This window comes from Vigna umbellata, chromosome 5 (assembly GCF_029865625.1).
Source record: "Vigna umbellata cultivar VRB3 chromosome 5, Vumbellata_1.0, whole genome shotgun sequence".
NCBI lineage: Eukaryota > Viridiplantae > Streptophyta > Magnoliopsida > Fabales > Fabaceae > Vigna > Vigna umbellata.
Genome location: NC_142169.1, coordinates 68830632 through 68888706, shown reverse-complemented (window position 1 = coordinate 68888706; position 58075 = coordinate 68830632). Strand labels below are relative to the sequence as shown.

The following is a 58075-nucleotide window of genomic DNA, read 5'->3' as shown; positions in this document are numbered from 1 at the left end:
AAAATTTCAAACCTCACAAGAAATAACTTAATATTTTATTTAAAGTTAAAGATTGCCTCAAATTTCTTCTATCAATCGATGTTAAAGAAACAATAACGAGTATATGTCTGGTTAGATATGTCAGTATTATCCAAACAGACCTTGCCGTATTAATTTATTGGCAGTGGTGACAGATACGCTGCAGAGGAAACGCGTATTGTTCACATTGAGATGTTTGTAAGATCAACTCGTGTAGTTAATGAAACCACTTTCTTACGACTTTTCTTCTTCACAAATTGGTTTCAGAAGTCAGAAACTTCATTTATTACATTGAATTTCATTTTGGTACCACAATTTCTGACTTCCTTAGATCTTATCTGAGGAAACCAGCCTCCTCTTGATCTGTGAAAAACACATGGACAAATGAACATAACGTTACTAGAATCGAACTGAGAAAAATATAGAATTTAGTATAATTCTCCGAACATGTTTAATTTGATCGAAGTTTAAAGTCATAAAAAGAATCTTTGATAGGGCTCCACATAATGTTCAACTTGTTAAGTGGGATAAGGCAAGTTTATTTCAACAATCACACCGTCCATTGTGGCAAGTGCTTGGCTCCATCATGCAACTATGTAGGGATGAGACAACCACTCAATTCTTGAAAGGAACCATTTTTTTTTCTCTTCTTCGTCCTTTTGCATGACACATATTTTTTAGGGTAAGTTATCATAGTTAGGAATCCAAGTCTGAGTCTAAATCACACATTAGATAGAAATAAAAAAAATAGAATATTATATAAAGATAAAAGACTCGTTGACCCATTGCTTTAAGAATAGGAAGTGGTGTCAATCCGTAATTGAACTCATATCTTATTGGTAATGTGTTTCTCTGATGAACCTCCTTCTTGCTAAACTCAACTCTAGAGTTAGAGTCGATAATTTGTCTTGGTGATGAACCCAAACAACATTCTTCTTGATAGGTCCAACAATTATTACATTTAATTAGTTAAAAAAAATACTACTAATAAAAAGGTTAAATTAATCAGTGTAAAAGCTGAACAAAGTTTTCTTAATTTTAGTTTTGAAGTGAAGTCGTCAATAAAATGGTGGTTTTAGTTAGAAGTATAACACTGAAAATGGATTATGTATAAAGTATGTGGATAGCAACTCGTCCCATAACTGAATGTCTTCAAAAGGATGGACAGAAAATAATCATATATAGTTTGTAACTATGAAATGGAAGAATCAAACTTGTACTCCTGCGATGGCTAGAACGTAAGTGGAAACTCACTCGAAAACCTTTCAAAATATGTGTAATTAATATTCTTTCAAACGTGCATGCATTCTTCTGTGTCTGGCCACTGGGGTCCCAGCAGAATGAGAAAGAACTGTCATGATTTTTTCTTTTAATTTTTTGGATTATTTTTGTTGAAAAAACATCCAATGGATACACATTTCTTACCTTAGACACTCATTCAAAGACGAACTTATTTTATTTCAGACTCGAGTATTTAAGTTGGTTAAAATAATTTCAGTTGCAAGAACATCTGTATAAAATTTCAATACAATCACATTCTTTCATAGGAAACAGTTGGAAAAAATAACTACATTAATTTATGCTCGATAATTATACAAAAATAATGAAGATCATAATTTTCTCTATACCTCTAGCAACATATTAGTTCTCATGTCTAACAAACATGTAAATAAATGAGTTTGTTTTGGTTTAGTGAATGTGCTATGGGTTTAAGTCTTAAGTATGCAACATATTTGAAACAAAGAGCTTGTTTTTCAAAGTAACGATAAAACTATTTTCGGTAGAAAGATGTGTTTAATACTAAGAAAATATATTCTTTTTATAACTCAGTTTCCAAATTTTTGTTTATATTTATTAAATGTAATTCATTCTCATAAAGTTAATTTTCATTTAAATTTTAAATCTAACTTAATTTTATAAATTGTGTTTACAAGATAAGATTTATATACAAATATATATAATTTTAATTGATATGACAATATTAATTAAATATTGAGAGCATGTATTAATATTTCTTAATATTTAACATGATTTTAAAGGTGCAGAGGGTAAATGTTTTTTGCGTTGGTATGTTGCATCTTTGGAAGAGGAAAGCAATATGAAAGTTTGAAGTTTTTAAGCACAAAATGTATGTGTCGACGAAATAGGAGGCAAAATTAAAGATACTTGGCTATCAATATAAATGAATTATTAAGATGGATTTCGAACCAAGCCATGAAATGTATGTATTTAAACGGGTTGTTGTATAATTGAGGATTTCTGGTATTACTTAACTTTAATTCAAATATTGATGAACATGTACTTTCTTTTCTAACCTATCGGTACATTAATTAATTTTCAAAGATAAAAACCTATATAAATTATAAATGTAAGTCCTAAAATATAAACCCAATATAAATACACGCATATTTTAATGTAAGTCGTAAAATATACATTTTAAATGAATAAAGAATAAAAAAGATCGATTTGAACTGATTAGAAAAAGTTTTTTTTTTGTTTAATTTGGTTAGTTTTTAATATTTTTGGATAAGATTTATGAATTGAGGAGACTTCGAATACAAGACGGAAACGTATTATATAAACAAACGGTGTATCAGAAAGCAATAAGGATCTGATTGCGAAACCGCACTTGCAGAGGGATGAATGAGCAATAACTGACAGATAATGAGATAAATTTACGTGATACCAGATTCTCAAATCTCATCCCATAAATAACCTTCAACAGGACCACTCGGCAGTTATAAAATTTCTCAAACGGTCCTTCTTTTCACCCTTAATTAAAGAAAGACAGCGATTTCGTAATGCAATATATGAAGTTTACAATGATATGTTTGCATGTGCACATCTACTACTATTTTAATTAGATTTTAGAGAGTGAAATGTTATCTTATGCATATATATAGTTTTGCTAAATAGTACAGTTTTTGTTTTGTTTTTAAAAGTTGACCATGTGTAGGAGCTATATAAGTAAAAATGCATTGAGATGGTGGGTAGTGTAAAATTGCAGAAGAATAATAGTAGTATGAAGTGTTGATTAAAGTGGAAACGGCAGAAAGAGAGAGTGGGAAGTAAATATAATAATAAATGCAGACAACCTACTATACAACATCATAAATCACCCCATCTGTCTTCCACACCCTCCCAATTAATGCTTTTTCCTTCCACTCACATTCATTCATATCTCTCTCTCTCTATATATATATATATCTATATATATATTTCTCAACGTTCATCATCATCACACACCCAAATCCTAAAAACTCCACTTTCACAAAGATCTCATTTCAAAATGAACCCCACAATCACCTTTCTCTTCTTCTTCACCCTTCTTCTCATACCTTCACCCTCCTTCGCAACCCGACCCGCATCCAGCCCTAATAAAGTCAAGTACTCCAAAGACACCAACAACAACAACCAAGGTGGTGCTTTCGGTGGTGCAGCTGGTCCAGGTGGCTTCTTTGGCCCCGGTGGGGGCTTCAGCATACCCGGATTCGGAAGCGGCTTTGGTAACGGCATGGGAGGAGGGTACGGATCCGGGTATGGAGGTCCGAATGGAGGCTCCTCTAAAGGTGGCATCATAAGACCATCCGTCGTGTGCAAAGACCGGGGCCCTTGTTTCCAGAAGAAGGTCACGTGTCCGGCCAAGTGCTTCTCCTCCTTCAGCCGCTCCGGCAAGGGCTACGGCGGCGGCGGAGGCGGCGGTGGCTGTACCATTGACTGCAAAAAGAAATGCATCGGTTATTGCTAAGCCCGTTAATTAAGCACAATAATACGTAGGTAACACTTATTATCGCTTCTAATACTATGTTATCGCAATATATGCAATCAAACTTAGAGTTTAATAGTGACGTAGAACCGGTGTGCAACGATTTTACACTACTCGATCAATCACAAATCATATTTTAATATAGATTTGAAGCATGGAAATGAACTTGTGATTGGATGGTAATGTGAGATTGTTTTAGTAAATGGTGGTGTTGATCATCATTTAAGATGATATAAATAAATGAGAAGTTGATACATATCTATGTAGGTGGTGGTTGAAGTTGGTTTTGATTATTATGTATGGATGGAAAATATATTACGAGACAGTGCTTGGTGGATGAAACTATGAGACTACTTATATTAAATTAACTCTGTAATTTTTGCTTATTATATAATGTATGAAGATAGGGTGTTATGTTAATTATGTTAATTAAGCCGCTGCTGTTGTTCCATTTGAAGTAATGATGTTGCTTCTGAACTTAATCTTCTTCACATTTCATAGATGTGATATGCAGCATATGAGATTTGTATCATTGGATGTAATGAGAAACAATGATTAGGTCATAGATGTGATATGAACCTTCGGTTTCGCATCCATCACCCAACAATAACTGTAAGAAACGTTCTATTAGTAGTGTCTTTGCCAAAAATATATACAACCTCAAATTTATAAAATGCTTCAAATTTTTCTTTCAATAATTAACATAATTCAATAGATTTGTGATACAAGTACATAAAAAATGAGAGTTATCTAATCGTAAAGTAGTCAGGGCGCCACTCAAGTTTAAAATTTAATTTTGGTAATCTATATTTTATTAAATACATAACGTATTATCAAGAGAAAATTTTAAATATGATTTCTCATATATATAATACTGTTTGTAATGTGTTGATGGAATTTGAAATTTGAAATATTCTTCAATAAAATTTGAAATTTGAAATTTGACTATGGAAGATTAACGAAGGTGAGACCATTTCTGTTCATATTCGATGTATTTTCTCCAGCAACGTGTAAAAGTGATGAACTATTTTTGTGCTTAAATTAATATTAAATCTGATATTGCATATCCAAACTGACAAATGTTAAATATTAATTTTATCCTCCCTCAAGTTAAACAACACACGAGTCGTTTTTAATATACCAATGTATTATTTTTTCTTTTCCCACGAGTTCATAGTTATTATTGGAAAAGTGGTTGGCATACATACCAGCCTTTTGAAAAAAAAGAAAAGAAAAGGGTTCCTATTTTAATAAATTTTAATTCAAGCTAACATTGCAAGTGGCGTGTTTTTATATTAATAAATTATTAGCTACCCATATTTGTACGGGTTATGATATAATCTCCAAAAAAAACTATCAGATGGAATTACTTTAGAAATGAATCACATTTTTTTTTATATTCAACTTCGGATGGAATGATTAACATAAAGATACCTTAAAACTTCATCCTAATATTGGATAAAAAAATATAATTATTGAATGCATGAAGATAGATAAGATAATTTAATAATTAAGAGGTTTACTAGGAGAAAAAATTATAAAAGTATCTTATTGCATATCGTTGAATGTGTTTATGGTTAAGATAAACATGGTTGAGTTTAAACATGCGTGATTCTCAAAATACGTTGAATGGTCTTATTTTGTTGTCCATGCGCCAAGGATTTATTTTTATAAGCTTACAGACAAGCCTTTAATTCCCTTTTGAAGTGGTTGTGATTCATTTATAATCTAATAAATTATAAATTCGATTTGTCTCAGTTTCAGGATACAAACATACAGTCTCCTTTGTATTTTTTAATTAATCTAGACTGAAAACTACCCCTTCTTAGATATTTTAATTTGTATATTAAACAATCTCGCAAACACCATTGCTTTTACTTTATCCTAATATAATTTGAGAAAAAAAAAACTAGTTAGTGAACCAACACTAAGAAAGAAAAAAAAGGACAAACTAAATAAAACAAAAAAATATCATCAATTCATAAAACATATATATAATACATAAATAAATACAAGTATTATTTTTAAAAATTAAATTAAATTTAAAGTTCATTTAAAATGTAAACTTTTGTCATAAAAAAGTGTACAAGACTGTATCTCTCTAGTTTTTATATCTTAACATAGTTATCAATAAAATGATTTTTTTCTTAAAGATTTTTAAATTCATGTCTCTATTTAACATATATATAATATCGTATAATACAATGAATACTTGTTGTTTACTTACAGCCAGTTCTAATCATACAACTATGGTGCGTCCGTTAGATGTTCCACAAAATGTAACCAACAAAAACTTCACTGTCAGCAGACAACTCTTATTATGCGCCAAATCAAAGCAAGATGTTGGCTTTTCACATTGCTTCAGCCTCAGCCGCTACTTTTCAAGCTTTTGAAACCAATATCCTCTTCAAATTATACATATACCCTTTAAATTCATGCAATTTCTTTTAAGAAAACTGTGTTAGCTGTCTCAGGTAATTGCATTACAATGATTGATGTTCGTTAAAGAATTGTGCAATCCAAACAAAAGGAAAAAAGAAAAAGAATGTTGATAAAGAGAAATAAGCATCATAAGCAAGAAGGCATTTATGTCATTGTTTTTCTATGTCTTAACTCATAAAAATCAGTTCTATGGATAAATATAAAAGTCTAGTACTTTTCTGCATACAGGATCAAGTCAATAAATTTTAGCACTTTTCTGTCAACCACTGTATGTCTATGCTTTTTTTTTTATAATACACATCAACAAATATAGTAATTAACAAGCCACTCGAACAGGTAGCATGCTTTAGACAAGACAAACAAAAACTCAGAAAAAATACTTTTATCCGCAATTATCTGTGGCTAATAATTTACAACAGCAATTCAAACTTCAAAACTACTACCTCCATATGAAAATTTATCATAATGCAGCCCTCAATGCTCCTCTTGCAGCCTCCCGCTTCATCTCAGCAGCCTTACCACTGCCACGGAAGTACATGTATACTTGCTGTATGAAACAAAAAGCAAAAAACAAAAAGTTAATATGTTCAGTCCAAGAGCTAAGTGCATCCACTTATAAAAAGAATTTAGAAGTACATCCGAACCTGTATAACCCAGATGCTGATCAAAGTCTCAATGCAGAACAACCCAAATCCGACAAAGTACAAAATCTACAGGTAAATGCCAAGAAAAAAACTTTACAAATCGTTTATAAGCAGGGAAATTTTTGTTGTACAAGGTTTTGATAAAAGTGTAACGTAGCTTTGTGAAAGGACAATTAACAGCATGCAGGAATACTAAAACTTCATTACAGGCGTACTTACTCCAATCACTGCATGGTTACCCACCACATCTATGGCTGCCAGAATGCCTCTGTATCAAAATGAGTCACGGCACCAAGAATTAGGCAAAAAAAAAATGACAATAACACCAGCTTCTAGATAGTATTTATCATATCCCAAAATTTATTATCCTGAAGAACCTGGCTATCAGTTTGACTTTCTTAGTCATTCTAGGACCACTTATATATCAACTCTTGTAATTTATACGTGGTATAGTAATTATGCACATGTTCTAGATTCAACTCATGTCAAATTCCATTTAACTCTTTTCATATATATTTCTTTCACTTTTATTTTAAAAAAAGGTTAAAAACTAAGTCCTTTTCCAACAAAATGCGATTGGCTATATGAACCAAACAGGGCCATTTAAAATTCTGAATGTTCATATTACACAAGTAAAGTCATGTCATCATATAATATGTAAACAATAGGGAATAAGTAGTGAAGTGTACATATATAAAGCTAACTTACGTGAAGGATTTTCCTTTGAAAACTATGGGAGGAGCAACTGCAGCTAAGATACAGAATCCTAGGTGAAGCTGCAAGCACAAAGGGAAATGATAATAAGTGAATTATGTTTGAAATGTGAATCAAAGCTTAAGTGCATAGCAGTAAAACAGTCAATTTACCAAGTAAAACAAGAAAAACCATCCAAAGTTCAAAGAACTATCAGTCCTGCAAAAGTAAAAATAGAACAAATTTCAAATCAAGAGTGTAACCAAATTAGAATGATCAAAATATCCATTCATATTTTGTTCAAATGAGCAAGATCAAAAAATGCAGTTTCTCAAGAAGTGGTGCAATGTAAATAGGAATGCTTGCTATTGTATAGCTGTTGGTAAAAAATTAAACAGTCAAATGACTATAAGTATGTGAAATAATTACCTAAAAGCACGGTATAATGGGCGATACCACAAGACATATGCTCCAGGAATTCCGGCTATGAAGTATATAATAGCAAGAAACCATATTTTCACACCTACAAAGAAGGAAACGTTACATAAGCATTGAATTTGTTGACATCTTTGGATTTTGAGCCGTTCAATAAACCACAAAAATCCTTGCTTCGTATCTAAACTTACCTTCTCCCTTGATCCAAGCTGCAGTGACAGCTATAATATTCCATGTGAGGCACAAAGCCAATCCTGCATGATATCAATTTTCATACATTATAGATAAATAAGATATTATTACCATAATCAAATTAAAACATCATCTTCACCAAGCCAAGAAGAAGTCAACAGAGAAAGTGATAAGCAGACAATAGAACAGATTAGTGCCAACCAGCTACGTCAGTGGTTTAAATCATTTAAAAAAAACCGGTTCACCAATATTTAATTGTTTATTCTCATACATTTCACCGTCTATCAACTCTTCAGCTTTCTCACAGGCCTTCAATTTATGTATTTTATAAGGATAGCACAAAAATAGTAATAGAAAAGAATTGAAACGCAGACAATGAAAAAAATGATTCTGTATTTAATTTGAGGAATGGATGAGACAGATGCCTTTTTTCCGGTACAGTCAGTATATCAAGATCAAAGAACAACTCCAATTATGTCAGCTGGCCAACTAATGCAGACAGTGATATCTATAACAGAAAAACCGCTAAATTTATGACAAATAGTATTCTCTCACAAGATTTTTCCTTGGCTAATTGCTAGGAGACGATGTAAAGTTTTAGTAAGTAGCATCAATTAAAAGAATACTGCAATATGCAAATATTATAATAAGACACCTTTGGATAACTTTTTTTACAAAAAATAAAAAATAACTATATAAATCCAACCATTATGTTTAAAGTACTCATAAACTCACATCTACAAAATTTCATACAATTTAAAATTTAATTGATAATTGATACTTGATTGCACCATTTTAGTTTTGAAAATATACCATATCAATCCAACCATTGTTTAGAGATTAAACACACATAAAGAACAACAAAAAACCATAGAAAACATACAAAGGAGAGCCTTCATACAGAATCAACTAAAAAAAGATATCAATGTGCATGAGATACCATCAATAATTGTTTGCTTAAAAATAATGCATTGACGCAAACCATATTGCAATGGAAGAAAAGACGGGATAACTTGCCTAACAATGAAGTAAAAGCAACATATTGCAGTCTTTGAAGATGAACTGGAATTTCATTGGCGATATCATGATGGATAATTGGGAAAAATGGTGGCCAATTCTTCTCCTCAAGAACAATTCCAGCTGTAAAATAGTGTAATCATGCACTTGAAGAGTAAAAGCAGAACCAAAGATATTTATAGTCCAAGCATGAAGCACGAGTGAACATTTTTTTAAGAAATGAGTTCACTCATGTAGAATGGATGGAGAGCTACACGCAATGTAAAATCAATAGAATTCTCTAGCAGTAGTGCTCTTCCACCATTCTGTTGAATGCCAAAAGCAGCCAAGGAAACAAGCAAACTTATCGCAAACATTAGTAGATCTCAGAATAAGGGAAGGATGTGGAAAGTGAACAACAGAAAAGGCCTTGTTCCACTACGTAAGCTGCAAAGTGAACAGTAGAAGGAATGAAAGCAGTTAAGATGATTAAGGAAGTTAGATGCTCAATCAATAGTCATGCCGTCAGATAATTGGGTGGTTGCAAAGGGGCAAAGGGGCAACTCAATACTGTCCATTCTTCTCTATTCTTACAGCCTATCTAGATTCTTGGAATTACAAAAGCCCTAACTAACTATCATCAAGTACAAATATAACTGAAATGAATTTACCTCGTGCAGCAGCTTCTTCTTTCCGTCTGACTTCCTATATTTTAATAAATGGATAGATATTAAAATACAGGAAAACTCCCAGGCATGTGTTGATAATAAGGAATCAGTAGAGAAAGCTTCACAAAAACCAGTATAGACATTCTAAAAATAGATCAGGAAACAGCATAACTTGTAGATGATGACATTTAAGAAGATGCATACTTCAGGCATCAGCACATCATTTAATCACAACAATTTCAGATAACCTCCTAACATCCATACTTTAAAATATAAGATGGTGACGATAAATGATCAATTATTCGTCAAAAGAAGTTTAGAATTACAGTTGATGATGATGATGATGATGATTTGGAACAATTAACCAAATGGCCGGTTAAGTCAATATATGGTTTACACATTTATCACTTGCCTAGTTATTTGTTGTTAGTCTAGACATGTTATTTTCCGGTAATTTATAAATAGTAAGTCAGTCATAAATTATATATATTCCACTGTCAAAACTAGTTTTTGTGCACGGGTATCAAGATTATACCACAGACAAAAGAGGGGTAAGAGCAGAAAAGAGGAAAAGAAAACAAAGAACATGATTGTTCCAGGTCCCAACCTCTGTAGCCTGTTAGGAATCAACTACGAAAATCCCAACAATAAAGTGTGCATATAGAGGTCCTGAATCACATTGCATACCTGTTCCCTTCTTCTCAATTCAGCCTCCTTGGCTTGGAGTTCCTTTTCCTTCTTTTTCAAATCCTAATGGTAAAACAGGTCATATTTGGAAACCAAACAATCAATTTTCACAACAATACACCCAATGCATTTATATATGAATAGAAAAAAAAAGGAAAAAAAAATAAAAGAGAGACTTTTGGGATTTCAATAACCTCAATTTTTATTACATACCGTTGATGGATCAAGAGGTATATCAACTGTCGCGCCAAAACCATAGTTGTAATCAGCAGGTTCAGGATTAAGTGGTGATAGCCTTGAATTTGTGGCAGGGGCAACGCTTCCAGGATTCTGAAAATTTTAGAACATCGAGATGCATAAGGTGTAGTCAAGCAGTTGTGAACAATTAATAGGGTTTTAACCCAGGTGAAACATATGAGTAAATGGTTTCCTTTGGAACACAATGTAAACTATTCTCATTCCCTTACTATGTGTTTCAGTTGTACGAAAGTTAAACAAAGACAATACAGAGAAGGGGAGAAAACAAAATAAAATACATTGGGCAATATTTTCTGTCAAAATTTTTTTCTTGTGTGGCTGATTATTCTGAGAAGTGTGACAAAGTCAATTGACGTGGATTGCACTATATGAAAAAGAAAGTTTGTCAGGATCCGGATAGTTCAGCAATCATAAAGATGAAAGGAGAACGTAGTTTATGACTCATACTTCGCAAACAACATCACCAATTAGCTCATTTAAGTTAAACAAACAAGATTGCTCACCAATTCACTTATGGCTTTAAAATCATTAATAAAATTATGCACACAATATAATATGATTTACTAGTGCTTAATCAACAAACTCACTGTAGTGTAAAATGCACCCCCACTGTAACTTGATTGGCTTGATTTTTTTCCCCTCACAGCTGGTTCCTGTAAGTGTAAAAAAGATTTGAAGGGTCAGGCAAGAGGAAGCATTGCAAATAAAAACACACAGTTTACCTGCACAGAAAAATTCAACCTTAAGAAACAAGTATAAAACTATTCTAAGTGGGGATTTGACATCAGAGGGCTCAAACAACGAAACTATGAAATCCTCAAGTACAATAACTAATTTTCAAATTGTATATAAATCATACATTAATACACTTACTATAAATATCATCTTATTCAGACAAACTTATATGCTCACAAAAACAGATATACACTTACTATTGTGTTGAAAGGGCAACTTTCCTTAAAGCTTAAGTTTTTTTATTGTCAATATACAAGCCCATTTTATTTTATGCTAAACTGTAATTTAATCTAAAGGATAGAACAACAAGGATTGAATTTACACTTGATTAGAAAGGATCTAATACCATGTCAAGAACCGTATATCCTAAAATCTGTAAGTGGTCCATGGAAGATTTTGTCTCTAATATATTCTAACTTAAACAAGTATATGGTGTGGTGCAGGGATGTACTTACTATTATGATGTAGGTTAGTACCAAACTTACTTAGTAATAAATCCAACATTGGTTTGGTGCTACTTCTTCGGGTCGTCCCTAGCTTCTTGGTAATCAAGTCAATTACTATTCATTCAGTGTTCTTTCTATATAGCATGGAGTATAAACATTAGACAAGACATCAGTTAGAGTCTGTTTAGTTTGAGAAAATCATTTTTGTTTTCATCCGCAATGTAAAAAAAAAATATTAATTTTCGTTTAAATTTTTATTTTCAAAACCTTGGCATAGGAAACAGTCAAAATGCTTTTCCTGTAAAAACCTCTTAAATTTTGGATACAGGCAACAAACTAAGAACAAGACATTATTTATGTAAATGAAAGTGAAAACAGAAAAGGACGGACAAAAACCATTTCTAAAACCAAACAGACCCTTAATTTGCATCTTTGGAAAAAGAATTGAAGACTGTTGCCAAGCTACGAAGCCAAAATATATAACATAACATGTGACATGACGTTTATTTATGAGGAAGACCAGTTAATTTACCACCTTAGCTTTTAGATATGTTACATTCACTATCCTCTGTGGAACTTGCAACCATAGCCTTCTTTTAGCATTTATATATGCTGTATAATCGAATGTTTCATTCGCTGACCAATATGAGACATTGAAGCACAAAACAATATAATTGATATCCTTTCTTGACATTATCTGTTGGAAGTCCCACATCGACTAGAGATAAGGCCAAATTATAATATATAAGTGAGGTGCAAACCTCACCCTACAAGCCGGTTTTGTGGGGTTGAGTTAGGCTTAAAACCCACTTTCTAATATGGTATCAGAGCCATGGTTAGTGCCTATCCTAGCGAGTTCTAAGTGGGCATTCTATTCTTCTATTCCACCCGCAATCGGGAAATTATAATATATAAGTGAGGTGCAAACCTCACCCTACAAGCCGGTTTTGTGGGGTTGAGTTAGGCTTAAAACCCACTTTCTAATATGGTATCAGAGCCATGGTTAGTGCCTATCCTAGCGAGTTCTAAGTGGGCATTCTATTCTTCTATTCCACCCGCAATCGGGCCGCTATTGGACCACCCAATTTCTACTATCACGCACGAGATGTCTATACCTCGGCGTGAAGGGGGTGTGTTGGAAGTCCCACATCGACTAGAGATAAGGCCAATTTATAATATATAAGTGAGGTGCAAACCTCACCTTACAAGCTAGGATAGGCACTAACCATGGTTCTGATACCATATTAGAAAGTGAGTTTTTAAGCCTAACTCAACCCCACAAAACCGGCTTGTAAGGTGAGGTTTGCACCTCACTTATATATTATAAATTGGCCTTATCTCTAGTCGATGTGGGACTTCCAACACACCCCCTTCACGCCGAGGTATAGACATCTCGTGCGTGATAGTAGAAATTGGGTGGTCCAATAGCTCTGATAGGCACTAACCATGGCTCTGATACCATATTAGAAAGTGGGTTTTAAGCCTAACTCAACCCCACAAAACCGGCTTGTAGGGTGAGGTTTGCACCTCACTTATATATTATAATTTGGCCTTATCTCTAGTCGATGTGGGACTTCCAACATTATCCATGCTATATATGCTTCATGATTATTATTCAGACTCTTAGTATTTGGTTTTTATCTTGCAGGGCATATAATGTGAATACATATTATATAATATTAAAAGTATGCATCTATAGTTCAACCACCGTCAAACACAAGAGGTAAATCACCGTTTATTTGTTGAATGAACATGCCAGTTTTAGAAAACGGCTATAGGCTTAGGCTGTTATCCGCTTTTGTTGATGATGGTTATATATATTATTTGCAGCTTCTTCCATTAATTTGTTCCAGCAGCTTTCTTGACTAGGATCCATGAAAAGTTTTCCATGACAGAGTAACTGTGTATTCTATCAGCTGCATGCAGTTGATCTTATCCCATAACTTAAGAATTCATGACATTTTACCCCTAATGTATTCTATAGAGAGAGTATACACAAGCACCGAAAAAAAAAATTACCCTGGATACTCAACGAAAATATTTGCATGCAATTCTATTGTTTATTTATTGCAAGTTCGGAAAGAGGTGTTTTCTGTACTCAATTCAAAAGGCACCTTATTAAAGGCAAAGAAAAAAATAGCAGAGACATAAGATTCTTCCTACATGGAAAATAAAGTTATACACAACCCAAAATCCCGGTTCTTCGGTGATAAAGTTCAAATATAGTAAGAAACAAGTCCACCGACAAACAATCACAATAATTCCCAACCCAAAAAAAAACAAAAAAAAAACAGTAATATATCCATTATTCAAAGCTCAAATACCACTGAACAAGATCAAATTGAGAAAAAAAAGCGCACACCCAGTTCACAAAAACTTAACTTTCTGAAAGTAACACTCATGAGGAAGAGAGAAAAGGACTTACAGAGAAGGGATTGACTTCTTCTTCATCGAAGGGATTACTATCATAGCGATGAGCCATGCGAGGACGTTAACGGTGCTAACAAGAAAGTAGCCTCGGAATTGTAACCAGAGGACTGCAAAGATCTGGAACTATTCACAGAACAAGGTACCAAAGGGATAAAAGAAAAGGATTTTGAAATGTTGAGATAAAAAAGTATTGAAACTTGTTATGCAAGGGAAGGAAATGGCTGGAAAAACAACAAAAAGGCAATAATACCAGCAGTTTAGACAGGGGAATGGTCTTTGGTCAGCTTCAAAGAGAGAGAGACTCCATCTTCAACGTTGCTATCATAAAAATGAGTTGGAAAAAAATATATTTCAAAGAATTGAAAGATTAATTAATTGTTGATTATCGTTTACTACATGTTTAGTTTGTATTCTTTGTGCTTACAAGTTTGGCTTTAGACTTTCGAATTTAGGACTAATTTTTTGTGTGAGCTTGATGTTAGTAGATATAATTATTTAATTACCCATGATTGATTACTTAAAATAAAACAAAAGAGCTCACCATTTTTGTATTATTAATCAAATAAAAAATACCATTTTTAAAATCATTAATTTAATTTAATTAGTTATGTACTACATTGATAATATTTAAAATTATGTATAATACGTAAACGGAGTTAGATTAGTTATTAATAGACTATGATCTAATCATATCTACTTCAAATAACCCATTAAAAATATAAATGTCGGTTAAAGTTAAACTAACCATAATCACGCTCTAATGCTCAAATAAATAAATATTTGGAGAGTTTATTTGAAATTGATTAATGAACTGAAAAAATGTGTCTTATAATCTTCCCTTGGATCAAAATACTACTTAATCAATGAAATCGTTGAAACCGGATTGGTTTACCTCGTTGCATGTCTTGTTATTACAATTGCAACTCTTAGAAATGCTTAAGGAACTCTTTTCTTTCTTAAATTAAATACTCTTTCCTTGTGCTGTTTTCATAAGAAAATGAATTGTACATGTCTGTTATAAATTTCAAATAAGTAACTAATCTAAAGAAATAATAGTTGAAGAGCATCAGGTATCTGTGACAAATCCTCAGAGACATGCTTCAGATAATGTTACAGTTCAACCACTATTTTTTCTGTCTAATTGTATTTAGGTTCTACAGTATCTTTTGTTGAGATTCTTATAAAGTCTGAAAAATGTTTTTAAACTGTATGTTTGCATCATATATACTAATAATAAAATATTAGTATTTTATCTTAATATATATATATATATATATATATATATATATATATATATATATATATATATATATATATATATATATATATAACATTAAAAGTTGTTGTTGCCTGTTCACTTCGCCGAAGTTGTAAAGTTGTAAGTCTTCGGTTGAAACATTAAAATCAAAACAATTGATAAATGCATTGACGCTCGACCACAGAATCGTGACTTTTACGCTCCTCGTGACCTTCTACAGGCTTCAACCTGTGTTCCATTCATTTTCCAAAAAGGACGAACAAAATAATGTTTCATTTAATATATTATGACCCAAGTTCTTGGTGTGGCTGACTTCTAATTCAGCAATACCTGCCACTAATTAATTACGTCTTAAAATACTAATAATATTGCTTTAGGATAAACAACACCTAAGCAACACATAAAACCAAACGGAAGTAACAAACAAGTGTTTACAAGAGCCAACAGCTAATAAAAACCTAATCCATATTGCTAGAGCCACCACCAACTCCAATTAATAAAAATATAATGGGACCATACTAAGGGTAGGAGAGGGAAAGGAAAAGAGTGAAACCAAAATCAAGCCCTTTTTTCTTTTCAAAATTGAATGAATTTACGCATCTACACAAGCTAATTATGCCTATAATAGTAATAAAATGAAGTTAATGTGATTGAAACTTTGAGATATCCAAGAGAGTTAAATGGTAACATGCTTAGTGTCGTGCATTTTTCTTATTCGTCTTTGGTCAACCCAACTTTTGTCTTGGGAAATAGCTTCATTCCAACGTTCTTTGAAGATTTCAAATTCCCATGTCGATTGCCTTCGTATCTGCCCGATATAAACAATGTTAACGGTAATTTATTAGCACAAACACTTGCTTTTCAAAGTAAGCTTAAATAACTCACCTCGGTTCGCACATCAATTCCTGTTCCACTTTGCCTCTGCTTATTAGGAAATGATTCAAAATCAACAAACAATGTGAATATTAAGGATAGGTAACGAAATGAGATTACAACCAAGAATCACATAATGCCATTAAAACAGTACCTTGGTTGTCCTTTGTAGGTTTGAAACCTGCAGAAAAAGAAACAAAAATTCTTGTGACGTGATTCAAACAAAAGTCCAAACTTCAGAGGACTAATGTCGATAAAACTGACAAAATATGGAAATTTTTTGGAAAGTCAGATGAAATAGATAATATCTGATCAGAATTTGGTAACACTAGCAAATGACACATGTTTTCGTATCGCTATAGTTCAGACCAACAAATACTGTCTGTACAAAATATTACAGCACAGAAGGAACAATTGCTTTAGAGTTCCATAGGCATATGTAACGTAAAACTTTTACACTGTTATCCAATTTTAAAAGCTAACATATTTGACATACATGATGATTGTGATGAATGAAGGTAGAATGAAAAAAAATACTATTATTTATTCTTTATGTAAATAACTGCATGATAAAAAACGAACAAACAATGTTTGTTCTTGACAGTAAGTCATAAGTTTTATTCTGTAAAGTATTTACAATTACTGGATAAGGAATAATAATATGAAGTTGGAGCATATACAATATATTTTGGTTTGCAAGAACAGCAGTGCAAATCTAGGAACCTAACGGATACACTGAATTACAACATAGGGAAGGAGGAGGCAAATACCTTCGACATTCTGTGACCACTCCCACCCAGAGTTTGTATTCCTTTGTGAAATACATATTCACTATCAACAACTCCCACATTTTTAGTTCGATCTCCCTGAAAAAAATGACATTCATCTAATTAACGACACTTGTCATAAAGAAATGGTGGCAAGAAAAAGAAAGAGCAAAACAGCCTATATAGTAAACCAACGATCAATTGATTACATATAAATTGAATTAATCAACCCATGATGCATTCCAAATTGACATGCTTATGGCGTGGCATGAGAATGTGTAAACTTATATTCCATAACTCTATCTCTTGTCAAATGCAGTATTAAATAGTAATGGGCCAATATCATATACGTAGATGGTAGAAGTTAGAGCAAAAGGTTTTTAGCTGAGCACAAGGAGGATTTCTGCAGCATTGGTGAACAGCGTACACACAATTAGTTATATTTATCACTACCAAGAACCAAAAATGCATCACAATGAGAATTGTACACAAAGACAAGTGCCATCATAGAAAAAGGAAATAAAGAGGGGGGGAAATTTACAACCACCAAAAGTGTCCAGAAAATGGATATTTCTCACCTGTGCACAATATCCTAGTTTCATATCCACTCCCCAACCATGGACAAGGTCGTTCTGAAGAAGATACAGATGACAATGATGAGCCAACATTGAACGACAATATAGTGGATTTAGTTAAAACTCATCAGGAAGCCCATCAAAATGAATTGCATGTAAATCAAAACATGTTTTCTTTTCAGTTGGTAGATGAAGGTAAACCTGATTTCATAAAACCTATAGGCAAGCATTTTTGTAACTTTAAAAAAAGACAACAGAAAACCATAATAATTTTCGGATGGACAAAAATTTAAATTGTTCATGATATATAACTCAATAGTACAACTAGAAGAAACAAAAGTTTAGGATGATTTTGAAAGGATTTTGCAACATGTCTTTGGTCAGAACTTAGTTAATATTCGTATGAGCTCTGCAAACAACATTACCTGTATAAGATGCCAAGTACAGTACCAGGCAGCTCGAGAGAAAACTGGAGCCATACCTTCCACAAACCTACACAAGTTGTATTAAAGTCTTGTGTCATTAACAAGGCTCTATGCATGCCAAGATTTATCATAAATAATCACAAGAATTTTTCTTTATCACATTTCTAATGACGCTTTTAAAAGTCCAGAAAATCATCAGCATTGTTCATGTTCTGACAATCTAAAAGAGACGACTTCAGTGCATCATTTCAAATTCAAAATGAGTGCACCCAAAGGAATTCAAAGATAACATTCTCAAAAAACCATCTAGTAGAAAGACCTAGTAATATGTTGCAGGTCATTCCATATATTTCTATGAATCCCTCATCAACCTATTCTGCAATATCATCCTAGAAGCACAAAACAATAAAAAAGACAAACATCACTAAACTAAAATCAATTATAGCGTCCATCAATAATGGCTGACACAAAATGTAATATTAAGACAGTACACGAGTCCTTTTCACCTAAGAAGAACTTCTTAAACATTAGTCATCTAACAGATAGACATACTTGTCTGTGATATAATTTAGTAGACCTCACAGTTCAAAAGTGATTTGCTTTGATTTTGCTATTAAATCAGCTTATGAGTTGGCTATAAGCTATTTTTTCCTAATTAGAGCACAAATGCAGGCTTGAATGAACTTCAGACAAACTTTAAACATGTCCAGCCATCTTGATGGTAGATGGAGTGATAAAATGCATCAACAAGGTCCCGTGCAAACATCTTGAAATATTAAACAGCTCTGCCAGGATTAAAGAAAGTAACAGTTACCCAGTGCATGGTGGTCCCTCACTTGAATCTGAACATCTTGTACTGCCTCTGCGTTCATAGACTCTTCTGCTCCAATGGAAACTTCAAATGTAAGTACAAAAGCATTGTTTAGCAAGTGCATATGGATAGTCAAACAAAAAATCACCTATGAAATTTCTTGGTTCTAGCTCTAATTGTAATTCTGTGATGTATCTCTGTCGAATTTGGGTCAAGAGCTGGTTGAGATATCTCCAAACCTTCTTGCTTTATAATTTTAACATATCTGCAAAAAGAAACCTACATTAATTATTTTTTTTATCACATGAGATAAAAGCCTGTAGAAAGGTTATTTACTAGCCTTAAAATTAGAAAAGGTTTAAGAATATAAAACCAATAAATAACCTCATTTGTCAACTACCACCCCCCGAAGAGCAAAGATTTATAAACCTAATGTAATTTTCAGAAGCCTTATAAGGATTATACACATCTTATATTGTATAGCAGAGAATGCAGAGTCGATTTCCATTCAGCTATCAAATTTCAAAAGGGAAAAAAAATAGCATATCATGTGATAAAATAACATTGGATTCTTTATCATAACATTTAAACCAGTATTGCAGGTACCTGCTAGCCTAGAAAATGATAATCATTTACATCCAAGGCAGATTGCACACAAATATCAAAAGAACAGTAGCACCAGAGAAGCAAAGATACACCATTCATACCTTGAAGGTGAAAAATGCTCCACCCCTAGATCCTCATCCCAGAGAAAGATATAATCATATATAGACACTATGTCCGGATGTAGAAATCTTTTTGCAAACCACCTGTCAAAGAATTCATGAAATATGTAATCCATCAATTACATATTAAATCAAAATATTTTTTTTTTCTCCTTTATTTGCTGGGAACAACGAAATTGAAAATGTATTCAGATAACTACATCTTGTCAATGCCTGGGTAAGGCTATGGGATTGGGGATGTTCAAATTTATAGACTATAGGACAATCAATCATTGCTTGGCCTGAGCTCCCTTAATATGCCCTTTTAATGGTATCTGTATCCAGCATGTAGTAACTCAGTATATCAGACTGCCAGTTCTCTTGTGATGGTTTTCCAAGATTTGTAGTTTTATTTCTAAGTTATGTAATGTTTACCAAAAATTTCAAGCCCTTTTTAGCCTAACTGGCTAACCAGCTCATCCTGAGTTGAAGAAATTTTTACTTTAAAAAAATGATTTACTTATTGAAGGTATAGCATGCTTCATTTATTTACTGTTGTAGTTTCCTCTCCTCTAGAGAATCAAGCATTGTCCCTTCAATAAAAGTCTTGCACTTACCACTTTGTTTGATTCTGAGCAACAATGTGTATGGCCTTACTACTCCAACCAAGATTCCACCATCCATCCACAGTGCCGTCATAATGGAATAAAATAATTGTGAAGTTTTCTCGAAGAAACTGAAATAAATGAAATTAGACAAAGAATGATGATTTAATTAATTTGAACAATCTAAGAGCAACATAAAAAATACCTTTTGCACCATAACATCAACATTCTGCTTTTGTTTAATACCAACTGGTACTGCCAGCAAGTTACGATTAGAGTAAACATTAGCCTGCAATATCATAAACAAGCCCAATCATTACACTGTTAACACAGGTAGTACAAAACCCCAAATCAAATCTATCTTCCGAAATACAAGAACGATGCAAAAATTCTGACCTTTGACCTTAAACCACTTCTCGACCAAAGTGGTCTTAACTCCAAATCTGAGTCAGCATGTATTATACCTCTTGGCAAGCCTTTCAACTTCTCAGAAGTTGCAGGATACACCTGCACCAACACAAAATATTTTCGAAGTATCAGGCAACAATTGTGAAAACAGACAAGATCATCACAAATTTTGAAAACAATCAATTTACAATAACCAGCAGGGTGTTTTTAATGCATAGAAGATCAAATATGAAAAAAGAGAATCAGAAAGCTAATTGGACTAGTAATCTAACATCATAGTTTTTACCTTTGGTTGTCCCCAGAAACTCCATCTTTTGTCAATCTGATAGCAGCAGATAATAAACATAGAAAGGGGGGAAATTCGAGTTAGAACACTCAACATAACAATGTGTCATATGACAATGCATTATTGTTCTCTGGAAAAGTAGCACATTTTTATCCTTAATAAGATGCTAAATTGCTAAGTAAGAATTAATCAGACATTTAATAAACACTTTGACCTTTTTTTAGGACGTACATGCAATGATATCTCAAAAATTCAACTGACCTCTTCTTGGTGATACTGATACTTTGTAGTTCTATACACAATGAACAACATAACTGTACACAAAACTGCCATAAAAGGCAGTTGTCTGATCTTGAAACTTGACTTGCCCTGCCCCAAAAAAACTATTGTTAAAACAGTGATCTTACACATGAATCAACAGAGCTAAAGAATATTTTACAGGAAACTCCTAACAAAATCCAAAGTAACGAGAATAGAAGAAAAGAGGACAGACCCCATCAGACAAGCCACTCTTTTTTCTCATGAGCCATCTCAATGATTTGATCGACGTCATAGAAAATTGGATCTTTTATTCAGTCCTCATCAAAAAATGGTCGCTGTAACATTAAGCAACAGAAGCCATTTCAAGCCAGTGCTTAATATGTCTACTTCTCAACAACATTGCAAATTTTGGCATAAATAAAATAACCAACTGGTCAAAACAACAAAAAATTGAAGTTACCATATTCTAAGTTCTAAAGCACAACATAAAACATAAACGCAAGGAAAATGACCATCCCATAAAAAATATACTAAATGACTTAGAGCTAAATTGATGAACACTACCACATGTACACAACAGAGAAACAAACACCAGTACAAACTATATGATTTTCTTTCATACAATTTAAAACAAGACTACAACAACTATATTGTGCGCAAAAGGATATTAAGCATGTGCACTGTGATAACTAACATTAAAGAAATAAAGAGCTAATATTTGTGAATTGGAAAAAAGAGAGGGATGAATTAAAACTTAAAAGGGAAACACATGCTTAGAATATTAGTAATGAGGGAAAAAGCACGCCCCCGGCTTGCTGAATCCACACACCAACCAAACTTGCACATAAAATATACCAAAAACGACACTCAATAAAAGCAACCCGAGAAATCTCCGAAACAACATAAGCATCCAGGAACACGGAAACAAAAATGCAAAGATTGGATTTCCCCCAACTACAAAGATCGCGTGAAAAAATTGCAAGAACAAACAGTTGTCCAGAACATTGAACCAGACTGCAACCAAAAGTCCTTCCTTCACAACAAAGCACATTATTTTTCTTCTCCGGGAAAATTAAACAGAATTATAATAAAGAAAAAAGGACTAAAAGTTACTCCCACAGATAACAACAGAGTAAACAACAACTCAGTACTCTCTGACCGTTTCAGTCAGATCTAACCCTCTCCACACATTCTTACTTGTCATTTAAAGAGGAGTAAAGCTTCACTTTCAATCCAAATTTTCAAAAGCACAAAGATAGAAGATTTTCTATCATCTTCTCAGACCCGGATCGTCCTCTACAGAACCAGAACAGTGAAAGGCAAGAAAACTAAAGAGGGAAGAGAGAGAAAGCAAGGAAAGACCCTGAGAAACTTAAAGGGGTCGCTTGAAAAAGCGAAAAGCAGAAAACTTTGAAGATCACATGACATACCGAGCTGAAGCGGCGAAACCCAGATGAAAATAAATAAAGAAGTGAAAGAAATGAATTGCCACGAATTAATAGTGTCAGAGGTTGAAGAGTATCGATGCAGAAAGCAACAAAGAAAGAGGTTAAAGAGGGAACCTGAATGCATGCGTGTCTATTGACCGATGACTGATGATGAAGAGATGAAGAGTGTGATGACAACTACACTCTTTTGTTGGCACTGACTGAATCTCGTTAATTGCTCCTCTTCGCTTCTCATTCAAAACCAAACCCAAATCAACAAAACCAGAGTGGTAGCTTTATTAGTCCCACCTGCTCCAAATACCACCCACGACTGTCTTTTCTCTTTACTACAGTACTTGCTAATTGCACCGCCACTTTCGCCTCTGTCTCTCTCAACCCTTTCTCACGTCTCGCCACAGTCACATTTCCCTCTTTCTTCTTCTTTATTTTATTTCCTCTCTCCCTCTACCTTTGTAACTCCATGCACACTTAGATTTTCTCAGCTAAAAATAACTATCCTTAGTATTTTGTTATACTGTTATTGTTTTTGTCACCCTTCAAGATGTACCTTATCTTTCTTCTTCCTCCCACCATTTATAAGAAAATTACCATTCTCTGTCTGTTTTATTTTTCTTAAGTCATCTTCCTTAAAAGGTGAATAAAAAACGTACATTTGTCTTGTTTTATTACAAATTATAACAAAGAAGATACATGGACCATAACTCTAATAAAATTTCTAGATATACATGGACCATAACTGCGTTTTTAAATTGATTATGAAACTATTATAGACTTAATCTCCAATTTCCAGTATGAAATATTTAAATGCTTGCATTAGTTAATGATCTTAATGTAATATGATGAATATGTGAAAGTATTCATTATCTGTTATTAAATGTTTACAATAGTTAGTTATTTACATGTTATTGCAATAATGTGGACAAGGGGTATTAAAAAATGACAACCAACTTCTGTTAATATTGGGTTTAAGGGCAACGTGTCCTTTAATTATCACCTCAAGACCTCAAGGAGCTACACGACATCATTAAAGAGCACTAACATCTCCCCCCATAAGAGGAATGGTTGTTGGGCATAGAAACTGCATTTCTTTACCTTTTTAAGGTCCCACAACATTTTTTCTACAGTAAATGGAGCTATTGAAAATTTTCTTTAGTTGATTGTGGAGTAAAACTTTAATTAGGTAACTTCAAATAAAAACACAATGTAGTGTTATAACAAAATTTATGTTTAGCATTCATCAATGTATTGGTTTTCTACATACCTAAGTTATCTAGACTAATAAAAAAATAAATATTAGTAATCATAATTATAGTAATATAACATTATCCTAATTTTTATGTTGGTTTTTTTGTCACACTACTGCAACAATTATCAATAGCATTAAAAAATATATATTTTAATAACATTTGTTTGAATTTAAATTGATAAAATTTGTTTATGGATAATAAATTGGCAAGTATTGTAAATGCACATATACTACATGCCAACGTCTTTGTAGAATAGTGAAACAGTCTTAATCAACCAGATGTGGTTGAGAAATTGAATTTTTTTCTGACAGAAGAAATTAAAATAAAATGTTATCTTAGACATGGTCGTGTAGTAATATTATAATAACACCACTACATAGTTTTGACAAATCCTAGTTGCGTAGCATTTTTTAGGTCACCAACATCCTACCTTTTCAACATCTTGATTTGAAACTATTAACAATTCTTTCCCGTGAATATGTACCAAATAAATACATTTCGACAGCTGGCAAAATCAAAAGGGTAAAATAAATTATATAATCTAGGTACAAAATAATTACTTTTTCATGTTATATAATCTAGGCACAAAATAAAAGTTTCCTTTTAAAAAAAATGCAAGAAAATTGTATAAAATATTATTTTTCAATATTGTAGAGTTTGAGACAAAAAAACTTAATTGTCAATGTGCATCTGCACTGCAATTACCAAAGCAGTGTTGGATTTTCCTTTTTCCAGGTCTACTAATTAATCTCGTCAAGCATCCTTGTATCGATTTCCAACAGTGACATAAACCTACTCTTTCTATATTTCATAGTCAACTGTGTTTAGTGTTTACAAAAAAATCAATCATATTTTAATATTTGATAAACAAATATTCAATAAAAAAAATGTATACATTCAATATCTTGAAAGAAAAAAAATAGTGTCTTTTCTTTTACAATTTTAGAATGTTTTTTTATCCATATGTCATGTAATATAGCTTTACTAAAAACTCATACTTAGTAATGATGGGGAAGCTAAAGGTAAGTTACAAAATGATTAATTATGTGGATGAAACTTTGGACCTGCATCACTAAAATGTCCCTTATTCTGTAGCTCATCCCAGACATTAAGGTTACAAATCTTACCCTTAATCATTTTTATTTTTTTAAATTATATAATTATACATAATTTACAGATTTGGTTTGTTAATATGTGAATTTTGTAGGTTTAATTAGCTTGCTAGCTTGCAAGTTAGTAGGTGTTATGGCAGGGGACCAACCTAACCTAACACTCTACCTTCTTAATGCTTTTATACCATACACATTCACCCAAATGATGTATATATATTAATCTTAGAAAATAATTATTTATAGATTAATAGGTAGAAGCGGAAAATGTTTTTTCTGACACATTTACATTTCTTGTTCATTAAATAGTTACTGAAATTTAATTCACTCCTTTTATGGCAGTTCATCAAAAGTGTAGTTAATTATTTTTCAAAAGACTCACAGTGATAGTCACGTGATGGAGTTTATGATCCCACGTGCACCCGCTTAAGATTTCAAAATTCCAAAAAGAACAAGTAAATGTTGTCATGGAAAGCATCCTTTTGGTTGTTTTGGTCTGCACCACATTAACATATTTTTCCATCCTTAAAATATAAAACTATGTTTCTTTAGGTACAAATTTTATAAAAATAAAAAATGATTTTATAGGATGTCTAATAAATTTTTAATTAATTAAATCATCTATCTTTATTATAGTTCATAATCACATGTTAATATTATTGTTTAAGTAGAATAATTTTTTAAGATTTGGTTAACTACAGATTACCATTTTCAGGCAAATTTTTACAAAATATTTTATAATTTTTTGTATTAGTGTAAAACCGTTGATTGATGTAGATAGCATATTCTATTGCTTTTTTTAAGTGGATTAAAGATTCTGTAAATATTTTAAGGTTAAATATATTTTTAATTTTTAAAAATGATATTTTATTTCTAAATTAAATACAGATATGTGTTTTTTTTTTTACTTTGTGAAAACAAACAAGTGCAAGTTATAGAACAGTGTTCATCACATATGAAATAATCCAGGTGCATTTTAGTCGGAGATATTTTACCATGAATTTTGTAAAATGTAGGTATATAGTTTGATTTAATGACGAAATACAAATTTTTAAAATAATTTTAAAGGAAAAAACATATCTAACATATCTTTTAAGTATAATAAAAAAACGTGATTAAATTCATAAAGTAAGAATTACAAAGTACAAGTATATATGAAAGTAGTAAGTAATACTTAATTATTATAAAAAAAATATAAGGATAAAAATAAATATATTGTCATTTAATATTTATCTTTGTACTCGCACTTGTTTCTTATTTTAATTCATTGAAACATTTTTAATTTATTAAACAGTTTAACAAACTTATATTAATTTTTATTTCATCTTTAATTTTATTCTAAAAATAAAGATAAAAGTATTTCTTTTATTCTAAAAAACAATCAAATCTACATTCATCTCTAGTAAACATCTTTTAGAAAATGCAAAAAGACGGCCTCTTGATGAAAAAAAATGTTATGTGAATCTAACCAAAGTTTATGTGAAAAACAACTTCTTCTTTTTTATTATTATTATCATTTGAAAAGCCATATGCAGTTTCATATTATTAAACACTGACCCTGACCCCTGATTCGCAGTGAAAGCAGACACAAAATAGATAAGAGCTCTCCTCCTTGCACCTCCGTAATCTCATCCTGCACCCCTAAATTTACTTTAATAACCTTCTGAAAATCTACAAGTACACTTCAGAGAATCTTTGACTGTGTTTGGTATTTTAAAATGAAAACCCTACACCCAAAAAAACTCCCCTCGCACCTTCAAAAAGAACTTTACTGTGTCGTTTTAACATCCTTTGTCATTCCTCACTTTGAAAAATCCTATGTAGTTCGGAAACCCGCGGGACTCTGTCGTGGCCTCCACTGACAACTCCGTCTCTGCATTTCGAAGTCTCTCACCATGTTTGTGGGTTGCGGTCATCTGTCCTGAGGTTTGTTTCAGTTGGTTTGTTGTTGGTTGTCGTCGTTTTCGGTGGTGTGTGGCGGTATTGGACTTCCTCTCCGCAGCTTTGATTTGTGCAAGTTAGTTTTTGATTCTCTCCTCTATCCATTATCGTTTGCAATGTTGTTGTATGTATATATAGATTGTAGTAGAAATTAGATTGAACTATATGACTGAACTTAGAAATAGGATTAAAGATTGTTGGAATGGATTAAAAATGGTTGAATTTGTCGTTGAATGGCGTGAATCGAAGCTCGAAAACCTTAACCAAAATTTGAATTACGGTTAAGGCGTCGTTGGCGTTCGAACGCCGGTTACTGAGTCACCCAATTTCCAACGCCTCATAAGCCTCTGCCGCAGTTTGAGATGCACATATGTATTTTCTTGTTTTTGTTATTTTAATATTGATTTGGATTTTAAATTGTTTTGTTTTTAAGTTTTAGTAGGTATTAATTTTAAAATATGTTTGAAATAAATAAATTGATATATATTTGTTTGTATTTATTTAAATATTATATATTATGTAATTATTTTAGTTTTGTTAAATTCGTTATTTTGAATTTGTAATTTGTGTAATACTTAAAATTAATTAACGTATTGTTTATTATTGATTTGTTTATTATTGATTTATTTAAAGTTGTTAAAACTTTTTTGCTTGTTTGTTATTTATATATTTTATTGATTTTATCAATTAATGGTTTTATTGTTTTGTTGATTTTATTAATTATTTATTAAGTAATGATTTAATTTTTTATTTATAATGTGTTTGAAATGAATAATTTCTTATATATTTATTTGTGTGTATTTAAATATTATATATTATGTAATTATTTTATGAAATTTTTTAATTTTGAATTTGTAATATGTTTTATATTTGTTATTTATTTACGTGTTATTTATTATGTAATTATTTAAAGTTTTTAAAAGTGTTTTATTTGTTTCTTAATTAAATATTAAATTGTAATATATTTTATATATTTTATTTAATTAAGTATTAATTTTTTATGTTATTGTTTTCTGTATTTTTTTAGTTATTGATTTGTTTATATATTTTTTAATGTGTAATGTTTTATTGTATTTATTATTTAATTAAATATTATATATTATGTAATTGTTTTTTTATTAAATTATTATTTTGAATTTGTAATTTGTGTCTTACTTTAAATTTATTTACGTATTGTTCATTAATTAATTATTTAAACTTTTTAAAAAAAATTGTTTGCTTGTTATTTAAATTTTAATTTCTAATTTTATTTATATATTTTATTGATTTTATTTATCATCACGTTCTTTCAGAGTCAAAAGAATATTTGAGGGTTTGACTTGATTTTTAGTCATGTCAACAAGAATTGAGTGTTCATCAGCATTTAACCTCCCAGCGAAAGGATGACCAACCAAACTCTGTGGTAATTCATGGTTGTGATAGTCGCACATAATAGTTAAGACTCAACCCTCTCCTTTAGGTTTACCTCTCAACCTAAACGGACACTCACATTTTCTTGTGTCGGACACACTGGCTGAACATTTTGGTTTATACTTCCTATATTTTCCACTCCTTTCACATCCTAACAAAACAAATGTTTTTCTTCCAATTTCAACCGTTGATGTGTCAGATCTTATAATAACTATTACAAATCCAAGGTCAAATGCAATATTTCGAACCCAATCAATTAAACCATCACGTGAGGAGAATATTTGATTAGTGAAAAATTTATTTGTGTAATCACCCTCAACCACTTCATTTACAAATGAATAGTTAGCCAAAATTTATTTTTCGAGTAATTAAGTAAAATTACCTACACACCCACAATTTTAAAATATTTAAGATTGGTAAACGAGAAAATACATGGTTGTGCTTTTCTCTTTGTAGGTAAAATATATGAAAATTTACTCAAGTACCTCATCTTTTTCGTTCTCATCCGCGGTCCTTACAAATGCGATCATAAGTCATCGTTGCTGCAAGCACCTTGGCAGCCTCTGGAAGTTATGGGTTTCGTAAATACCGTCTGAGTTCTGAAAACAAAGTTTTGAACCTCCGGGATTGAGTTGTTGATGTCATCCATAAGTCCTTAAGATTGTGGTATAAAAGTTATAAAATAAATGTAGAATAATTTTAGAAGAGAAAAAGAAAATAAGAGAGGGAGAGAAGACTGCTTTTGGTGTGTTTTTGAAAAAGGAAAAAACTCTCTATTTATAGAGTTAGAAAAAAATAAAATCAACAAACAATAAAAGTCATTAAATATTTTACCTGTACAACATTTATTTATTAATTAACAGCAAGTTTTAAAATGTCTAAGCCCATAATTTACTGATTATTGTCAACTATATCAAATCATATATTCATTTTGTTGACACAGTAGTAGCCTTGTATAATAATATTTTATTGGTTAGATAATCAAGAGGTTAATAATTAATTTGTATCTTACTGAAGTTAAGTACTGTGGGAGGGTGACAAAATATCTGTACAGGTTACATGTAATTATATGTTCGATCTATAATTTAATGTGGCCAAAAGATTACATTGAAGTCTATATACATTAATTATACAAAGAATTGTTAAGTTTTGATACCATATTTATTTTGGTTAGTTTAATTATATATGATATCAAAACTTAACCGGGAAAGGGCTATGCACTTTTCACAACAAATAAAAATACAGAATTTAATTATTCTTCAAAAAATTAAATAAAGTTAAACTCATCTCATTTAAATCGCAAATATGAACTCTTGGCGACAAGTTATTGTGTATTTTTATGTTGACTGTTTGTTCTTTTTATGAAAGGACTGGTGGTTCTTCTCCTACTTTATAAAATATAACCACTGGTATGCTCGTTTATAAAAGGTTACCCATAAATCAAGTTAACTCCATAACTAACAGTCATGATCATTCTTTAATACACTTTTGTTACAGTCAAACAGTTTACAAGAAATCTAAATGTTGTAAGAAAAAAAAAATGAATATTTTCATGGAAAACTTTTATACACTACAGTTACTGTATACTTTGGAGCTGTTTCATATATTTGTGGTTAACTTCCCCTTGCAACTTGTAATAAAGTTTCTTTTGGTCCTTCACTAGAGAAGACAAAAAAATATCTAACCAACAAAAAGTAAAAAATTTTGTACAAGGTTAATGTGTTATTACTTGCTTCTAACTTTTTTCTTTCCCTTCATTGGCACTGCAGGCTTTTGACTTGCAGATCCTCGTCCAACCTTTTTTGGTCGACCAAAACCTCTCTTCTTCACGCTCAGGGATTCCACAGAAGATGGAGAATCGACTTTACTATGTTTCTTTGTACCATGTGAAACTCCAGACACAGAAATATTTCCTCCACCTGTTTTTGCTACTGTTTTTCTAGTTCCACATCGTATGTTTTTTGGTTTCACATGAGGATTATTCATAGGCGCATTAGTAACCTGGGTGTTGGTGACTTTGTTACTCGAGTCCTTCAAACTTTCCTTTATCTTTTTTGTCACAATGTCTCTTAATAGTACAGCAGATTTGTATTCACGAGTGTTCTTGGAGTAGAAAACCAAAGCATTGTTAGTGAGTAGAAGCAAGTCTCGAAAAAGTTCTACACATGATCTAATTGTTTGGTTGCTAATTCTTGACCTTATGGTGTCAAAGTCCATGTGTTGTCGGATCATTTTCTTGTACCTTCCTCTCTTCTGTTGTTAAATAGTAGAACAACAAACAGATTACCACAAAACTAAAACCACAGGGTAAAGATCAAACTCCATTTATCCATTCACGGCATTTACATCAACAGAACTGTTTGAAAGATGAGACTGTTTAATTACACATACCTGACTATCAAGTCTACGACGAAATGCAGAAGCACATTTAGTTTCAAAAATAGAATCCAAAATCTTCACCATGTCTTCCACCCTACTCTTTTTCGAGTTCCTATTCTGATAATTTACATCGCTTGATTTGGCAACTTCACTGTAGTAACTGGTAGAATTTTCTTTACACCATGACATAACATCAACTGAATCTAACAAAACACTCTCTGCCATACTTGGTTCCTTGGTATTTTTGCCACAATACTTCCTTTTCCTCTTCCCTCTTCGTTTCTTAAAAGTTCCCCCTTCTCCTTGGTATACAGTATATGCTAACTTATCTACATTCAAAAGTTTGTCAGGCTTGGTCTCGAAATGTTCAACAGGAACAGATGGAAGAGTTTCATGTGTGAAACTCCCAGCAGACAGTCCATCCTTTGATGTGTCTTTGGTGGAAGATTCGACTCTTTCTAATTTATGTGAAGCTACATGCAACTTTGGACGACCTGATCCATTATCAACATCACAACCATCTCTTTTCTCATTCTTACCACCCTTCAGTCTTTCAAGCTTAGATTCAAGAGACCTGAAACAAAGATATATATTTTGTAAACTACACCCAAAAAAGCATACCAGTTTTCCAACATTTATCCCCAGTCAAGGACTCTGAATTTTTTCTCTCATGTGCCTTCATTCCACTGAACATGAACATTTCATTTATGGAAAACAAAAATGAAAACCTCAAACAAATTGAGACTTGTTGTATCTGACAATAAATACTATGTTGTCTCTTCTAGCAAAAACCCAGCTTGAAGCGAAAAAATTGCAACTAACCCAATTGAATCTTCAGATATCTCTAGAGATCTCTTCAACTCTGCCACTCTAGTCTTCCTAAGCTCCTCATACCAAGCCCTGAGAATGTCATTCCTTTGAACTTGAGAACAAAAATGTCATTTTTACCATATTACAATGAGAAAAAGCAAAGGATGTCTTTGGAATCTTCAAAGTGTATTTCTTAAAATCTACAAGTTGAATTTTCTTTTAAGAAATGTATTATACTTACTTGTTTCCAGAATATCGTTGCAGCAGATCTTCATATTTGGCTTTACATACCTGCAAAACTTACATGCCTACTGCAATCAAAGACTAAAGACTAAAGAGACGACTTTTGACATCTCATGGACTCAAATGAAGATTGGTATTATTGATAATTTGGCATGAATATATGGTTTAGCCATTGACAAATTAGTTTATTCAATTTAGCTATAAATACTTTTAAAAAAAAGAATGAAATAAATTGTTTAGAGGCTAAAATTAATTTATGCATAAGGTAATCTATAAAATTGATCTTATATATAACTTTTATGTTTTTAAACTTGTTCATAGACTAATTTTATTTCCTTTTTTACTTATTTATTTTACATAGAAAGTTTGTCCAACTATATCTTACAAAATTCTTTAAACCTACTACATTCAGACATATAAACATTTTAATCATGATTTTTATTTCATACATGTACGGATGACAAAGAAAAAAAATCATATCTCCCTGTATTCTTGATAACATTCAAATAGGTATCAAATGACTGACTTTATATTGTGTTTGGATACGAGATTTATGCAATTTTGAAGAATTTAAATTTGTAATATTTGAATTACTTACTATTATTGTTTTTACTTTTTAGATATTTTATTTATATAGAATAATTAAAATGTCTTGCATTTCGATTTTCTAATTTAATAAAGTAATTGTATTCTTATTTTAAGATAAAATTTTATTTTCAAATATAAATTTTAAAAATATAGTAGTTAAATTTAAATATTCATTTTTTTAATAAGTGACTAGTTTTGAAATTATAATTTCTTGAAGTGAATTTCAAATATTTGAAGTACTTTTTGAAAATTGTTAAATTTTAATTTTCTTTTAATTTGTTTATTATACTCTAAATTTGTTTTAAATTTATCAAATAAATAAAGAATTCTCTTGACTTACTTTATCTAAATATATTATTAATGGATATCCATGAATAATAAATATAAACATTTTAATTAATGTTTATAATGAGATAACTACGAATGCTATTGATATTTAAATTGCAAAATACTTATTACTCTTAGTTAGTAGTTTTTATTTGAATATTTTTTTTTAAAAACAAGTTAATAAAGTAACATTATTGATGATTAAACCTTCACAATTAAATAATCATTTGAGTTTGATTTTATAAATTTGTATTTTTTTAGACAGATGGAGTTAGCAGTTATAATTTTATTACAATTTATACTTTGTGGCGCAGTCTACTTTTATTTTTTTAAGTAATTTTATTAGTATTAATATTTTACTATATAATTATATTTGATTTTATCTGAATTTATGTTCTAAAGAATTGTTTTCTTTAGATGATCTTAAATCAAATTAGGATTAAATATGATTTTTATTTTTAAATTTTGGAGAGAAATTAAAATTTGTTTTTATTTCAAAGATATAATTTAGCCACTAAATTTTAAAATAAATAGATATAATTATCTAATTTAAATGTATTACACTTTTTACTGTCAAAAGTAATTATTGACTGACTGACATTTAAGTTGTTTAAATGATTTCACATATTCTAATGTCTAGAAAAACATTTATCATAAAAAGGTTAATACTGCTTAATTAAGAAAACTATATTTTATATTTATTAATTTTAAAATTTAAATACTAAAATATATATCGAAATTTGATATTAAGATGAATTTTAATTTTATATCTAAATTAAAAAATTATAAATATATCTATTTCAAATTTATTCCTTAAAATTAAACGAAAATTTTTATATAAAAATTGAGTGGATATTTTTAAGTAGGTATGAAATGAACATTAGAAATGTTTTTAGATCGATAAAAAAAATAAATAATAAATGTTCCTCCATAACCTCAGTATTCCTAATTACACATGATTATATTTATTGATTATCATAATTATGAAACACTTAATTCGACTATCATTCATCATTTCAAATAATAAGCATAATAGGTGTCATTGCAATATCTATTTGAAAGTTATGATGTAAAATGTTGACAATTTCATATGCATGTTTTGTATTAATTTCAATATTTTTTTTAAATTAATCAAATAATATAAATTTTAAAATATATATTTTTCCTTTTTACTCATTTACATCCTATATTAAATAGAAATGACAACAGTACTGACATATCTCATATAAAATTTTATATGCAGACAGCATATATTTTAATACGAGAAATGTTTACTTGCAAATATTTATTACTTACAAAAACTTAAAGTTAAGTTTTAATTTATATTTTATTAAATTTTATTTTTATAATTTATAAAATACTTTTTTTAAATATCTTCATATATAATACTTAGTAAATTTTAAAATACTTAAAAAAATATTTTTTAAATTAGTATCTAACTAATATAACAAAATAACTAACGGATGATTTTTTTTTTCCTATTGTCATTCCTAGTTATTTTTTATTGAAACAATCTTTCATTTTAAACTATAGGTACAAAATAAACTAAACATATATTGACTATAATCCATATTAATTCCATTAAAAAATAACCCATTATCTAGTTGATATGAGTTAATTATAATTCATAGACTACGAAATCAATTTAAAGAGTCAACACAGTAGGATCAGACGTCACCACTGTGTAACGGCTGTACCAGTAAATTCAAAAGAAAAAAGAAAATTGCTCGACTATGATTTTCTTTTTGCTTTTATTTTTACTCTTTGTTCTTACTTTCCACAAGTATTTTAGGTTTTCAATTATACCTCCATAATAAATATATTATTTTATGGACAAGAAGATTAAAACATTTACTTTAGCAGAAAAAATTGCCTAGAAGGTTTCACTCTCATGTAAGACAACTTAACTCATACAATAAAATTTACAGGTTATTAAAGAAATTCAACAAACATAGTAAAATATTTGTTATAATGCTGAAATCAATTGCTTGCAAAAAAAGTAAACAATGAAATTTTCACACGTAAAAATTCAAAATCTTTCACATCAATGCTTCTAGTAATTTTTTATTATTGAAGTTTTAAATATATTTAAAAATAGTATGAACTTTATGATAATATAATCCATTAAAAAGAAAATAATAAATAAGAAACGAAATTCAAATAAAGTATAAAAGAAATAATGCAAGTGAATTTTATTTTTATTTACTTTTAAAATCGAAAATTAAGGAAAGAAAAATAAAAGTTGTTTAATGAATTATTAATTGTTCTTTTTACCTGAGGAGTAATGGTGTAAGGAAAAACTGTTCGGGCTCGAAGCTCGGTGGCAACGACCTTCCAATCTTTGGTTCCATGACGGAGAATGGCCCCACCAAGGAGGAGCTCCTCCCAGGTGCCCCACCCCTTCAACGTCTCTGCTCCCATCACCTTTCACATCTAATAACCCTTCTTTAATAATATCCTATGCAGCCAGAAAAATGTTGCCTTTGTTATAGAAAAAAAACCACCATGTTTTTTGGTCAGGAAAGCTTGAACAAAAATGACTTGGGAGTGTGGAGGGACAAGACAACAAGAGCTATTTTCTGGAAAATTTTGGGGAAACGGTGGTTTTTGTTAGTTCGATGTGGTTTTCTGACATGTTTTGTTTGGGCGAAAGAATGTAAATTTAGTTGACAGGGTATGCGTGAAATGAGGGGCTGAGAGATTCTAATTGTTGCTCACAGAAAGGTTTCGAATTTGAAGTTGGAATATCTTAAAAAACAATTACAGTAACATCATAAAATATAGAAACAAAATTGTGGATGTTGAAAAATTGACAGTTGTACGTTTCTAATTATGGCTCTTCTCTTTCTCTCTCTACCACTGTTTTTTTTCTCTCTCCACAACTTTCTCTGCATTCTTCAATTAATGAATTTGCTAACTTTTTTTTTCATATATTGCAAGTTTCTTTAGAGGATGAAAGCCTAATTTTAGAAAGTGCTGTTTAACAAGTTGTCCATTTTCGTATGCCTTATGCTTTGGTTTAATTGTTTATTGTTATGTTTTGGTTTATCATGATGATATTTTGTTTTCACATTGGGAATTGTTGGCTTACGTAACCAACAAACTTGCATAGAACAAATGCCACATATATAAGCACGTAAAAAATGGAAATTGTTTATATAGGTTATACTTCAGTCATTTAGTTTTCTTGAGTGCAATTTTTCTGCACATTTTCTATAATTAAGCCGATTTTTTTAAATATTTTATATTTTTTATGAAAAAATTAGTAATTTTTAAATCAATAATATAATAACAGATTGTTTATAGTGGACAATAAATTAAGCATAGTGGGTTTGATTATAACATGATAATCCTAGAGGACATGGTAGGCAGCATATATAAATAAAAGAAGCTGGAGCAGTTTGAACAAAAAAATGAAGCTCCATTTCATTGAAATTAGAACATGAGATATACATAAGAAATATGCATGACTACTACTACTACTACATACATCTGACTGATACATATGCTTTATAGTCACTATTATACGCACCAAACCTCAGTTCGGGTGAGTATTAACGGTAGTAACCAGACAACAATTGAAGAAAAAAAAAATAGGTACAAGCAATATAGCCAAGATCAGTGAAGTTATGGACACAAGCCTTCACAAACAACTGTTGGAAGACCAAGATCCTGAGATGGATGTTCTAGCTTTAAGTGTCTTAACACGAGCTAAAACAACTTTCTTCCAAATATCATTAGATATAATGCTCTTCCATCAACAAAGCCGATGATGACAGCTAATAGAGCAAATCATCAAGACAAAATTGTTGGCTGCGATCACAGTAACCCAACATGAAACCTGCAAGTTTTGAGCACAGTCCTGCCTTAAAGCATATTGAGCCACGTCACTCCCTCACAATTTGACATAAAGTTCATACAACATTTTCAGTTAGGACTGCTGAAGGACAAGATTTAACTCTAGGGCAGACCTGGCCAATAGTCCACCCCTCCTGCAGCAAAAAAGAAAATGAAGCTGTGATGTGATTTATTTTCTTGATGAGATGTAAATAAACTGGTAATAAGTTAATAGTACTTATTTAGGAAAACTGATATATTTATGTTTCATCAAAAATAGAAACATGAATAGTATGCCAAAAAGGAAAAAAAAATGCCCCCACAACTGATATATTCTGTAACATTCCTTTTACTAGAATTTTTAGTTGCATACCCCCACTTGCCTTTTCCCACCATAAGATTGATATTTTCAATGTCAAACAAATGTTAAAATTTTTGAAATAGATTAACAAAAACTGTTTTCAATTTACATATTTGTCAACACCAATAAAAACTGCATGATTACCGTATCAGTATTGGAAGGATCATTTGGATCTTTTGCAGTTCCATAAAGCACTGGTTGCAGCATTCTCGTCTGTCCTCAAGATTTTATAGAAGTTAGGTTCATTCACATAAAACACATGAGAAAGGGAAAAGAATAATATGTGAAAATGGAGGTCACCTTTCCTCTTGATGTAGATCAACACCAACAGAGGGAGGTGCTGAAACAGTTGCACGTATTGTTGGACCAAAAACTGCTACAAGCTTCAACAGCATATCCAGTGACACCTTGACATGTCTGTACAGTGAGAACAGAGTAAATATGAGAAAATAATAAGTCCCGTGTTCATCAACAGAAGTAGGCAGGGGTATCACCATGTGTTTTTAAAACCAATATATTAATAAACGATTACCTTTCTATCTTGCTATCAAGCAAGCCTGTGAGCACAGGAAGTAAGCAAGAAAATAAATCCATGGTGAAAATCTCCATCTTCTCCACAAGGACACTGATAACATCTGCTTGAACCTGCATCAAAACGAAACTATTTTTAGGACTGTATATTCAATAATAAAACCATGACTTTCTAGTTAGAGTACAAAAACACCACAAAAAGAAGCCTACAAGTGCCGTAGCACTACTCATAAAATACGCACAGATTGATCTGGCAGCTTTCTCAGAGCACTGGTAGCGCCTTTAATATCATTGCGCTCCCAAAAGTGCCGCACAACCTACAAAAGTAAACAGGATTACCATGACGAGTCAGTAAGTTAGTTACAAAGTGGTTCTAGTTTTTATCATTTTCTTTCTGTAGCCCTGTTTAGCAGACAATCATAAAATTGTACATCAGCGTTACAGCATAAGGCCAACACTGTTATGAGTTCCACATCTAAGAATAATACAGACTGAAACATTGAGTATTAACAACTAGCAAAACTTACCTGTAACTTTGTCAAGCGTGAGCGAAGATTACTCAATGTTACATCATGAGTTTGCATCAGACCTTCAATGATTTCTTCCTCATTTGCAGAGTTTGAATGCCGTATAGAGATTTGAGGCTCAACTTTCTGCAATATTGATAAACATAAACACTATTTAGTTGAATTACAAAAAAGTAACAATTTGTGAAAATGAGTTCATGATTAAATTTGATTTTTCACATTCTTTCAATATATATATATATATATATATGAAATCCTTTTTTTTTACTTCGTACACTATAAAAGAAGATGGACAGTGAATTTTAGAGAAATGTGCAGTCGTAAAATGTGCAGTTAAGTTGATGTGCAATATACTTGAAAAAGTTGTATTTTACAAAAGGATGGGAACTAGTTATTTCCAAAGGAGAAATATGCTGTATGATTTCTAATGTGTTTTAGAATGCTTGTGTGAGAATGTATAGACCCAATTGAAATTGTACATGTAAGTCGTGTGTGAATGTATCATGCATGAGTCATCGATTTCTTTGAGAATGTTGGAAATATATGAGAAATCTGTGATTGGTTGTTTTTCCTGTTTTTATGAAATTAATTGTTAGCCTAAGGATGTATTTGGTTTGTAAAGTGAAACAATGGTATGAATGGATGGATTATAGGTATTTCCAGGAAGGAAACCCCATTGAATGTGTCTCTCTAGTGTACGCATTGATACAAACAAAGTCACAAATACCCATACCAAATTATCAACCCTATCAAAATTTCAATAGGTTAGCTTCTGGCTTAAAAGTATAAAAACTGGAACCTATGGACCTTCATATACAAACATAATTTTCACCACAAAACAAACTGGAAGCTACAAAGAATATGCTAGTATCATAACACTCGTAAAGTGGAGAAAAATTTACCAGTGGGTCATTAGATTTATCAGTTTCCAATATTGTCGTCTTGGGAACAGAGGGCAGATTGTTTTGATCTTCAATTAAGGGAGTTTTTTCTCTCTTCTCACATACTATGGTGACTGTGGGAGATGCTTTTATTTGATCTTCTTGGTGAACTTCTTCTCTCGTTTCATTTATTGTGGGGAGGAATTCATTAGTTTGATCTTCGTCAATTTGAATCTTTTCCCGTCTCTCAAACCTTTCAACCAATGACCGGGTCCTTCCTCGTACAACAGCAACTGCACGAATAGACATAAAAATATTCAATTTTCAGTGGCTTTTACAGTGTATATATAAGAGATTAAAATTGCATATATAAGAGATTGCAGACCTCCATTGACGTATTTAACTGGACTACTTTCTTCCTTGTGAGGTGAGGATTTATCACCTAAAATATAATAAGAATGACACTTTTAAACTCGAAAGACTCAACTTTAATCATAAATAATAAGCCAAAGTATGCATAACATCTCTGTTTGAATGACCTCATAAATGGAAGTTCGGCTCTTTTACTAAAGCAGAACCAAATCTCAACAAGCTACTTGCCAGAATACCTGCTTGTTCACATCCCTAAAAAGAACTTATCTCTCCAAAGTCTTAGCCAATAGTTTATTCACTATTTTTCAAAGGAAATATCAGTTGGAAGTCAAAGGCAAACTTTGCTACAGAGAATTTCATAACATTTCGATATATTTAAAACCAAGGGGCAAATGTAAATATTTCCGAACAAAGTATGATTAGAAATTAGCCTTTATTGAGAGGGTTAAGGAAGCAAGTGGCATTAAGTAAAATATAGATTGGGATCAAAGGAGAAAAAACAACAATTCAATAATTGAGAGCTTAAATACTTGAGGCTAATGAAGTTAACAATCTACGGACGGTATAGCTGAGTCAAAGAGAATTTGTTTATAGCAATGGAACAGTAAACCAAATAAAAGAGATTAAGAAAATATGATAGGGATAGGGAACTACAAAATCGGCAATAAGTTGCATTTGATATGCTCAGTGGTTAATAAGAAAACTTACATTTCTTTTGGTCGGAAAATCTACTCGGAGACAAAATCTTGTCAAACTTGTCTGTAACACTCTTGATAGGATGTTTGTCTTCACACGATTCTTTGACTTCATTCGGAGGTCCCAGATTTGTTTGGAACTTGGGCTCTTTTGTGCTGTCTAATTTAATTGCAGGATCACAAAAGGTTCCAGACTTCATATCTTCTGAAAACCTATCAACATCAAATCTGCCAGTGGATGCTCTCCGTACATGAGCTGGTTTGAGTAACATTCCAGGCTTAGTCTTTGAAAAGGTGATGGTCTCTTTTTCAGATTTTGCTGAGACTTTACCCTCAGGAACATCCCGAGGTACAATGTTCGGTGCAATGAAAGATTTTCTAATTGCTTGTTCATTTGATTTTACACGAACTCCTGTCAGAGGACTCTGCTTGATTGTTCCCAAGTTGCAAATTTCCTTGAATTCCTCTGGGAGATCTACTTTTTCAGAACTTAAAGACCCTGACCTCGGTAAAGTAAAAGGTCTCCCTCCAGAAGCTTTATAAGGAAGAAATGAGCATTTTATTAGATACACGATTGGTAAAATGATTAGATTTATAATACATAGACACCGGAACTATGCAAGTATTATGCATGTATCCTCATTCATCATGTCAAGAAATTTACTTGATGTTCATGTAAAATTAAATTCAGTTGAAGTCAATTCAACATAGCTGCAAACACAAACACACTCTTTTCTAAAACAAACATTGATGTTTTATGGGAGTATCCAGTCTAATAATCTGATAGGTTGTACCATACAGCGCAGACTCTGGCAGAGGCAAATGTTTAATAACCTTGACAAATCCAAATCTAAACCTAACTAAATCAACATTATCAAGAATGGCAAGATAAAGCTGATAAAGAGCAGTACTTCAGTATGGTTTGGTTTTAGCAAGTTAACCAACGCTAATAAGGAATATCTGTGTTGGCAGAGCATTAAAATGCAGCAAAATTCCATCAAATGAGGCCAAAACAGTGCAACTTATGTATGATACAGAACTTCAATTTCCAAAGAGTAACTAAGGAAAAGAAAAAAGAAGAAAACATAAGCTTACAGTCAATATATATATTCTTTATCTCCTTTGATTCATCAGGAGACATGCTGCGCAACCCAGAGGTTGGTCTTTCATTAACTTCAACCTTCTCTAGTTTACTATTTTGAAGATCATGTTTTTGTTCTGTGACTTCATTTTTTTTGGGATCCAAGCCAGCACCATATGGCTCAATAAGCTGAAATGTTGAAGCTACCAGTCAGAATATGGCCAAAGAAAATAAAGAGAAAAATTCCATCTCAAAATATAGTTCATTTAGACTATTGAGAAATATATCGAGAAATAAGTATATAAAACTGATTACTAATACTATTAACCAATAATAATAATGAGCAAAGGAAGAAATTTTCTTTATTCTCAAGCAAACCTGGAGTGTTATTGCACTATACACATACATCATTAAATGTGCTGGAATTCTATTTTCCAGGCTATTAAATATTTCCCTAATTTCAGTATTGCATAAGCAGGGCTGAAGTGATGGCATCACACAACTTTACAAGTACACCTTCACAATTATAATAGAGGTAAATATATGAATATAACAGGCACGACATGTCTCTAAACTAAGATGTAGAAGAAGCAATCTAAATTAATAACATAGTGGATCCTACCGATATATCTGCTACCCAGATTCCAACAGAATTCCGGTAGAATGAGCACCCCAAAAGTTTCCCATCGTGAATACAAAGATCACCAAGTGTTGTCCATCCCATATCAACAGTATCATGACATATCACAGGTTCCCATGAATACACCTACAATATATCGGTATAGCAAATGACATCTTTAATCAGTTGCAAATGCTGTATTATGAATTTATATATAATCTAAAAATTGCAATTTTTTACCTTCAAACTATCTTCATGTCCAGTAAATAGGGTCCTTCCATCAGGATGAAAAGCTATTGAGCGTACCCCAGAAGCCTTATAAAAATAATATGATATATTTCAGATATCTAATACAATAAAAAGTGATATTATTTATAGTAATTAAAGAAAACGCAATAATTTACACTTATCAAAGAATATAAATTTTATTGTGCCGCACAAGTACATGTGTTTGGCAGAGAAATGAATATAATTGTTTCCTTTCAAAAAGTTTAGATACCTCACGCCTGGCAGATCCAATCATTTCAAAGGTTTCTAAATCCCAGAATTTCACTGTTCTATCAGCAGAACCTGCAAAACAGTTTATGAATTTCAATTAACTTGCATATATTAGTAATAAACCAGGCGTAACTTAACCCCAGAAGTTAGATCAAGAGGGGAGGATTACACAAGCCTTATAATGATTAACTTTAGCCATATTCCTACCCAGTGTGAGACATCCTAATATCATGTTTATACAAACAATAAGTTTGTAGAAGTTTTGGAGGTAGAGAAGATCAAGTATAGAACATGTTATAATTGACACTAAGCAAAACGAAACAACACATTTCACATCCCCAAGACCACCGTCTGATAATATCCAAATATTTCATATTCTTTTATTTAAGTATAAAATAGGCTTTTATTTAATAGGCTTTAATTATTAATTGATAATTACAGAATTTGGTAAGATCTAATTAGATATCTACAACATAGATGTGGAAGTTTCATAGTTTGAATCTCCTACAATGACAAGACTTAACTCACTGAAATTAAAATACTAAAAGAAGGAAAGAATAATACTTTCTATGTTTCCTAACAATGAGCATCAAGAGGGATTGTATATGAATAAGAAGAGTAGTCTAAGAAGGATTTATATTAACAGTATCTAAAAGATTATATATATGTATCTATTCAATAAAAGCGGCGATTATTATGAAACAAATAATATTTTTATATTCCCCATACGTAAGCATCTACCACTATTAAATGCTTCAACTGTTCAAAAAAATCACCTGTAGCCAGAAGAAATTCAAGCGGATGGAAATCTATTGATCTAATGGGTCCTTCATGGAACTTGAAGTCGTGCAAGAGCTTCCCAGCTGTTAGATCCCACACCTGCACATATTGGTATAAAAATTGTGTAAGTTAAAATCTATTGCATGTTAGAGCATCACTGGTCTAAGAATGTCCATATTGTTACCTTCACAACATTATCTAATCCACCAGAAACAACCCAACGGCCATCTGGAGTAAATTTGATAGTACTGATGCCCTGGCTATGACCCTTGTACGTATGAATACATCCTTTTTTTCTTATGTCCCAAATCTTTAGATTAGTGTCCATGGAGCCAGATGCAAAAAATTCACCGAAAGGGTGAAACTCAACAGCAGTACAATTGGATCTGTGTCCAGCAACTGTGCGAACCACTATACTTCAAGAACAATAACAATATATTAGAAGTGTTACTGAATTATCAAAGGTAGGATCACATATGGTGACCAAAATATGAAAAATGCTGTAAGATTTCAAAATCAGAAGTAGTAGCAGTACTTGTGGATTCCATTATAAAATTGTTCAAGGAAGGTAGATAGCCAAACTGCCAAATTCATAATTCTTTAGTCATGTAATAAACACCATTCATTTCTCTAGTTTACACTCAGATAATCCAACAATAAACACCATTCTAGATTGTAATATTATCCTAACTTCATCATGGTTTAGTGGACTAATTAACTTACTCTTAGCTTCTTCCAAATCCCAAAGCTTTATCACACCAGTTGATGCTCCACCAAGTACTAAAACTTCTGCTGAGTCAAATGCGACAGATTCAACTGGACTAGTATGACCAGATAGGCTCTGCATGTTGCAGTAAGTCAAGTATTGTTAGGTCGGTCACACATGCCACCTGGCACTACTTCCATCAAAACAAAGTCACATACAATTCATAATGAGGAATCCAATCAGGAAAACTATTACAGATGATATATTATTATGATCTGACTATGGTAGTAAATCCCAGTTTCGCAGTATCCTCCCTATGACGGCAGTGCCAAAAATTTTAAACAGATAAGTAAGGAAACCACTAAAAATTGTAAAAGAAAGTAGGACGCATTAGAAATAGACCATCTGTTAAAGTGGCCGAGCCAATGATCTAGCGGTAGCAATATCCCAATTAGAATGCTACAAAAAACATAGCAAGCAATGGCACTGACCATTAGTGAAGTTGGCTTCCCGATTGTCCAAAGATTGACCTTGTGATCATCACCTCCAGTAATGAAAAGACGGCATGCTTTCTTTCCGATATTTAAACAATTGACGCTTGCCGAATGAGCCACAAATTCCTCTAAAGTTTATTGGCTCAGGAATTCACATTATCAAATAAACCAACACAGTCAACACACAGAGAACCAGATTGAAAAAGTAAATAAATAAATCAAGACTCTACAAATCAAAATTCTTAAACCTAGAATATTCATATCTTTCAACATCTGATTTCCAAAAGATCAGAGAGAGGAAAAAATGAGGAATATTTCAAATAATTGAAGGGAAAAAAGTACGGATAAGAAGTAAGAGAAAACCTTGAAATTGAAAGTTCCCATGAACTTCTGCAACAGTTTCAGGGCAACCAAATGGAACAAAAATGTAAAGAGCTTAAAAGTTTCCAACATAACTACCAAAATTAGTATCACTTATTTATCCCCAGAAAACAAACACACCAAATTCCACCTTGCCCTCTCCTATAACATAAAACCCAAAAAGAAAAAAAAAACTGATAAATAAACAAAACCCTTTGAAGCTGCAAAGAACCATTTAATCCAGATTTCAATACAAACCCAGCCACCGGTAACCATTTTTTTTTTTTAAAAAACAGAAACAATTCCAGATAACCATTTTCTCTAGCAGAACACATTCAATCATTTATTGTCTACAAAAAAGGATACGTATTTTATATCCACGCTTTGCCATTTTTTGTTGGACACCTCAGAAACCAGCTTCTGAAGCTGAAATGAGTTTCCTTTCTTGAAGTAAGGAAGCAATCCAGAACTTGGGTCTACTCCAAAGACTCTCCCTGCTGCTGCAACGATTCACGGCAACAAGAAGAGACGCTTCAGCGGGTGGAAATGAAAATCCGAAGCTAAGGTAGGAATTAGAATGGATGTGTCAGATGAGAAATGGTCTCGAAACAATAATAACAAAAGAAGAAGAATTCAGATTCAACAGTGAGAAATGAGAAGGGGAATGAAAATAATGACCAGGAATTTCTTTTTCTTGGTAATAAATACTTTCCTTTCCCCTTGCTTTTTGAAATATTTATTTATTTTATTTATCAGCTTATTTTGTAACCTTCATTAATTATGTGTGGAGCAACCAGCAAAGACTAGTCTGTTTTGGATTGCAGTTAGAAAAAAAATAATAGATTTAAGAGTGTCTTTTGACAGATCTTCAGTTAAATTTAATTTTTTATTATGTTCATTTATAATATAAATTTAATAAACTACAGTTTTAGTTATTGTTGAGTTCCAAAAATAATTAGCTTTCTGTTGGAATAAAAAAAGTTATTTGGTTTGTAAATAGATAAATACTATAGATATAAATATTAAATACATTCATAAAATTTCAACAAACTATACCTTTTTTTTTCATGGCTACTTTCCCATGGCGGACTTAAATGTCCTCCACATCTTGCTGTTATACTTACAAATTACCTAAAAAGCCCTTCTTTTGTCGCTGACGTGTCATCACTTTTGACACGGTTTTTAATTTATTTTTTTAAGCTATATAATATTTGAGGCATCCATAGATTAGTTTTTTAGTTTTTAATAATGTATTTGTTTTTTTATGTGGAATTAAGAATTGTTCGGTGACTGTGATTGTATTCTATTTTATTGTGTCTTGCACGTTTGTGGCTACAAAAATAAATTTATAATATTTATTTATTATAAGATTTGGCTAATAAAACTCAAAGATATTTACAAATACTTTTCCTTTTATTCCATGGCTACCTAATTTCTTGAATAATTTAACTAACAATTGAAGAAGAAGCAATTTGAAGAGATAAAAGGCACGAAAATGACTTGTATTGCACAAGGGAAGATTCCTTATAAGATAATCTTCCTTTCTTGGTGTATAATTTTTCATTATGCAGGGGAAAACTTAGAACAACATATCATGTTTCATTGTCATTCAATAATATGATAGCCATATAACAACTGCATTAACAACACGTACTTAAACTATGAACTCTATTCATTAAAATATCCATAGTCTATATAATCTTTATATAAAACTCAATATATATTCAAAAATTCATAAATGCTTAGTGTGTTGATAATTAATTTTAAAAACTAAACCGTTAGAAGTCTAAGAATAAATGTAACTGCTGCACAAAAAGTTATTGTAATAAATATTTGTGATTTTCCATAAATTTATTTTATTTTCTATTGTAAATATTTTAAATTAATCTGACTCATTTAAAAAATAAGAAATTTTTGGTTGACTAATTTTTCATCAATATGCACTGCAATTCCATTGCAGTGTTTGTGTTTCCATTGACTAACAGTGAGTTTATTCAGATGAAATGTTTCTTTCAATGAATTCGAAAACTTTGCCAGCAAATCAACATTTCTTAGAGCCAGTGTAGTGGGCCAATTTTTCAGGCTAAAGTTTAATTGCATGTGAGTAGTTGAATTTAGTGATATCAAGATCTCAATCATGATTGTACACATTTTTTCCCTAAAAATATTTATAACTAAAATTATATAAACAGCTTTTTCCATATTTATTTAGAATATAAATTGGATTCAATTTAACTCACCTTCAACTTAAATCTGACACTCACTTGTTTTCAGATTCAGGCATGTAGAATGGAAATTTTCATCATTTTGGACTTTACCATATTTCCAAATACACCATGTACCACAAATTCTGAAGTATTTATACTTACATAATCCAATTAATTCATAATCTATAAAATTCCAAGAAAAAAATCCAATAATTCATAAGATCCACTTTGTTAGCAGAGACAATTTTTTTTTTTCAAATCAAGACAAAAGTGTAGTTATAATACTCCTGATTTTGGAAACAAAATTAATTAGTTACTAATATTAATTCTAAGTTGGAGTTAAACATATATTCATGATTCATAATAATGGGCATGAATATTAAAACTCAAGCTATTTTAATAATTTTTTTACCTTGAAAAATCCTATATTTTAAACGTTAAATTGAGCATACAAAATATCTCTCACAAGCAAACGGTCTTGTTTTTCTTGATCTTCCTCTATTATTGTCTTTTTAAGCTGTTCAAAATTAGTACTACATGAAGTTTCTGACTTAATTATAAAAGTAAAGACTCCAAAGAAAAGGTTAGCATGCTGGATTTCTCATATGATGTGGGGTTCAACACTTCAACGTTCAATTGGTGAAATGTTTTTCATGTGCAAGACAGCAAGAGAATGTTTTCACAAACACCACATTCACTGAAACATGACTGTCCCTTGCATCATCAAAATAATGTTAGTAAAGAAAAGGGGAATCATTCACTAAGGGTTGGCACCACAGCCTCATGTTTGTTCCACTACACCAACATTATTTTAACCAAACACATTATATTTAATGTAATGCCCTATTCCTCTTTTTAAATCCATAAAAAAAAGGAAAAAATTTCAATCCATGAATTGTTGGATAGGAAGAAACAAGTTTTTGTAACAATGATAGATAGTACTTTGAACTTTTTTTTTCACTATTATTTTCTCTCTTATGTACATGCACCTTCGTACTATTGTTACATACTATTTGGTATTTTTTTTTATGGAATGAAAGAGTGTGGCCCTCTAGGCAGACAGGAAGACAGATTCCTCGGAAGTCGTGAACTTAAAATCGGAGTGTGTGTCCATGTTTTATTTATTTTTTCTTCTTAATTATTTTTATATTTTAAATTAACGAAATTAAATAACGGAAGTGTTTGACTGAGAAACGGAGAAAAACTGTGTACAACCCGTGACACTGTCATATTGTCGTTTCCTTCTTTTTAAAATTTTGATGCAGTCATTTTCGATGTCAGCAACTTTCACCTCCATAGTCCATTCTATTAGGCTTTTACCTTTTTTTCTCTTTTCTTTTTAACGAGCCAACACAAAACGACAAGGAAAATAATGTGCCCAAAGTGTTAGAACATGACAACGACGCGTGACCATGTGCACCCTTAGAACTACATCGTGGACCAATGTTTGGCCCATTACGCCCATGGGCTACACAAAAGGTTTGGGCCTACTACTCAAGGAGTAATAAATAAAAAATACATTCATTTATTAAAGATAAATAAATATAATCCATTTTTCTACAAAATATTTAAAAAGGTAAAATATTCAAAGATCCCTTTTCATGTCTACACAAACTGTTAAACCTGCTTATTGTGTTTCTTACGAAAAATAATTGTTCAAAAACTTTTATAACAACTAGATGAGTTAAAAGAAACCTTTAAGAAGCTTTCTAAATAAGTTTCTTCAAAGCTAAAACATAATTTCTTCAAAGACACTTCCAAATCACAGAATCACATTAAAAGTCAAACAATTCAACCTCATTTAACGCCGTAACGCATTGATGTAAAATTTAGGTGGGTTTGGATTTCCTAAAGAAGGTATGTGAACTTTATCCAACTTAAATACATTGTCAATAATAAAAAATCATGTAACCACAAATTATAGAACATAGAACATGACAAATTATAATAACTATTCTAGCTAACATCAAACCAAATTTCTACCATCAGGTATAAACTTTTTAATGCAACATTGAAAAAAGTTTTTTTTTTTTTTTGTTTTGTAAATTTAGTGGCTAAACTTGCTTTTTCTCCGTTGAAAAGTTGGTCCAAGCCGCAATGATATTGCTCCTAAGTAACCAAACTTGGGCAAACCTCAAATATAGATATAAATTCTCTACAAACCAAATGAAAAAAATAATAATACATGAATGCAGCATCTCTAAAAGGGTGACATTTTAGTAAGTTAATGCTTTATGTATGATATACATAAGCCGAAAATCATAGTGTCTACAACACCATGGACAATCATGGATCACACTTTGGTGAATATGAGCCCATATAACATATTAGACTATTAACATAATTCATCTTAGTAACTAAAAAACTAAACGACGAAGTATAAACTATTGCATAATTACATTACTAAGCAGATTTTCAACACACATAAGGTAAAAATATTTGGCTCACAAAATTAATAAAGAAAAATAGACTTGTCATCAGCAACACTTCCTGGCTACTGGAATTCATCTTTTCACAGATAGATACGTTTTCTTTACATCATTCGTAAGAGATCTTGAACAATTTCCGACATTGCAGGTCGGAATTCAGGTTCACGCTGGAAGAAATAAAATAAATAATGTTTGCAAAAATAATAGATGATAGAATATCAAAAGTTTATAAATTTATAATGCATTTTTTTTCTTTACATTTTTCTACCCTTAAAATTGATTAACATTGTGACATATCTTTAACCATGAAGTTACTTAGTATGGATTGGCTACTTGTTTAGCAGTACGACAATGTTCCTTAAAAGCTAATTGTGGCTATTCATGCCATAGTTGCACATTTCCATCAACACCACAAGAATTCAGCGACCATATTTTCTAGCAACAAAGCAATGCATACTTTGATATTTGACCATTAAAGTTACGTTAGTGCAATGCAACCAGAAGACAATATACAACTAAATCCACTTTTTCTAAAAGCGTTTTCACTTTCTCCTTCTTTAGGCTTTGGCATTGAATAGAGTAGCACACAAAGTCCAACTACCATGCGATGATTGTACTTCTAAATGTTCCAGCATCCAATACTCAATGTGTAGGTAAAAAGGGCAGTCTATGCAAAAACAAAAACTTCATTCCTTTCCATTTTATATGTTTTTTCTAACTTGATATATTTTATGGAGCTTTTCAAAAGCCTTGGGGTCAGAAATAGTGAAAATCTTGACTCTAATGAAAATCTTGAAGGCACATTCACACAAAATTATTAGATTACCTGTAGACATGAAGAAACAATATCTGCAAAACGCGACAAGGACTTCATAGGATAGGCTCCGTTCAAGCAGGGGTCAACCATTTTTGACAATGTATCAATGTCATGGAGTTGAGGGACAGCCCATCTCACCAAAAATTGCTCTGCACGAGGCCGGGACCTAAACATTTGTGATGCTTTAGCCAAATTCGAAATTTTAAGCATTGTTTCTGTTAAGCTGGAAAAGATATGAACACAACTATCATAATTGCTAATGGCATTACTCACTTGTCATGAGATTTTCGTCCAGTAAGGAGTTCTAACATTACAACACCAAAACTGAAGACATCACTTTGCTGTGTGTAACTTCCAGACTCAAATTCTGGAGCACTGTAACCATAAGCAGTAAGGAGGCGTCCTGATAACTGAGATTAGATGCGTCATTGTTAGACAGGAATGTAACAAAAACAGAGGAAATAAACTTAAATCTTGGGTCTGTAGCAGTACTTTTTGCCACCCTACAAACTAGACTCCGAAAATATAGAATGCAATTTTCTGAAATTAAGAATATCAGGAGAACTAGAATTTAAGTCATTTTAGTTATATATACAACAGAGTTTATGAACCAAACCAATAATCTATTTCGGCTCTTAGTACCACACAAATTCTATATTAAGATTTTCCACGCAACCATCATGGTTTTGCTGCATAGTGGCATAAACTGTATCTCCTTTCATACAATATGAAATTCCATTCCATACCTTCATCTTTATTGCCATAAAATATATCAAATTCTTTGTAAAATGAATTACCCTCTAAAACTTTTCTATCCAAACGCAAGGCTAAGGTCTGATAAAATATCTGATCATACGCTTTTGCACTTACTTTTTACATATGAATATAATTCTTTTGCGCCATTTATTCCATGACATTCAACAGAACTACAAGAATGTCTGCTACATAGTTAAGAAGCCTAAAAAGCATTCAATAAATATCAGTTGAGAATTCACAGATTAAGAAATTAAAAGAGTTACCTGACCCGTAGAGCCAGAAGATAACAATGGCCCTAATCCACAATCAGAGATGCACACTTCCAAATTGTCATTCAGAAGAACATTATTAGACCTAAAATTTCGATGCACAATAGGTGGCCTAAAGTTCTCATGCAGGTACCTTGTACAAGAAAGACAAGGAATATCAGAGATAAGGCCGTCATGAAAAGAAAAATCAAGGCCATGGCCTATTGCTAATAGTCTTGAACATAACTGGTTTATACTAGCAGACTCAAATTTATGTCATGCTACAAGACCTTCCACAATTGTACCAATAGCTGTGTTTCAGTTAACATATTATAGGATAACAGCGACTAAAATATAAAAGCAATGCTTCCCACCTCCAAAAGGTATTACTTAGTGACTAATATTGAGTTTATGTAACTAAAAAATTGGAATCGGGTTGGTCACTAAACTCACTCTAAAGCTCTGGCAGCTCCGAGTGCCACTCGAATGCGTGCATTCCATGGAAGTTTGATTCGCTGATCATCATCCCCATGCAATACATTATGTAGGGTCCCATTACTGCAATACTCATATACAAGTAGTCGTTGGCTGTGTTCAACACAGTAGCCTACAAGTCTTGCAATATTTGCATGCTGAATATTGGAGATGCTGGATACCAATTGAAGAAATTGCTCATGACTCTGCCCCATGGAAGCAGTAGCATCCAGTTTCCTCACTGCCAATAGCTAAAAAGAACATTTCAAAGATATAAGCACGTGAGGCACCAGTAAACAGTAGTCAAGCCAGGAAAATTAGACAACAGATAATCTCAAGAAAGGACAATTAAAAGGCTGTGCAGAGCATAAAAAATCACAAACCAATATATTTATCCTAACAAAGTATGAACTGGGGCAAAGCCAATGGTCATCAATGCAACACTCAATATTAACTGTTTGATTAGAACTATCTAAAATAGATAGCCAGGAGTGACTGGCTGACTACTAAGTCAGAGAAATTGTTTCATTAAAAATTCTCCAAAACCAATATAAACTCTGTTTCAAAAAATATCATTGATTAAATCAGTGTTTATGAATTCTATATCTGCAGATAAAGCTGGCTGGACCACAATGGTCTTGTGGACCAAACCACCCAATCAGAACTTGTTCTTAGATAGGTTGAAGAGTAGTTTCTGAGAGCATTGGTTGGGTTCAAATAGTAACAGAATATATCAATTGGCCTTGGATATTATTCGATATGATCATAACATAAGCAGTGACAGACAAAATCTCAACAAACACAAGCAGGTTCTTGCTATTTCATAAAACCCAAAGGGGAAAAAACATAAGTGTTCCAATCTCTAAAATAACAGGTTTAAATAGAAACAAGAAATTCATTAATGAGGAGACATTTGAGAGAATGAATACAAAAGAATGCCGAAATAGACATGTTATAAAACTAGGAGAATCCTTTTATGTAGAGACATAGAAGCTAGAACATTACCTTTCCATCAGGGAGTTCAGCCAGATAAACCGGCCCTAGTGTGCCTTCCCCAATGCAGTTTTCTTGGGAAAAGTTATTTGTATATTGTTGAAGCAATGCAATAGTATAAATTTCGATGGAATTTGTCATAACTTGTTTTTCAGTTTCTTTGGTAGTTGTAGCGGGATTGATAGTGATCTTCTCACCAGAAATGGTTGGGAAAGAGTGTTTTGGTGGTGGCTGCAGGGGTGAAAGTTTGGAACCCCCTCCAGTGTTCATTGATTGATGACCATTATTGCATTCTGAAGTTGCAGATACTACTTTCACATGTATGTCTCCTTCATCTTGAACCTTAGGAATCGAATTTGTGCTTCTATTTGGTACTTCACATTTACCCTTCTCCTCTTGGTTAGTTGCTCCAAAAACTGAATCATTGCATGCAGATTTATTCAAAGGTCCCCCAAACACGCCCACATCATCAAGTTTCTTAGCATTTTTCTTCTCCGGCCTCCTTTTAATGCAACACAACATTAGAAGACAAACTCCCAATACAATGAATACAAAAAGACCTGCACCAGCAATCCAGATGATGCTCTTAGCCATAAAAGACCTCCTAGCACTTGCAGGCACTCGTGCTGTCAGGGCAGAAGGACCATATGCCACTTTCCAAGGCGATTCTTGGGGGGATGGAACCATAGCTACTGGTGCAGGGGCTGCAAGAGGAGGTGATGGAATGATGGTAGTATTAAACGGATTCCCATTTTTACTGCACAGGACATGCTACTATGTTAACTAGAATAAAAGATCTGGAATAAGGTAATGAACCGATTTATCTTATAAGAACATACTTAAAACATCTAGAATAAAAGATTCATAGTGCAGAGTTCAAGATCTATTGTTATTTCTCATACTGTCACACACCAGAACCAAAGCTTGAAAAAATGGGAGCATGGAAAATAAATAATAGTACAAAACAAAACATGTCTCACCTGAAATTAGGGATAGACAACAATTTTGGAGGAATTGGCCCAGAGAATAAATTGTTCTCTATATCCCTGCATAATAATAAAATCACAAGTAAAATATATCTAGTTCTAGCCATTGATGCAATTGCAGGATATATCTCAAAATGTAATTTCATAGTTAGAATTGTACAGGTCTTGAAGTGGCAGGTCTTGCAACACGTAAAGGGTCCCCGAAAGTTGATTATTTTGCAAGTGCCTGAAAGTGCAAAATGAATCAATAATAAATAACACCTCATTACATGTAGCAAAATAGAATATATTCATAGGAAGAAATTTTACTCACAATGTTATAAGAGATGATAAACTCCCTGTTGAGGAAGGCAGCTGACCACTCAAGTTATTATTTGACAAATCCCTGAAACATGGCATAGGGTTTCCATGAGTTGTGCATGGAAATGGAATAAAGAAAGAGAAATGCCAGTGCAATTTAACATCATTTTCCAACGTATTAATTGAACCAGTACGATGATGAAATACATGTAGGATTTAACAATTGAAAAGGTTGCTTAATTATCAATGGACACCATTTATCTTCCAAAATGGACAAACATTTTAAGAACTCACAAGTTTGACAGCTGAGTTAATAAGGACAAGGCATCCGGAATGCTTCCATTTAATCGATTTCCCATGAGAGACCTAAATATTCAATCAAAACATAAAGTGGTTAAGTATTCTGGTAGATATGCATTTATCAACAGATCATTCAGTAAATACTGCTGTAAAATCATGAATTTCAAGATAAAAATGATAACATACAAGCTCCGCAGAGTAGGGGGCAGAGTAAATGGAATAGGCCCTTCAATGTGGTTGTTACTAAGATCCCTGTGGAATGGTGAAACAAGAAAGCTTCATGAGGTTTTCTAGTGCGAATACTAATAATTACATAATTACTTGTCAAGGGCCAAATTTTCCCAATTAATCTAAACAAAACTGACTCCTCCATAACCAGTGACTTTGGGCAAATATGAGCCTAGTGTACATAATTTTGATGTAGTAACCATTATATATGTGCATATTTCAGTATATATGAGCACTGGGCAGTATTCACAGTGGACACACGTATTTATATGATATAAATACTGCTGAATCGAGTAACTCTGAAAAGCAACAAATGTTTGCATGATCAATCAGCACGGGTAAAATTATCTCAAAAGGCACTACTTACAATTCTAAAATGGATGGGAAATTCAAATTGCTGCCCAGCTGTCCACCCAAATTCATGCTTCCAAGGTGTCTGTCAAATATAAATTCCACTGAGCCTTATCCCAGGTGTTCACATTCAGCACTATTAATCAAATAACTTATGCAATGCAAACCAATTACCTAGAATATGAAAACAATAACAAAATTGAAATCAATACCACCTTAAGAAAGGGAGGATAGACATACATAGCAGTTATGTTGGAGAAGACACAAGCGACACCTTGCCACAGTTCTAAACATGGATCTCCTCCCACGGATTTCCACCCTTGAAGTGGTGGCGACCCCAGAGAAACATATAGACTATTGATTGCACCAACTGTAACCATGACACACCTTGAAACAGATTAGTTTCCATAACCTGTGCACTTTATAAGTTAAACAACAAATAAATAAAAAGAACTTCGTTTACTTATTTTCTTGATATTTTTCTTCGGTTTTAATGTACCTTCCCTAAGAAGTAAATGAAGCATTATATTTCTAATATGGAAATAAAACTAAGAGATGAGAAGACTATTTGCAATACCATCAACCATATCGGTATCTCCAACACAGAAAGTCCCTGCGAGAATCACGACGCAGGTGACAAAAATCCCAACATGCAACTCCAATTTGGTGCTTGTCATTTTCACAATGGAGTTAACTTCCAAGATTGAAGCCACAGAAGCTATACACCGAAGTTGGGGAAGCTCAAAACTTCAAAACTGAAAACACACTAAAGAACAAGACAAAAACTTCCACGAGAATCCGAGGTCGTTCTTAAAAGGGAATCAAACCCTTTTCAGAACAGAGACAAAAATAAAGGAAAATGAAAATGGTGGGGGAAAGTGACCAAAATAAAAAAGGCTTCAGTGCGACATGGAGAAAGAAAATGGGAAAGAAGGAGACTTAAGAGAAGAGGAAAATGAAAAACAAAAGGTGAGCAATGCAGGGTAAGCAAGAGTTGAGAAACCCTAAAGAGTGTCGTCCAAAGCACACACTAGTACTGTACAGTGTAGTGTAAGGATATACAGGCACTGTGTGACACTCTTTATCTGTTTCTTTTTCTGTCTTTCTTCTCAAAAGCAGAGACAAGCAGAGCGCTTTTTGAGACATCATTCAAAAATTGTTTTACATGTTTGATTTGTAATAATAAGGGGGTCCACCATCCTCGCGTACACACAAGGATTTAAGACATTTCCAACGTTAGATTCGACTTCTTATAACGGTGAAATGAGGAGAGAAAAAATTTGTTTGCACGAACATAAATATACAAGCTTAGTTAAATTCACAGTCTGAATTTTCGTATGCCAATTTAAATCTCACTGGTACTTACAACTGCTTTTATAGCTGCAATCATGCATAATTAAGGATTATTTCTGTATTTAACATCATAACGTTTTTTAATCATCAACAATGGACACTACACATTGTACGCTAGCATGAAAAAAAAAAAAACAGTAAGCGATCTCAACTATCCTTTCATTTGCTTCATGTGCTTTAAAACTTATTGACTCTTTTTATTGAATTATTATTTATGTGTATTGAATTCTTTTTCAATGGTCAATTTGCGTTTAAAAAATTCAATTAGCTGGGTTTAGTTATTGAATAAGACTCTTGGAGATGTTATACACTCACCCTCACTAGTATATTAACATGATTGCAAAGAGGAAAAAGTAAACTAGGATTTTGCTTGTGTATCTTATAAAGTAATATGCAAGTTTCATCTGCAACATCGCATGCTTCTTGCTAATATTAGATGAACAATTGTGTTGAACTTTTACTAGGAATTAAAATCTGACTCACAGATTCAATCAATAGCCACCGGTTTGTTTAGTGTGATAATAAAGAGCCATCACATCTTATACTATATCACTAACCCGGAGCTATCTCGCTCGTGTGCTTAACCATTCCAATAATAATGAGAAAATCTGATCAGAAATTTTCAAACATTGTTTAATTTCAAATAGTTCAAAAAACAACTAATTTAACGGTAAACAAATAATAGACAATTTTTTTTATGATATGATCGTAACATCAGTTGAAGATGATGGAGTGTATAAGTAAAAATTCTGATCAGGGTGATCATAAAAGTAGGGAAAAAAATTGATATCATTAATCGTTTGATAATCTTTATAAGGGTAAAATTGCTTTAACAAAAGATAACTTTTTTATTTAAAAAATATATAGTGAAAGATAGTGAGAGCCACCGTCAAATGGGTCTAAAAGAAATTATAGTATCAAATTACCATTATTCTAAAAGATATCTATTGAAATAACAATTTTTTTTCAAATTCGTGGATGTCATAACTATTTAAGTCACATCCTTAACGTGGAGTATCACAAACATAATAATAATAATAATAATAATATTCTTCTTATTATTGTTATTAAAACATTATATACTGAAATTAAATAAATTTAGAGGGTATAAATTGCGTCATGATTTGTATATGTTTGGTGGATGTTGGTGAGTGATGATCGGTTTGTAATTAGATGTTTAAAGTTGGAAGCATCGGCCAAACGAAGTCGTTCGGTTAACAGATGGTGGGTCACTCAGTTAGTTCTTTTTTTTTTTTCACTCTACTTTTATAACTATCTAAATTTCATATCAATTTACTTTCATAATAAGTAAATCTATAAACATATATACTTAATTTCATATTCAATCCTGTTACATTTATTTTTCTTTTAGAACAAATAAGTTTCATTTAGACTACTTTAATAAATAAACAAGTAAACATTTATGTTTAATTAAAAATTAATTATCTCTTTTTAAATTATTAAAAAATGATATTCAAATATTTTATGCAAGTTTAATTTTTTTAATGTTTAATTTAAAATAATACGATTGCCTTCGTTGAAACATATTATTGATAATTACTTCTCTTAATTCGTATAAAAATATAGTCATTCATGGCCTTATTTACTATTTCGACTTATGACGATAATAATTTATTTGTCTAGATAAAAATAAATAAATAAATAAATATATATATATATATATATATATATATATATATATATATATATATATATATATATATATATTACTTATGACGATAATAATTTATTTGTCTAGATAAAAATAAATATATATATATATATATATATATATATATATTAATGTTTTTTTTTTCTTTTTTGCTGTGTTTTGTATATTTGAACTTTAAAATTTTTTAAATCATTCTAACTGCATATAGCTATCAACACGAAACACTATTTTAAAGATGTTTTGAGAGTCTAATTTTCAGAATGAAAGTGCAAGGAAAATTTTTGAGAAAAAAAAAAGCTTTATTTTGGCGAAAATGGAAAAAATAAAAATAAAA

The 58075-nt window shown here is 31.7% G+C and overlaps 6 protein-coding genes across 14 annotated transcripts; 1 reads left to right on the top strand and 5 right to left on the bottom strand.

The window, feature by feature from the left end:
* The first annotated feature begins 3230 nt into the window (after nt 1–3230).
* Nucleotides 3231–4204, top strand: LOC124830162 (uncharacterized). The gene has a single exon (XM_047303801.2). The coding sequence runs from the start codon at nt 3308–3310 to the stop codon at nt 3764–3766; it is 459 nt and encodes a 152-aa protein (XP_047159757.1). The 5' UTR covers nt 3231–3307; the 3' UTR covers nt 3767–4204.
* A 2194-nt stretch (nt 4205–6398) lies between these two features.
* LOC124830164 (secretory carrier-associated membrane protein-like) lies at nt 6399–14811 on the bottom strand. 2 transcript variants are annotated; one of them, XM_047303803.2, is made up of 14 exons: nt 14661–14811; nt 14406–14533; nt 11387–11452; nt 10755–10871; nt 10542–10604; nt 9858–9891; nt 9208–9330; nt 8190–8252; nt 7993–8086; nt 7737–7782; nt 7579–7646; nt 7090–7138; nt 6871–6936; nt 6399–6773 (listed from the first exon to the last, which is right to left on the bottom strand). In XM_047303803.2, exons 2-14 carry the CDS (start codon nt 14460–14462, stop codon nt 6687–6689), a joined length of 933 nt encoding a protein of 310 aa, XP_047159759.1. In that variant the 5' UTR covers nt 14463–14533; nt 14661–14811; the 3' UTR covers nt 6399–6686. The 2 variants fall into 2 exon arrangements, with proteins under 2 accessions (XP_047159759.1, XP_047159758.1); XM_047303802.2 differs by lacking the exon at nt 14661–14811 and having other exon boundaries at nt 14406–14654.
* A 1404-nt stretch (nt 14812–16215) lies between these two features.
* LOC124830165 (uncharacterized) lies at nt 16216–23387 on the bottom strand. Of its 3 annotated transcripts, none has more exons than XM_047303804.2 (16): nt 22946–23387; nt 21616–21718; nt 21384–21491; nt 21123–21158; nt 20825–20935; nt 20634–20717; nt 20441–20559; nt 19827–19928; nt 19268–19384; nt 19123–19188; nt 18309–18375; nt 17887–17940; nt 17312–17407; nt 16696–16722; nt 16554–16589; nt 16216–16476 (listed from the first exon to the last, which is right to left on the bottom strand). In XM_047303804.2, the coding sequence occupies exons 2-16, from the start codon at nt 21673–21675 to the stop codon at nt 16345–16347; spliced, it is 1215 nt and encodes a 404-aa protein (XP_047159760.1). In that variant the 5' UTR covers nt 21676–21718; nt 22946–23387; the 3' UTR covers nt 16216–16344. The 3 variants fall into 3 exon arrangements, with proteins under 3 accessions (XP_047159760.1, XP_047159763.1, XP_047159761.1); XM_047303807.2 differs by lacking the exon at nt 22946–23387 and adding an exon at nt 22814–22839; XM_047303805.2 differs by lacking the exon at nt 22946–23387 and adding an exon at nt 22581–22763.
* A 5036-nt stretch (nt 23388–28423) lies between these two features.
* On the bottom strand, nt 28424–35681 carry BRD4 (bromodomain 4). Of its 3 annotated transcripts, none has more exons than XM_088114913.1 (5): nt 35160–35681; nt 31969–32035; nt 31740–31839; nt 30930–31491; nt 28424–30791 (listed from the first exon to the last, which is right to left on the bottom strand). In XM_088114913.1, the coding sequence occupies exons 1-5, from the start codon at nt 35304–35306 to the stop codon at nt 30264–30266; spliced, it is 1404 nt and encodes a 467-aa protein (XP_087971039.1). In that variant the 5' UTR covers nt 35307–35681; the 3' UTR covers nt 28424–30263. The 3 variants fall into 3 exon arrangements, with proteins under 3 accessions (XP_087971039.1, XP_047159765.1, XP_087971040.1); XM_047303809.2 differs by having other exon boundaries at nt 31740–31817; nt 31969–32018; nt 35160–35675; XM_088114914.1 differs by having other exon boundaries at nt 31969–32018; nt 35160–35674.
* A 604-nt stretch (nt 35682–36285) lies between these two features.
* Nucleotides 36286–45302, bottom strand: LOC124830167 (katanin p80 WD40 repeat-containing subunit B1 homolog KTN80.1-like). 2 transcript variants are annotated; one of them, XM_047303810.2, is made up of 18 exons: nt 44994–45302; nt 44265–44395; nt 43791–43908; nt 43252–43478; nt 43064–43166; nt 42289–42359; nt 42030–42104; nt 41793–41936; nt 41185–41359; nt 40103–40624; nt 39408–39464; nt 39044–39315; nt 38142–38267; nt 37857–37931; nt 37616–37728; nt 37384–37500; nt 37228–37296; nt 36286–36877 (listed from the first exon to the last, which is right to left on the bottom strand). In XM_047303810.2, exons 1-18 carry the CDS (start codon nt 45016–45018, stop codon nt 36817–36819), a joined length of 2481 nt encoding a protein of 826 aa, XP_047159766.1. In that variant the 5' UTR covers nt 45019–45302; the 3' UTR covers nt 36286–36816. The 2 variants fall into 2 exon arrangements, with proteins under 2 accessions (XP_047159766.1, XP_047159767.1); XM_047303811.2 differs by lacking the exon at nt 44994–45302 and having other exon boundaries at nt 43252–43483; nt 44265–44286.
* Nucleotides 45303–49013: 3711 nt separating this feature from the next.
* On the bottom strand, nt 49014–55812 carry LOC124830168 (protein STRUBBELIG-RECEPTOR FAMILY 1-like). 3 transcript variants are annotated; one of them, XM_047303812.2, is made up of 14 exons: nt 55294–55812; nt 54957–55086; nt 54733–54801; nt 54324–54389; nt 54132–54203; nt 53851–53922; nt 53698–53763; nt 53532–53597; nt 52564–53308; nt 51538–51809; nt 51100–51238; nt 50354–50490; nt 50090–50246; nt 49014–49430 (listed from the first exon to the last, which is right to left on the bottom strand). In XM_047303812.2, the coding sequence occupies exons 1-14, from the start codon at nt 55391–55393 to the stop codon at nt 49368–49370; spliced, it is 2154 nt and encodes a 717-aa protein (XP_047159768.1). In that variant the 5' UTR covers nt 55394–55812; the 3' UTR covers nt 49014–49367. The 3 variants fall into 3 exon arrangements, with proteins under 3 accessions (XP_047159768.1, XP_087972916.1, XP_087972917.1); XM_088116790.1 differs by having other exon boundaries at nt 54957–55128; nt 55294–55811; XM_088116791.1 differs by lacking the exon at nt 55294–55812 and having other exon boundaries at nt 54932–55052.
* Nucleotides 55813–58075: the final 2263 nt, after the last annotated feature.

Bases quoted from the DNA above. Each gene is read 5' to 3' on its own strand.
- LOC124830162 (XM_047303801.2), top strand. From the start codon at position 3,308: ATGAACCCCACAATCACCTTTCTCTTCTTCTTCACCCTTCTTCTCATA.
- LOC124830164 (XM_047303803.2), bottom strand. From the start codon at position 14,462: ATGGCTCATCGCTATGATAGTAATCCCTTCGATGAAGAAGAAGTCAAT. The intron at 9,331-9,857 runs GTAAATTCATTT...ACTATTTTACAG, and splicing joins AGAAGAAGCTGCTGCACGAG to CTGGAATTGTTCTTGAGGAG. The intron at 6,774-6,870 runs GTTCGGATGTAC...TGTTTCATACAG, and splicing joins TCAGCATCTGGGTTATACAG to CAAGTATACATGTACTTCCG.
- LOC124830165 (XM_047303804.2), bottom strand. From the start codon at position 21,675: ATGACGTCGATCAAATCATTGAGATGGCTCATGAGAAAAAAGAGTGGC. The intron at 19,929-20,440 runs GTAAGTGCAAGA...ATTCTTTGACAG, and splicing joins GCTCAGAATCAAACAAAGTG to GTGGTTTGCAAAAAGATTTC. The intron at 17,408-17,886 runs GTGAGAAATATC...CATTTTTTTCAG, and splicing joins AACTAGGATATTGTGCACAG to GGAGATCGAACTAAAAATGT.
- BRD4 (XM_088114913.1), bottom strand. From the start codon at position 35,306: ATGGGAGCAGAGACGTTGAAGGGGTGGGGCACCTGGGAGGAGCTCCTC. The intron at 31,840-31,968 runs GTAAGTATAATA...TTTGTTCTCAAG, and splicing joins CAACGATATTCTGGAAACAA to TTCAAAGGAATGACATTCTC. The intron at 31,492-31,739 runs GTTAGTTGCAAT...TCTTTGTTTCAG, and splicing joins ATATCTGAAGATTCAATTGG to GTCTCTTGAATCTAAGCTTG.
- LOC124830167 (XM_047303810.2), bottom strand. From the start codon at position 45,018: ATGGCAAAGCGTGGATATAAAATAC. The intron at 41,937-42,029 runs GTAAAAAATTGC...GATATATTGTAG, and splicing joins GACATGAAGATAGTTTGAAG to GTGTATTCATGGGAACCTGT. The intron at 37,297-37,383 runs GTGACCTCCATT...TCTTGAGGACAG, and splicing joins GATCTACATCAAGAGGAAAG to ACGAGAATGCTGCAACCAGT.
- LOC124830168 (XM_047303812.2), bottom strand. From the start codon at position 55,393: ATGACAAGCACCAAATTGGAGTTGCATGTTGGGATTTTTGTCACCTGC. The intron at 53,923-54,131 runs GTGAGTTCTTAA...GCCATGTTTCAG, and splicing joins TTAACTCAGCTGTCAAACTT to GGATTTGTCAAATAATAACT. The intron at 53,309-53,531 runs GTGAGACATGTT...TGTCCTGTGCAG, and splicing joins TTGTCTATCCCTAATTTCAG to TAAAAATGGGAATCCGTTTA.